The sequence below is a fragment of the Sarcophilus harrisii genome, chromosome 5 (genome assembly GCF_902635505.1).
Source record: "Sarcophilus harrisii chromosome 5, mSarHar1.11, whole genome shotgun sequence".
Lineage (NCBI taxonomy): Eukaryota > Metazoa > Chordata > Mammalia > Dasyuromorphia > Dasyuridae > Sarcophilus > Sarcophilus harrisii.
The window spans coordinates 87,985,802-88,045,791 of NC_045430.1; the positions used below are offsets into that span (position 1 = coordinate 87,985,802).

At 42.2% G+C, this 59,990-nt stretch overlaps 2 protein-coding genes across 3 annotated transcripts; both read right to left on the minus strand.

Moving 5' to 3' along the window:
- Positions 1 to 25,747: 25,747 nt before the first annotated feature.
- HOXC4 (homeobox C4) lies at positions 25,748 to 52,555 on the minus strand. 2 transcript variants are annotated; one of them, XM_031937737.1, is made up of 3 exons: positions 52,156 to 52,555; positions 33,605 to 35,002; positions 25,748 to 33,106 (listed from the first exon to the last, which is right to left on the minus strand). In XM_031937737.1, exons 2-3 carry the CDS (start codon positions 34,041 to 34,043, stop codon positions 32,754 to 32,756), a joined length of 792 nt encoding a protein of 263 aa, XP_031793597.1. In that variant the 5' UTR covers positions 34,044 to 35,002; positions 52,156 to 52,555; the 3' UTR covers positions 25,748 to 32,753. The 2 variants fall into 2 exon arrangements, with proteins under 2 accessions (XP_031793597.1, XP_031793598.1); XM_031937738.1 differs by lacking the exon at positions 52,156 to 52,555 and having other exon boundaries at positions 33,605 to 39,021.
- Positions 52,556 to 56,177: 3,622 nt separating this feature from the next.
- Positions 56,178 to 59,238, minus strand: HOXC5 (homeobox C5). Its single transcript, XM_003772318.2, has 2 exons — positions 57,276 to 59,238; positions 56,178 to 56,535 (listed from the first exon to the last, which is right to left on the minus strand). Exons 1-2 carry the CDS (start codon positions 57,727 to 57,729, stop codon positions 56,321 to 56,323), a joined length of 669 nt encoding a protein of 222 aa, XP_003772366.2. The 5' UTR covers positions 57,730 to 59,238; the 3' UTR covers positions 56,178 to 56,320.
- Between the last annotated feature and the right edge of the window lie 752 nt (positions 59,239 to 59,990).

Genomic DNA, 59,990 nt, shown 5'->3' on the forward strand with positions numbered 1-59,990 from the left:
GTGTTTTTTTGTTTTGTTTGTTTGTTTGTTTGTTTTTAACTGGGGGTTCCCGGGAATTTCTAGTACTTTGTTAAATATTAGCAGGCACACAACTTGATAGGGTTTACGGTAGTAATTCCATTTCTGCCTCCAGTAGAGACTTGCTATGCAACCTCTGGAGAGATGGTCACCCTGTGTGAGACCATTTACCCCTTTAGAAAACATAAAGAAAATACTGAGACTATGCTACCTCATAAGGGAAAAGAACTATGAACCTTATAGTCTTAATTTCAAATTAATCATTCAAAATTTTTCAGACTTACAAATAAATACAAGCCTATGAAACCAATCATGCAGGAAGAGACAGTGACTAAATTTTAATGCAATCCCTAGAGGGTGTTTGATCCATTCCTCTGACTCAGGATGAAACAGTTCTTTACCCAAGTTAAGAGATTTCGTAATTTTCTTTACTAACCAACATGAACTCAAATTTTGTGGGCAAATTAATAGAATACCTCTTCTTTCTAGTCCCCATTTGTCTCTTATTGGTTCTCATTCCAGATGACCTGAAACTAAGATTCAGGGAAAGAGGAATAATATCTAGTCTGATGATATTCCCTCTTCTCACTTCTTCAATACTCCCCATGCTCTCCTCCTGTTCCTTCTTGTAAGAAGAGTCTAATTGAGGTTTCATAGAGACAACCCTTCTCATAGAAGTTGAAAGACCTCCCTAAACTCTATGCAAGAAGAAATAGAAGACTAATAATAATTCACATTTGTATATCACTAAGTTTTACAGAGTACTTTCTTCAGGTACTGGAAATATTGTTATCAACCATAATACTGAGGAAACTGAGGCTCAGAGAGATTAAGTAAGTAATTGGTCCAGGATATTATCAGAATTGTTGATAGGTTCAGTAGACAAGAGAATTGGGTCTAGAATCAGGAAGACTCAACTTCCCGAGTTCAAATCCAGCCTCAGACACTTACTAGATGTGTGTTCCTAGGTAAGTCACTTAACTCTGTTTGCCTCAGTTTTCTCACCTATAAAATAAACGGGAGAAGGAAATGGCAAACTACTTCAGTATCTTTGCCAAGAAAATCCCACAAGGAGTCATGAATAGTCATACCCAATTGAACAATTACAACATATTTTCAATCAAGATTCAAACCCAATTTCCCCCTGAATTCCTGTCTAGTGTTCTCTATACAAGATTTTCTCTTGTTGTAATAGTAACTTGCATTCGTATAGCAATTTGTAGCCTTATATAACACTGCCCCCCCAGTCAAACGTGATAGTCTCCCATTCCCATGGGTCCAAAAATATAGCTTTGGAGAATAAATGTTTTCTTTAGAAATGTCCAATAGATGGGGTGGGGGGGAAGACTGAGATTCAAAAAGATCCAGGAATCAACTTTCCCTCTCATGGAACGGAGAAGACTAATGTCGTATTATTGGAGTTGATCAGGCATTCTGATCCTTCTTGGAGTTATCTTTGCTTTGAAAATTTCTGAAACAAGCTTTGTCTCACAGCCAATTGTCAAACTGCCCCACCTCACAAACATATCAGATAGTCTCTGCCTTTTTCTCCTTATCAGTGTCTTTATCACTCCCAGTCTTTCTCTTTTTTCACCCGATGGCTAGCTAATTCAGTCTCTTTCTTTAGTTAAAAGAGGGTTTGGGGGAGGGTTCACAAAGGCCATAGCAGAAGATCAAAACCAAATAAGACCCTACAAATCCAGCACTCATATTCACTGGGAATGCAAAAAAGAAAAGACAACAACCTTGTTCCTTTTGATCCCCCAAATTCTAAAACATCAATAAAAGCTTATTTCCTGAACAGCCAAAATGACCCCACAACCTTCATTCCCTCTACCCCAACCTCTATGTTATCCAAATCATTAGGAAGGGAAGAGAGGACTTGATGTTGGTGGAAGAATGGGCCAAAGGGGTTTGTGATTGAAAAGGACACCCAATTCAAACTCTGCTGCCTTCCCATCTGCTTTCTTCTCATTTACATATAATTTAAATGTTAAATTCCTTTCTCCTTCCCAGTTAGAAAACAGCCCCAATTGCATTGGTGTTTCCCTAAATCCCCTGAATGATTCCCTCTAGCCAGTGTTCAGAGAAATAATTGAGGAGAGAGAGAATAATAACAGCTAAGATTTGTATAGCACCTATGCCAGGAACTTTACAAATATTATTTCAGTTAATACCTAATAATAATAATAGTGACATTTATATAGTAACTTACTATGTGCTAGGAACTATGGTAATTGAGCTTTTAAGAGGTTGCTTCATTTGATCCTCACAACAATCTTGAGAGCACAGGTCCTATTACTATCCTAATTTACAAATAAGGTAATTGAGACAAATAATTGATTTGCCCAGCTGTTTGAGGTTGGATTTGAACTCAGGCCTGCCTAACTCTAGGCTCAGTGCTTTCTCCACCAAGTCCTGAAGCTGCTACAGCCCTACCATGTCTGGAGAGAAAAGAATATGGGGGCATGATTACTGAAATGTAACTATTGTTGAGTTTTCCCTGCCCCAGGAAGAGTGCTGCAGAGGTAAGCATGAGCTTGTGTAGATTATACAAAGCAGAGAGAATTGGATCTATACTCTCATTGCTCTAGAACCCCTAGATCTCATTTTTCCAACTCCTCACTTCCTTCCTTTCCAGATCTGAAGTCTGGACAGAACATGATGATCCTTTGAGCTTAAAAAAAAATCTCTTCCCCCTCCCTGCCTATACCTTTCAAAATATTTGACTAGTTTCTACATATGCAAGTGGAGAGCTGAGATCTCTAGAAAATGGTTTCAATATAGAAAGCCTATTGGAATTGCCCAATTCTCTTTCCTTATCCTTAAACTTTTTCTACTTCAAATACCTCCCTACCCCCTCCCCGCCTTTACACACACATACTCACTTATGGCCCAAGTTATCTGGATAATTGGCTGCTTTAAAAATGGGCTGTTTTTAAAACACAACTATTCGGGCCTCTGAATATGAGACTTTTAAAGCCCCTCCCCCTCCTCCTTCTCTCCTCTCAACCAGACCAACTTTGCATTTGGGGGAGAGATCTTCCTGACCCTTTCTCATCTCTCCCTATCCCACCCTCAATTTTTTTTCCTCCTCTGAGCTTCAATTCGTGTCTTAAAAAAAAAAAAAAGAGGAAGGAGGGAGAGAGAGAGAGACAGAGAGAGAGAGAGAGAGAGAGAGAGAGAGAGAGAGAGAAAGAAGGAATTTTCAATAGTCCCACTTGTCAAGGGAAGACCATCTTTTAACCTTCAACAGCAGCGAAATCCATGTGAACTCTCGGTGAACCAAGATTGAAGTCATAAATCACCCTTACAAAGGCGGTTGTGGATGCTGGCGCGGGCTGCTGCACCTTTAACGCTTTCTGGGGCTGACAAGCGGCCGGCTCCAACTAAAGTTCACAGCACCCAGGGACGGCCCGAGGCTCCCCCCACCCCACCCCGCCCGCCTCCCTTCCCCCCTCCCCCCTTGGCATTCCCCTTCCTCCACTATGGAGCCGGCAGCAGCCACCGCGTTAACAGCTAGGGTTGAGGCCCCCTTTGCACCGCAGTGGAGGGCGAGAAAGGGGGATCTTCTGCATTCCTCCCCAACTACGCCACCTCCGTGTTGCTGCATTCATAGAGCCCAGAGTCAAACATCCAGTTTATTCATACGCGGCCCATTTAAAAAATTGCATTCGGCTTCTTCTATGAGGACCCCAGGGTGTCTCTGTCCGTACTGCCATTCGCTCTTCCCCTCCCTCGCCTGTACTGACTGCATTCAGTTAGATCTACACGGCCTCGATTACGGGGATCCTTCAGACCCCAGCTGGGGTTGTGTCCACCGGGCTCAAAGGCTCCAGATAATTGATGGAAAGGCTAAAACAACAACAACAACAACAACAAAAACTTAGGCTAGAATTATTCAAATAATTGTCTTCATGTTCCACTTTGGCGGGAGGTTGACAAGGGGGGGGGGGGGGGCTTGCAGAGATGGAGAATAAGGGGAAGGAAAATTCCCGAGAGTCCTGGTATCTTTCCTTCTCTCCTTTCCCGGGTCCAACCGCGGGACTCCAAGCAGTGAACCACTAGAACCAGCAGCTTTATGCCTGGCCTTCCCTCCCCCCCTCTTCCCTCTTCGCTCTCCTCCCTCCTTCCAGCAAGCGCCTTCCCCCCCCCCCCCCCCCAATCGCCTTTCTTCATGTAATTAAAGTTCAGGGACTCTACTTGTCCGTTTCTCTCTCTCTCTCTCTCTCTCTCTCTCTCTCTCTCTCTCTCTCTCTCTCACACACACACACACACACACACACACACATCACAATATCGTCTCATCACCAACCATAACAGCACAACAGCTTTTGGCAGCTTCCTCTTACCACACCCCAAAGCCTTGCTGGCAAAAGCAACTGGCTAATTGTGACCCAAGATACAGGCTTCTTCTCTATCCTCCCCAAAATCACACACACGCACACACTGTGCATTCTCTTCTCCCCAGCCACTTCAACCTGGCTTTTTGGAATTATCTGGGTTTGGGGCTTAGAGGATCTGATTTGTTCCAAAACCCTCCTTCGAAAAGAAAAGTTTAGTGGATGAGTACACATGTATACACACACATGCACACACGGAACCACAAATCCACGGTTGACTAATCTGATATGACAAAACCCGTGATGGATTTGGCTTATGTTAATTCACACAATGCCCTTTCCTCCAGAATTTAACTCTAAGTTAATACACACCGGAAACCGCGAGCATACACGCTCGTTAATGGGTTTAGGTATTAGCGACTTCTAACGATGCATACAAATGTGCTTTGCTCTCCATAGGCCCCTTAAGATTTATGGGCCTTGGGCTTCTCTGAATCTGTAAACAAGGAGAAAAAAAGAGGGAGAGAGACAGGGAGAGAGAGACAGAGACCTCACTCGTCCCTCCTGGTTGTAAGAGAATAGATCTGCAAATTTCGGTTCTTATCTATTTTTCTTTACTTAGATGTATGGGTAGGCCTGCTTTTGAATCTCTCCACGGGTGTGTATTGGTGTTGGGGCCTATGGTCATGGGTGTGTATCGGTGCCTGCCTGTTGGTTGAGGGGAAGGGGATTCTGTGGATCCAGAGTTCCGGGTGGGAATTCCATGCTAAGGGGTGGAGAAGGCTGTATGTTTGTGTCTGTGTAGATAAGCATTTACAATATACATTTTCGTGTTTGTGCTTTGCACAGTAGGCTTTGTCCATGTGTTCCAGGGGCCACCTTCCAATCTCAAACTGCCAGCCCCTGACTCTGGTTGAGCAAACCCCTTTTATAACAACAAGCATAGTAACAAGAGTTAAATATTTCTCTTCAGCAGAATAACAAAGACAAAAAAGGGAGATCTGAAAGGAGAAAAAAGAGGGGAGATATATAGCTGTGGGGGGGAAGGTAAAAGCATAGGAAAGAAAAAGAAACAGGAAGAAAGTTTCTTTCTTTAGGCGCTTTTGGAGAGTGGAGATTGAAAATTAACACCCTTATACGGGGCTTAACACCTGGGCGAGGAGGAAGGATAAAGTTTGAGATTGTTCCTTCTCTTTGAGGTTGTTTTAGGAGTGAATATTAAAGTAGAGACTGTATGTATTGGGGAAACAGAGGCTGGGGACTATAGGAAGTGTTAAGCAAACTAATGTCTGAAGTCCCTTTTCTTAAATGACAGGATAAAATGAGAGGAGAGCAGTATTTGAAGTGCAGAGTTTAAAGAGGGGTGGGGGGAGGAAATGGGGAGGACTTGGAGCTGGACAGTGGAGGTGGAGTGAGTTTTTAGTCCTTGTTCTCATACTCTCTCCCTGGGCACTCCCCTGGAGCGAGTTCTGCTGATCCAAGGGAGGGAAAGAAACCTTTAAGAAGCCCGGGCAGTGGGGGGGCCTGGGGCACTCTAGCTGGGATCAGACAAACTTAACCCTTTGCATGGCTGTTCGGAAAAGCCGGGGACGCGACTATTTTTCCACAGTGTGTTCAGAAGCCGAGCCTACTTCATTAAAGAAGAAAAGATCATTTCTCCCCGGATAATCCCAACATCCCCCTCGTTCTTTTCAGGTACAATTCTCCTAGAATTCTTTTTTTCCTCCTGCTTGGGGACGGGAGGGGGCTGGAGGCAACCCGAGAAATTTTGGTTATCAGAACAGAATTGTGCTATGGGGATACCCTAATATTTCGAGTACACCGAACACCTCTTCCTTTAAAGCACATATACATACACACAAAAATAAATATAAATAATGGAGATGAAAAATAAACTAGAAAAAATGTAAATCTTACACATTCAAAAATTACTTTGGGAAAAATAAAATCGATCATAAATAAAGAGATTTTAAATGATTGAAACTCTAAGCCCTTTAATAAATAAAAGTTCTTTTTAAATTTCCGGCGATTAGTTTGGACTAACAATTCAGAGAAACAAGCACATTTACCACTTGTTTTAAAGTCAAAAGCAAGAATTCTTTTTTTTTTTTTAATCGAGAGAAAAGCCCAGTCATTCTTTTATATGGGAGGGGGGATAATTAGTAGGAAAAAGATGCAGCAGCAAATGAGGACATATTAACAATAAATTTTAAAGGGAAAAAAGTCGAAGTGGTGAGTTAGCCAGCTGTAGCTGTGTGGTTGAAAGCCCCAGCAGATTCGGCGGCTGCTCTCCTCCGCAGCGTGGCTGGCGCGGGCTGAAGCTGAAGCCGATCTGAAAGGCACAGCACGGTTAAGCTCGAACAGAGGGCCGAGGAGAGCTAGCAGAAAAGGGTAGTCAAGCTTCGGCCTGGGCCTTTTAAAAATAATATAATATAGTAAGCACGCATACTTTGCCGCTGCGATTCTTTGTCTTTCTAAAAGGGACAAGGATTCCAGAGAGACTTATCACGGATTTTTCTTTCTCTTTTTCTCTTAAAAAAAAAAAAGAAGAAGAAGAAGAAAAAGAAAGAGAAAGAAAGAAAATAATATTTTTCTACTTTTTTTTTTTTTAAACTCTGGACTATTCCCCTCAATCATTCTCCCCAGTGTGGAACTGGACGAACTGAAAGCACTATAGCTTGGGGATACTGAAGAGCAAAAACTTTCCCCGTGTGGGTGGGTTTTGCTTTTGTTCCCAAGGAGTGCAGCAGTCAGCGTCAACCCTTCTCTGCACGAAATATATGTTATATCTATGTCTATCTACACCAACCAGACATGGATGTTCTGCATAAATTGACATCTGGGAAAATATGTGCAGTTCATATCTCTAGATCTATGTCTGCATCTAGTTATCCCGAAAAATTTAGATCGGTGAAATAAATTTATAGCTATGCCTATAACTATTTCTATAAGGAGAGACTGTAGTTGTTTATACTGACAGACTGATAGCTGGAAAAGACTGTTACATCTCTAACCATACCTAAATAGGATGTGGTTATATTTACAGATTTATGCCCGGAAAAAATATATAATTATATCTGTGTACTTTTATCTGTCCATATACCGCCTTGTTATAGCCCCAGATATTTATATGGAAAGAAATATATAGCTCTATCTATAGTCATCCCCATATAGACATTTGATGCATTGACAGATTTATATCTCGGTAGAGCTATAAAGATAAATGTATATAGTTAGAATTATGCACAGGGAGATATATGTTTACTGGTAGTGATATACAGGAGTTCCAGAATATGGCTCCAGCCATATAAGGTTACGCAGATAGTTCTATGCAATTGCAACTGTATATAGTCATATCTGTTAATAACTACATAGTTACAAAAATATAGATTAAGTATTGATAGTCTTATATGTACACACTGTTATCTCTAGATAGAGTTATAGGAGGTGGCTGGCATCTATAACTCTATAGAGATATCTATATGTATATAAGGTTATAATTATGTAGTGATGGGTGACTATGGCACAGCCTTAGTATATATCTCTATAGAGGCATATTTATACTTAGCGACAGAAAGAGATTTGTACACGAGGCTATTTCTAGATGGCTGGCTCTGGAAGGATGTTCCTAGCTTGCTAGGACGACAGCTACCAGATCTATTTACATGGGGATATATGTAGTTACAGAGGGGCTAAATAAAGTGGTGCATTGAGGCAGCTATCACTTTAGGAGTCGTTAGAAAAGCAAGTAAAAGGAGCAGTATGTTAGCAAGGCTGACTCTAAAGGAGCTTAGAGGGAGAAAAGTGTTGAATCGCTGGTTGAAGTAGATAGTGGGTCCCGAGTGAATCTCTCTCCCCGGCAATATTTAAAGAGGGGAAAGAGAAGTGCAGGAAATAGGACTGTGGAGCATATTTTGCCTAACTTTAGTTTCTATCTCGAGATCTAGTGAAGGAAGACAGACAACGATGTTTGGGCAGGTATGGGTAACCGGGAAGACAGGATCTCTTGTCTGATCTGCGATGTCTGCCTATTGGTAACGGGAAGAATAAAATAAAATATAATTTGAAAAAAAAAAAAAAAGTTTGCAAGCTTCCCAGGATTCCTGATGGCCTGATTCTGGAGACAAAGCTGAGGTTCAGACGAAGGGGTGGGGGTGGGGGATATTAGACGAATCACCCCCGGTACTGGGGAAAATCTGAATCAAACTATCACCGATTAATTCGATTCTAATGATGGACCCTCTCAGGGGTTCGGCGGGTGCACATAAGCCCCTGATGATCCTATCCCCTCTCCCTGAGTGACCTCTGTCTTACAGAATGCTTTATTCCGTGCGGACCCAAAAGACGGGACCTTTCTCCCAGTTTCTCCCCTGCTGGGGAGGCTAAGAGGATCCACCCCGGCCTGAGTTAGCATCTGGGTTGGGGGATGAGAAAATCAGTCACCCTCTCGGCTCATAAACAGTCTCCAGCCGCAGGCCTCATCCCTGAGCTATTCGCCTAGACGATTTTTCTCTCACCAGCGGGGAGCGTCTACACTCCCTGCGCTACAGTCCCTCTCTACTTTTTGCCTTCTGTCTTCACTAAACACCCCTCTACCTCTTAGGTGGATGATCATTCTCGAGTTTAAACTTTTCTGGCGAATTTCCTTTTTTTATTCCCAGAATAAAGCTTGTATCTGTCCCCTGCCCCATTCTTGAAGTAACTATGTGATTCTGTGGTGTAGACTTAAGCCGAAATCAAGGTAAGTTTCAACTGGGCCCAGATCACCATTTTCCTGCCACGGCTCTTACAAACTTTAAGAAGCAAGTTAGAAAAAGGAGGTCGTGGACCCCTGACACAGGGAGGTGCCAGCATCAAGGCTACCGCTTATATAAAGTACAAAAGCAGGAGGTTGGGATGCTGGGGTAGTAGGGACACCTACCAACTGAATTCTAAAACACTTCTATGGAGTCAGACAACAATATTCGGACTTGATTCGACTTTTTGTTAGTTCTCGAAATCAGATGAATCAATCGTATAGTCTCAGGCTAAGAGGTGGTTGCAGGTTACCGAGGCAAAAAAAGAAGGAAGTTCAGCGGTTGGCGATGAAAGGAGGGCCAGCCCTGCTGTCCCGAATGCCTTCTCCGGACCTTTCCTCTCCTGAACCTAGCCCTACAGTCAGATCACCATCACGAAAGCAGGTGGTGGGGTTTCCGCGGAAGGAAACAGATTCAAGAACAGTCTTTCTCTTCTCCCGCCAAGCCCTTCGCAGCAATCGACCTTCTAGGGCCTGGGGGACTAACACTGAATTGATAACTGCCAGTATCTGTGGTGTGTGCAGCACAGATTCTCCAGGAAATCACCCACAACCAGCTGGAGACCCTGTCCTAAACGGCTCACTGAACCGAAATCTGGGGGCTTTTTAATGCTAATTTTCTTGCTTTTTAATATATACTTGTATGGAGGGGGAGGGAAGGAGGGAAAATGTACGAAAAGTCAAACGCCATTGATAAGGGACTTATATCCCCCTCCCATCTCCTTACAACTCCAACTGGGTTGTTTTGGCATCCGGTAGACAGAGCTTGTGCCATCCCCAGACACCTTGGCGCCCTGGCCTCGGAGAGCAGGAGCCTGGAGATTGGGGAGTGGGAGGAGACAGGTTAAGAGATGTTACAATCACTCTCCATTGATTTGGGAATGAAGTAGGATCTGGCAGAGGTGACCAGTGAAGGCATACCTTGGCCTTTTTTATGACTCTTCCCAGGCCTCAAGAGTTTACCCTTTCCCATCTCCATTTGTCTTCGGAAAGGACTGGAACAATGCTAATGCAAAACAGGGTAGGGAGAAGCCTATCCCAGATTGGGTTGTTAAGCAAATGTACAGGACCCTCTGGAGGCTCAGACTGTTTTCCCTAGGGAAATGCAGAATGGCGGTGCTTACTCATTTGTATAGCTAAGGACTAGAAAGTAGCCAACAGGTGTCTGGGGCCCCTATTACCATTCGAGTATCTCTTAGTAAGCCTAGGAGGAAAGAGGTTTTCTTTTTAAAAAATTATTATTCAAAAACTGTCTTTTTTGAAGGATGATGTATCTAAGAAAATGTGAAGCAAATTAGAACATTGAGCATCAGGGAATACTAGGTGCTTGTTCCCTCTCTTTGACCCACAGTAGTCCTACCTTTTGTCTAAACTCTTCCAAATGGAGTTTTATGGCCTCCTTTCAGATGATGTCAAGGCTCAGTGAAAATGTTTCACCTCAGTAAAAAGAAAGACAAAGCCCATACTAGAAGTTGCACGAAACCAGATTGTGGACAGGGAAATAGTGTCACCAGGGAGAGGGGCACGCAAGAGGGAGAAATAGCAAATGCACCCAGAATCGTCCCTCAGGAATAAGAATGTTGACCAGTTTCTGATGCTTGGTTTGCACAGCCCAATTACCAGATTCCTAGAGAACTGTAGTTTTACTAAAACACAGGTCTGACCATAACACCCACCCCCCAATCGTTAACCTTTAGTCACTTCTATTATCTCTAGGATCAAATATAAACTCCTGTCACTTAAAACCCTTCACAACTTGGCCCCTTCCTACCTTTCCAATCCTTTTTACAAATTGCTGTCCTCCATGAACTCTACAATTCAGCCATACCACCTTATTTACTGCTTTTCACATACCATGATCAATGTCCCATCCCCTTGCTTTGGTATTGGCCATACAAATTCCATGCATGGAATTCACTCCTTCCTCATCTGCACCTTTTAGAATCTCTGGTTTTCTTCAAGACTAAACTCAAGCACCAGGGGCTTTCGATTCAGGGTATGAGAGATCTTGTAGGATGCAATGGGTGCAAGAATCTTATCAAGTGAGGTACAGGGAATAAATAGTTATAATATCTTATAGAAATATTCCCAAAGTAGTATTAATAAAAAAAATATATATAAATTGTAGAGCTGAGAACTGATGAGGAAGGGCCGAGATGGAAAAGGGAGAATTATAGCACATCTGAAAAATATGAACATGACAGTTGAAGAAATAATTCCTACTGTCTAAAACCAAATGAATGAGGTTTAGCTACAAATGCCTTTTCAAATAGAAGCAGGGAAAAAAAATCAACGACAGTGACCTGGTGCTAGGCAGGTTAATTGATCTCCAAAATAACCCAAAATAACTCTGAATTGATTTTCAATCAATAACATTACAAAATTTTTTGGTCTATCTTTGGAGATCTGGATCCCATTCTCACTAAATATGCTTACTAAATTTTAATTCTATTATAGCATAATTGTATATATTATATATATACAAATATGTAACTATAACAAAAACTCATCATCATGCTTTGGGATTCTCAGTCTTGTTCTCAATCAAATTCAAAGCAAGAAAAATACTGGTAGCGGCTAGAGCATAAGACGTGGGAGGCTCTTTCAATAACTATACCAAGAATTAAACTGTTGGTTGATGAAAAACAGAAGCAAGACTCTGATAATTTATGTGATAATATAAATACAAAATAAATATTTAACTTGGTATTTTTAAAATATGCTTATATTTTTATGAACAAAATAAGGAAATTATTTTATTATTACATGCACGTTCATGATGAGCACTAAAATTGATTTGTTTTCATACTGAATGCCAAGAAGTATGGGGACCAAAAGGGACTGGAAAGCCCTGTTTTTCACACTTTCCTGATTGTTCCAAAATTCCTTTTAGTCATGTTATCATTTTGTATATTTTGGTGTGTATTTTTAATATATGACACCATATGCAATTTTAAGTTACTAAAGCTAAGAAAAGCACTAAGACTTTTGAAATACCATGCATATATATATATATATGTATATATTCACATATAATGTATATATATGAATACATATACACAGGTATATATGTCTACAAGACACATGTTGTCTCCCTCATTAAATTACAAACTCTTTGAGGGCAAGGATTGTTACACATCTTTTTTTAATCTCCAGCTCTTAGCACTGTTCAGGCACATGATAAGCATCCTAAAATGTTTGACTGTAATTGTGGAAGCTTAGATCTGACTGAAAAGGAAATGATTTTTTTCTTCCTTGATAACTAGGAGGAGAACAAGTTGTAGTTACTATAATAATAGTCATAATAATAACAATAATAATTTATTTAGCACATCATTAGATGTGTATTTACTGCCTTCTCTTTCTCTCCCTATTTTACAAGCAGTTCAGAAAGAATTCTCACAACACCCAGGGGAAATAGTAACTTAGTAATTACCACCCTTCCTGATTGCCTGCTCTTCCCCAAATCCCACACCTACAAAGACATCTAAAGGCTTCTCTGGCTTCTTATTTCTGCTGAACATTTCTTTCTATGGTGTCATCCTCCTTCCTCCTTCCCTATCTCCTCTAAATGAGAAAGGTTAAAACCTTTTACCATCCACAGAGATAGCCAGAATAAGAAGTTCCTGCCACCTCCTCATTTTCCTAGCTATTTCTTCTGAGGAAGAATCAGGAGTAGGAAACACACAAGGAATCAAAGAAGTTGATGGTAGAACAAGAATACCTTATATATGAACCGGGAGCGTTAAGATGGAATGTGAAAAGTGTGATTTGACATTTAACTGTTTTGTATATAGGAAGCACCCAGTGTAACCACAACTGTTTGCCACCACAAATGGAAATATATATACATAGGGTGTCCCAAAAAGCCAACTTAGTGAACCTGTATCAAATTGTTTACCTTCTCAAGTGAAGGAGGGAGGGAAGGAGAGAATTTGGAATTCAAAATTAAAAAAAAAAAAAGAATGTTTAAAAACATTTAAACATGCTTTTTTTTTTTTTTTTTTTTTTTTTTTACACAAATAATTGGAAAAAATAAAATATTTTTTAAAAAACTAAAAAGTCATTCTGGTGATTTCACTGAGATTTGGGGGATAGCTTGTACAGATATAATAGATGTTATGCTGTGGACACTGTAACTCTAACCCTAAATCTACCTCAATACTCTAAGTCAATCCTTAACTAGAAGTGGATTTTACCTCCACCAAGACTTTACAATCCCTCTATGCCTTAGTAGGACTGTCTCTGTACCCTATACCGCTGTACCCATACCCTGGTGCCCAAACTAGTGAGAAGTGATTCTGAATTTAACTATATTGATCCTCAGATAGTCTGACATAGCCTTCTAGAATCCTGGGTTACCTCTAGGCTACCATAAGATATCAGAAATCAGGATTTACTAGATTTTAAGATGTGAGTTCAAATCCAGCCTCAGACACTTACTAGTTGTGTGACTCTGAGCAGGTCACCTAACCTCTGTCTGCCTCAGTTAATCAATAAATAGCACCTTTGTGATGTCATCAGTTCTCTTTAAGAATGAAGGAGGAACAACAATATTTATTAAGTACATATTATGTGATAGGCATTGTGCTAAGCACAGGAGACAAAGAAAAGCAAACAAACAAACAAACAAAAATAGTCCCTGCTTTCAAGAAATCTGTGATCTAACAGAGGAGACAATATGTAAACAATTATGAACAAATAAGCTCCCTGCAAGGTAAGTTAGCAACTAAAAGAAGGCATTCGAATTAAGGGGGAGCAGGAAACCTTATCAATAAATGGGGATGATACACTTGCTAGTTTTGTGACCCTAGGCAAGTCACTTAATCCTGTTTACCTCATTTTCCTCATCTGTAAAATGAGCTGGAGAAAAATATGTCGAACCACTCCAGTATATTTACCAAGAAAGCCCCAAATGAGGTCAGGAAGAGTCAGACACAATGAAATACCTGAACAAACACAGCAAAAGAATCCTTATGTAAAGCAGGGACAATAATAGGCCAAGCCTCCTCAGCATTGTTGCAAGAGAGAACATAGGATGCTATTTGTAAATATTTCATAAAGCTTAAAATGTTTTATAAATGCTGACTATTGTTATTATATTTATATGAATATATGTGAATATATTACCAGGGATTCTATTTTTAAAATTAAGAACATATTCAATACATTCACTTTGTAGTTTTGAAGAGAGATTTAAGCTAACAAATACAGTGATGTCTGTGATATGTAAAAACATCTAGAGCAAAGTTTTAGCAAGCTGAGTGATTCCATTGCAGAGAATTTATAGATAAGAATCATGGAGACTGAAAAGTCATGACCGAATTATGCTCTGCACTTACGGAGAGAAAGCCCACGTGGATGAGATCACTGATATGAATATAAATTAAAGTTTATCAGGAAAAATCAACTTTCAGCACATGCATATGTATGTGTACACATGTACATACACAAGCACACATTTCAGAACCAGACCCCAGACCACCTGGAAGACCTTTATCAAACTACAGACCACATTTTGTAAACTGAAATAATTCAGGCCAGAAATTTGTGATGCCTTTCATGCTTCTATCCTTCAAGTAAAAGTGTGTTCTGGATTTTTCAGATAATATTCTAATGTCTCCAACTCTCCTCCTCCCACCATTATCTATAGTGTTGTAGATAACGCCAGAGATAAAACAGAAAAGTCTGTTACAAATCTAACTATACAGAAAATGGCAAAATTGGATACAATTCATCTTTGTTATTTCTTTTTTCTCTTTTTGGGTTCCTTTCTCTTCATATTCTCCCTCCCAGGGTCTCTCAATAACCTGGAAGTTTTCCCATGGATAGAATCCATTGTTTCCTGGAAGTATTTCATGCTCTGGACTTTTCTTTACTCCAACTCCCATAAAAACCTAAATGTTCTGTGTCCTGTCACTCCCTGGCAATGTTTCCTGACAGGTAGTTCATCTATGTATCTTTTATAAAGAATCCATGTGCTAATATTTTGTTATATCTCCTGAGTAGTATGAATAAAATGTGATAATTTTTTTCTAGGAACATTAATAAACAAAACAATCAACAACAGCAGCCATAATGGTGGAATTTCAGATACCAGAACAAGTCAGTGGGAAAGCCATTTGGGAGCAACTAAGATTTGGTGAAGTTCTTCAAATTCCAGCATAAAGGCAACTAATTATTTTACCTATGAGTAAAATAGACCTTTCATTTAACCTAGAACAGCCACCTTGTCAACACTGGCCTAAGGCTGTTGTAAACCTTCTTCCTTGCCAGACTTTGAGAAGCAAAGGAGAATAGAAAAGGGTTTGGGCTTATTCAATCAAAAGTAGACTTCCTCTGAAAATATCCAATTCTATGACAGCTTGGCTTTTGTCCCTGGAAGGTTGTTCTCTATTCAGTTTGTAACTTTCTGAAATATAGTGGCATACTTGACGTAATTCTGTTGGAGGTACTAGGTTTGAACCTCATTTCTGCCTTGTTTGATCTTGGGCAAGTCACTTCTCTACTATGGTTCTTAAGTTTTTCATTGTAAAGAGAGGAGACCATAGATAATATAGTATCCAGATTTCCTTATTATCCTTATTCTACTATATTGTCTCTGAGATTCCTTTTGCCCTCTAAATCTTCATTGTGGAACAATAACACTTAGGTGGCATTCTTTATTTATTATAGCTTTTTATTGACAAAACATATGCATGGGTAATTTTTCAACATTGACCCTTGCAAAAATTTCTGTTTTAGGTAGCATTTTAAGATTTGCAAAGTTCAATGCTAAGTGAAGTGAGCACAGTAGCAACAAGATTATACCATGATCAACAATGAGGTGATTCAGGTCAATTCCACTGGATTTGGGATGGAGAGAGCGATCTGCATCCAAAGAGAGGAATATGGAGATTAAATGTGGATCACAACATACTATTTTCACCTTTGTTGTTTTTATTTGCTTGCTTGTTTTTTCCTTTCTCATTTTTTCCTCCTTTTGATCTAATTTTTCTTGTGCAGCATGATAAATATGTTTTTAAAAATTGCTCAGGTTTAACCTATATTGGATTACTCACTGTCTAGGGGAGAGGGGTGGGGGACACAGGAAAAAAATTAAAACAATTTTGAAAAAAAGCATGCAAAGATAGTTTTCAACATTCACTTTGCATGCATTTTGAAAAATAAAAAGCTACTATTTTTTTTAAAGACTTGCAAAGTTCTCACATTATCTCAATTGTTCCTCAATGTAAATGACTCTTCAGGTATATCTTTTATTTTACAGTTGAAGAAACTGAACTCAAGAAAAGTTCAGTAATTCACCTCTGGTCATGTAATTAGTAAATATCAGAAGTGAGACTAAACCCAAATCTTCTGGAATTAATCCCAATGTACTTTCCAGTATATGAGAAAAAAAAGTCAGCAGACCAGAGTTTTAGTGACAGCATTCACGAGCTACATAACTTTGAGCAAAATATTTTGCATCTCACTAAGCCTCAGTTTCCTCCTTTGTGAAAGAAGAGGATTAGATGGTGTCTGAGTTCTTTATCAAGTTCTTTACCTTTATAATTCCATAAAAGAACAATGCCCTGATTTTCAGTTTCAGGAGCTCTGACAATCTAGGCATCCCAGTCACTGGACTGGTGAACAACTTGGCGATTCCCAGATTGACCCCATGAAAGTTGTTGCTTTGAGAATCCACCTCTCTGTCATAGAGCAGAATGCACAATGTTTTTGGTGATAGATTCAGGCATTTAGTGCCTGATCTCTTGATCTCCCACCTTCCTAGCTAGAATCAATACTTGACGAACTAAGAAAGTAACAATTTGTCTTTTCTTCCTCATCTTCCATTCCTTGAGTCATTTCAGCAAGAACACATACTCAGAGAATCAACATATCCCCACAGAAAAGCACTGCTTCATACTAGCCTGTGTCCTTCAATGACTCTGCTGGGGGACTATTTGCATTCTAGGGCAAGTATAGTGGAGTGGATGGAGCACTAGTTTCAGTCAACTAAACCTATATCCAAATCCAACCATATGACTTTGAGGAAATCATTTAATTTTTTTTAAGTCTCAGTTTCCTCATCTGCAAAATAAAGGTAATCTACCCTACAGAGTTGTTGTGAGGATCAAATGCATATTTGCAAAATAAAAAATAGAAATGTGAGTTATTATTTTGTAAGAAGAGGCTTCTGAAAGGCAAAATTTAACCAAAATTAATGAGCCTCTACTGGTAGAGCTTGAGGCCCCTATAGTACTTGAGTAGGGGAGAATTTCAGCAGAATTGGAACTTTGCCAAGGATCCTCAGATCACCCTGAATAGGTAATTCACTGTAATTCATTCACCTCAGACTGGTTCTAATGGGTGCCAAACAAAAGCCATAAAATTCTATTTATTATCTGTACATAGGAAAATACTGAATTTGAGAGAAACTGAAAATAGGCTGAGATTTTTTTCATTTTCATCTGGATAATGGGCATCATTTAGATGATACACAATCTCTATCTCCCAGTCCCACTGTCTTTCATCTTCTCTCTAGGGATTGAGCCTTCCAAAAACAAACAAACAAACAAACAAAAAAAAAAAAAAAAACCCATGATCTCTTGGCGTGTCCATCGGTGTTTGTTCAAAAGGTAAGATGGCCAAATACAAATCCACCATAGCTGAAAATAGTCCCCTTGAATGGAGTGAAGAGAAGGGGTTTTCAATTCCTGTTTCAAGTCAGAGAAAGATACATAAAGCATGCTTTTCCTCTCCAATCTTGTGCTTGGAATAACAGAACTTGGACAGAGAGAGGATTAATCAATAAACACTTATAAAGTACCTGCTGCATTCCAGGATCTGTACTAAGTGAGAGGTATGCAAAGACAAACATAAAAGAAGGAGGCGATCACCTTAACCTAGCTTGGAAAGACAACATGTCCATAAGAATGGATATTAGCTAGTCTTGGGGAGAGGACAGCTAAGTGGCAAAGTAGATAGAGAATTGAGCTTAGATTCTGGAAGACATCTTCTTCTGGCCTAAAATACTTACTGGTTATGTCACCCTGGTCAAGGTTTGCCTCATTTTCTTCACCTGTAAAATGAGCTGGAGAAGGAAATGATAGAAGACTAATATCTTTGCCAAGAAAATCACAAGAAGGGCCTTAAAGAGTGGGAAAGTGCCTGGAAAATACCTAATCTTGGGTAGAAGAGAAAATGCAAAAAGATTTCCTAAAGAAGGTGTTGATATTAATTCACTGCTAGTGGCCCACTGAATTGACCCAGTCATTTTGGAAAGATATTTATAACTGTCACCTCAAAATCACTATAGTGTGCTTACCCTTTCACCCAAGGAGATCACAAATGGGCCTTATATTTCCTAAAGAGATCAACAAAATAGGCAGAAAACACAGTCAAAAATATTTAGAGCAATTATTTTTTGTAGTTCCAGAGATCCCCACAAAGTAAAGGCATGCCCATCATTGAATGCTTTGACTATAAGCAAGGGGACAGACAAAAAAAGGATCCCTTCAGGTCCTAATATCAAGAATTAATCCTTAATACAGATCCCCTTTCCTAAGATCCTTTAGCTTGTTGGGCCTTTTCAACTCAAGGCTACCTGTAATGTCCAGACTAATTCTCTGGAGGACCTCAGGATCAACCCAAGTCCTTGTTCTTAGTGGAGGAGTGAAGGAGGCAGGAGGGCCACCACGAGGCTGGTCAAAGATGGAGTCTAGCATCTGAAGTCTGGAGCCTGAAGTCTTCTCTGTGTCTGTGGCTGAGAGAGCCTCCTGTGTGTAAGACTCCCTTAAATATCTCAGTACGATTACATCACTACAACACACCGAGTACGAGCAACCATTACATCACCATGGAGAACCATTATCTCACATTGAGTGAGATTCAAGTACACCTTTTCAGAGTTCCAGCTCTCCACAGCCACCATTTTATCATATGCTTTCTGCTTCATATCCACTTAAGGATTTACATTTCAAGTTGTTTGAATTTTGCATTTGCAAAATAAAAAATAAAACAAGAAAGCAACAGCAATAATTCTGATTAATTTGCAAACCAATAGAATCAAGAAACCCAAGTTGTTTAGTTCCAACCCTGCCACAATTCACTGTATGACGTTAAACAAGCCATTTATCTCTCTGAAAATAGGTTTTCTCATCTCTAATACTAAAAGAATTGAAAAAGCTGGTTATTAGGGTCCCTTCCAGCTCTGAGATTCATGGTTTTATATAAAGGAAAAAACCTTGATGATTCAAATAAACATGATACTTTTCAACCAACTGTGTTTGCTTCCTATAGATACAGTTTCAGATATTATGAGTCTATATACGTGCACATATATGCACAATTTAGAATTATGGAAGCTTTTTAAATAGATGGGACCTGGAGTAGCCTTAAGAACATTGCTTCAGTCTCTTAATCCTAATGCTAACTACCCAATAACCTACTGTCACACAAAACCACCAATTCAAGATTTGCATCTCTAGCATACCAAACTATGGTTTGTTCAAACGGGAAAAGTTGGGTCTGATCTCTACAGGGTCAAATGAGTTGCCTGATTTTCTCCAACTCAAGTCCATTTAAAACTTAGTTCCCCAGTTGTGAGCATCAAGCAATTCTCTTGACTCATATGAATAAAACAACTTCCTATTCACATCGTGACTGAGTCTATTTGAGACCAAAACACATAATTCACTTTGGGGAAAACTTTGATCAAATCAATTCTTTGGCTGAATTGCTCTGTACATTGGGATTAAACAATTAATCTGGTAAACTGTAACTATTCACATAGATTCATGAAGATACTAAAAAATAGAACCTTAAGCCTGGATGCCAACACACTAGCTCAATTCAATTTAAGAAGTTGAAAACTGACTGGAGTAAGAAAAGAAAAACAGTGGATTGATTGACATTTTCACCTCTCAATCCTTAAATCTGGCAAGTTATAAAAATGGCATGTCCTCAAATTTCCACCACTATCACTACTATAATGCTAATATGTACCAGACTATAATATTTTAGGAGTGGTTTTATTTATTGCATTTGTATCTATAGTGCCTAACACAGTGGTTGGAATATTGTAGGAATTAAATAAATGCTTGTTGGTTAATTAATTGATTTATGTGAGAATAGGGATATATTATCATATACATGCACACAAGAAAACATTCACAAATATGTACATCATCTCAAAGTCACAACCATTTTCTGCATTATTCAAAACTTGTTATACTGGATGCCTCTCTTAGGGAGTTACACCTTGTAAAATGAGAGGGCCAGGGGATAAAAGAATGAGGATGACAGATCCCTGAAGTACATTATATCTATGTAGCCCTGAGACACCAATAAGCACTGAAGTCAACCCAGTTGTGGCCAGCTCCACATCATGCTGTTCCTCCTTCAGCTACCATTCTTGTCTCCTACCATCCGGATCTTGGACTACACCTCTGGCATACCTAGCCCTGATAAGTGAGCTTTTTGCCTTACCTTCCTTTGGAATCAGTCTCCACAACACACCAAGTGAGCTGGTTCATTATTACTCCTCCTCTGTTCTACAACTCTCCTTTATATGTTGGTTTGTTGGATTCTCCCATTAGAATGTAAGCTTGAGGATAAACTTTGGCTTGCTTCCTTGGATTTGTATCTCTAGGATTATTTTAGGAGATTATCTAGCACATAGTAAATCCTAAGAAATGTGTGCTCTGTCTTTCTATTCTCTCTCTCTCTCTCTCTCTCTCTCTCTCTCTCTCTCCACACACACACACACACACACACACACACACACACACACACATATATATAGTGGGTGTGAGAGTATGAATATGGCCAGTTTACTGAAGGGGATATTCACTGGGAGGATGCACCAAATTGCTTACTTAACTAAATGGCCTGATTGATTAAGAAGTCCTATAGTATCCTGTGGGCCTTCTTCTTCCTCTCCTACTTGTTCCCTAATATCCTAAATTTCATTCTAAGATTCTTTGTACTGGATCATGACTTACCATGAAAACACAGATATATGTAACCCCTGATTAAAAACACCAGTAGATTAGTGAATGAAAGTTCCTGATACAAAAAAGTTCTGTGTATGTCAAAGCAACAGATATGTAAGCATCCAGTGATCCCATATTTGCATTGTTAAAAAAATTTACAGAATTATGTTTCTTATTTGTGCACTTAAAAACTAAAGTGTTAAGAGAAAAATGTGTCTTGAATTTATACACTGTCACTCACATACTCCTCTGGAAGGCCAAATTATATGCATATTCTGTATCTTTATTAATATGACAATCAAAAGAAAGCAGGCTTTAACTGGACATGTCATGTCTACATCAGTATATAGGAAGAGTATAGTTTAATGAGTTAATGAAAACACTGACAGGTTGGTCATCTTGTACCTCTTTGCAAAGTTGCTATGGCAAGCTGCTGCCTATGCTGGCCTTTCTGTGTTCAGATAAACAATCAAATTTATCCATTTCCTGTCCAGGCACCTAAACACAGGTACACATTTGTAGATCTGAAGTTAATGTGTGAGTAAAGAGCAATGATCTACAAGTCACCAGTCTTGGCTTGGAGTACTAATTCAGTCACTTCCCAGCCCAGGGATCTCAGGCAAAGGATTTGCCCTCTCCTCATCCATAAAAGTAAAATAATCAGACCTGCCCTATCTATTTTGAAGAGTCCTTATAGTGATTAAATTACAATGTGCAAGGTTGTTTTGAAAACAGTAAGGTACCTTACAAATGTAAGCCATTACTTTATTATTATGCTGTGTAGGGATAGAATGTTATTAGCTCAGTGGATAAGAATTTGATATTAATGAAGATGATGAGATAGAGAGTTAAAGCAAACTTTAGCAGCCATCTAATCCCTGGCTTCTTAAACTATGGTTCTTGACCCTATATGGTGTTTTATAACTAAATGTTGGGGTCATGAAATTATGATTTATTATCACAAATTTTTGATTTGTACACCTATTTTATGTATGGGTATATTCAGAATCATGTAAAAATTTCTCAGGGCAAAAGGGGTCATGAGTGGAAAAAGTTTAAGAAGCCCTGATCTAATCCTCTCCATTAATGATAGACTTCTAGGGGGCAGCTAGGTGGCAAGTGGATAGGAGGACCTGAGTTCAAATCTGGTCTCAGACACTTACTAGCTTGTGATCCTGGACAAGATACTTAACCTTATTTGCCTCAGTTTCCTCATCTGTAAAATGAGCTGGAGAAGGAAAAGGCAAAGTACTCTGGTATTTCTGCCAAGAAAATACCAAATAGGGTTAAAAAGAGGTGGACAGGATTGAAATGACTAAATAATAACAACAGTGATATCAGGTCACAAGCGTTGATCCCGTTCCTCTAAGGAGGAATATGAATGTATTAGTACCTAATACAATATTAAATGACTTATAAATATTTATTTGATTTGTGGTGGAACTATATAAAGAAAAGAGACCACTAGTAGAGGGCAGTTTGTGGATTCTTCTTAAAAACAGAGTCAGAACTAGCCATATGTGTTCAAATTATTGTGGATCAGTACTTGAATTGTAATTCTTTACCTTTTTTGTATCCTAGACAATTATTACAATCTGGTAAAGTCTATGGAGCCCTTCTCAGAATTAAGTTCTTAAATGCATTAAATAAAATACATAGTATCACAAAGAAAACCAATTATATTGAAATATAGTTCACATAATATTTTCTAAATTATGTTCATGAACCCTAGGTTTGGAATGCCTCCTAAAAAAATGGCAACAGCAGTATGCTAAGGACTGAAGTCATTAAGTCAAAGATTACTTCATAGGTAGGTATCACTGAATGAAGAACTCTATCATGCATCTGTCTATTTGGTTCCCCTTCTCTTCCCCTTCCCACAATCACACACATTATTCCTTGTACATTATTAGTGCTAGTACCTTCAAAAAGAATGTCAACAATACATATAAATATCCAAATATCAGAAATGTGTTTGTATACATGGATTGCATAAATATGTGTTATTCTATGTGATCTATATGTGTATGTATTTGCATGTGCACAGGTAAGGAACAATGACCATAGATAAAGAGTAAAGCCTCATTTGAAGCTTTTCTCCTCTTTTTTCCTTTTGAGTTTGTTGTAATATGATAATACAGTGTTTCTCCGCCCCTTTCTTGGGTTGGGCTCTCCCAGAACACACTGCTGGCCCAGACTCGGAGGCCAGGTAGGGAAGGGAGTGCAAGATAGTGTATGTATGCTGGGGGCAGGGAAGGAGCCTTGTTACCTCTCTCATTGCCATGGAGACCAAATCAAGGAAATACCATCGGTATGAATCAAAGGTTTGTGGTCAATAGCCAGCTCTTCAAGGATCCTCAATAATCTTTGGAGAGATGACTGGGCCGGATTTGAGAGAGGGAAAGGCAAAGCTTGTGGAGCCCTTAGTAATTCCGGGAGAAAAAATGGAGTTGTAGAGCAATTTCTAGGTTCTGTCAGATGCTATAGTTAAATTCACAATTTGTGAGGGGAAAGGAAAGCCCTAAAGGGTGACCCCAAGGTAAAAACTGTTACCAGAAGGAAAACTCCATCTCTGTGGGATAGTTGGATCCAATCTACTCAGGCTCTGAAGAAGTAGGGGAGATTTGCAAGATCTCTGAAAGCCAGGCCAGACCTAGAAGCGTAGCAAGAACCTCCCTTTCTCACGTAAGTCATTTTTCAATCTGACTGTGACTTTTTGTGGAGTTTGCGTGTCAGAGATACTATTTCCTTCTCCAGCTCATTTTATAGACGCGTAACTGAGGCAAACAGGATCGACTGACTTGCCCTCTGTCACAGAAAGGGTCTGAGTCTGAATTTGAACTCAGGAGACGAGTCTTCTTGATTCCAAGACCAGTGTAATATCTACTGCGCCACCTAGCTGCCCTACCTATGCTGTTAACATTAATCAAACCTACATGCTCTCTCTGCCTCCAACACAAATGTGGCAGCAAGCAATCGATTTCATTTTAAATGCCTTGGTTTTCTTAGGTGATGATCACGTTTAGGGAAGAAGCCAGGGTCAGGGATGTCCTTCTTATCCCCTTGTTTGCTCCAGAGGGACCTCAAAGCAAAAAGATAGGGCAGAAGGTAGTAGTAGTAGATGGAGTGGGATCGATATGATCACAAATTTGGAGTTAGAAGGAACTTTAGAAATCACCACTTTACAGATGAGGTCATTGAGTTCCAGATTAGTCATGTGACTTGTCCAAAAATTATAGGGGTATGTATGAGAAAATTCTGGGTAGGCTCTGGGTACTCCTCCAAATCCTGTGCTTTCCACTCCAACTTAGGTAGAGAGCTAATCTACCTCTCTAAAGATTAAAATAGAAGTTACAACCTAATACTGTAGAGCTCCAAAAGAACAGAGATTTGGACCAATTATTGAAATCATTCAGGAAAAAAAAAACTATTAGCCACTTTCTAAAAATTGTTTTTGCCTGAATTAGGTAAATAATTAAATATCTGTGCCCAGAGGAATCTCAAATACTTAAGAGTGAGATCTGGTCTATACAGCTTTAATTTCCTCAGGAATTTGAGGGAGGGGTTAAAAACAATCTTAATTACAGAATCAGGGACTCTCATGAAGACAAGGTAGAATACTTCTTTGGTCTAATTGCAGGGCTTGAAGGAGGCAGGAAGGAAAGCACTATTTATGGTCACTCAAAGCCCCCCTCAATATTCTTCCATTTTGGGGGCCCCTCTGCCTCCTTTGGTGTGGAATGAGGGGATGGAGGAGGGGCAGGGAGGAGCAGATGCTTTAAGATCTAAAGAAACAATTTGATGGGGGGGAGAGGAAGGATCAAACGGAGGAAGAGAAGGGGGAGGAGGGGAAGAGAGAGAGAACAAAGCTGCAGAGGAGATTGGGGCCTTGGGGCGGCCAGAAAGATAAAGGGGCATCCCGGGAGAAAGTGGTTCCTTCAACATCTGCTGAAAGGGCTATAAAATGGTGTTGTTTGCCCCAGGAAAGCACGCTGCTCCCCAATCCCCCAGTAAAATGTTCTGTGGGCGGCTCTGGCCCCTCACTCCAGCCTGGGAACCTTTGAACCTCAGCAGACCCTGAGGCCAAGCAGGCCAACTCTCTCTTCACACACCCCAACCCCAAGCCATTTGGCTCCTCTTTCTCTGCTTTCATGGTGGTATTGGAGGATATTGTGCCCTCCCAATTTGGGTCTAAAGAAGAAAACTGAAATAGAGAATCATTTTTTGAAAATATTGGAATGGGAACTCAGAGAGAAGAAAGTATGAGAGAAAATATTCAGGAGATATGAAGAGAAGCGGTAAGCCAGAGTGAGACAAGGACAGATTGGCAGACATCAAGGGGAAGAAGGAAACTTTCCCCCTAAATTGCTAGGAACAATCTGCAACAAAAGCAGTGGAGGCTGAACCTCAATTACAGTGTTCTTCTTGGTCCTAGAGACCAATAACTTAGAGGTTTCACTCTGAGCCCTGACTCCCTGCTTCTGCACTTAGGAAGCCCTGCTCCTATTATTTTCCTTTTGAAACCCTGATCGCTAAAAAAAAAAAAAAAAAAAAAACCTCTGGCACGATCACATCTTCAATCCTTGCCCCCCCCCCCCAATCCAATAGATCCTCAGTCATAGCTTACCCTTCCCTCTGCCAAAATTCAAAATACTATAGATCCCCTCCAATTTCCTAGTTCCCAAATGCAACTGTTGATTTGTAACTCTCCAGATCACACCTACATTTTTTTTTTCCTCTAGCTCAGACACCAGGCTTTTTAGACTGACTGGGGAGTCGACACTAAGTTCCATCCAGGCTGGGCTGATCTGATTCACAAGTTAGAAAAGAGGCCAAAAAGACTGAAATAAGGTGGGGCTATTACTTTGACATGGGTGATGGTTGATAGGGCAAAAGAAAGGTTCCCTCAATCAAATCCCTTCCAAAGAGAAAGGCTATTTGGGGAGGTCTCCCCTAAATGATAGCATCCCCTTCCACTCTGGTCCCCCACCTCAACACAAATCTATCATGCTTTCCCTATATTTGCTTTAGTTAGTTTTAATTTTTGTTTTGCTGTTCAAACAAAAGAATTCTAGTCTCAGTCCCATTTTCCTGACAAAATCCTTGGCCACTCAGGAAGGTTGAGGTAATTATCTGGATAATTCATTCTCAGCTTCTTTTATGACTAATATAAACCAGATCAAGAAAATGCTTTATCTGGTGTCCTGATTTATCCAGACTCCCCTTCTCTTCTGTCCCTTTATATTAGGTATAACCTATGGTCAAGGGGATCCAGGGATTCCTATAATCCACAATCGAACTTTCTCTTCAGGCTCTGCTCTAGGGAGAAAGCTCAACTGACAGCCACTCTGATAGTCATCCTTTATATAAGGGGGGGAAAAATCGCAATATATAGATGGGGAGACTGCAGATAAAGGGCCTATTCCATGTTTTGGGGGGGGGATGGACATGGAGGTAGTATTTTTAAGCATCAGAGAAGAGTACAAGGAGTTCCAGAAGGCTCAACCCCAGGGCTGAATGCAATGGGATTCACAGGCAATGGAATTCACCACTCAACGAACCTGCTCTAGGCGCCTGTTCCCGCTCACCCACCTCGGCTGCCCCTGCTCAACTCGCTATTGTCCTGCTGTCCAAAGCTGGGGTCGTGACCCAGAAGAATGCAAAGGCAGCCCTCCCAGCAGACACTGGAATGGAAGGTAGATGCCCCAGAAACTTTGGAGGAGGAGCCTGTGCAATCTAAGAAGAGGGCTCATCTTGAAGCGCTTGGAGAATCCCCAGGCTTCCTTCTTAGCTCTGGGCCCCTTAAACTCCAATCTTACGAAATATGGGATACCCCTAAGGAAGGTAGTACAATGTTAATTTAATCGGAAGAGACCACATCCTATCATATTTTCCCTCCTAAGGTTCCCCCCAAGAAATCAGCCACCGTTTAGAAGGAACCAAGAGCAGAAGGGAAGCTGCCTCCTACAGGTGCGGTTTTCAGATTTCTACCACTACAAACAAAAATAGATCCTTCTCTCCCTCTCCCTATCCTGGGACAAAGAGAGGCTAAACAGAAGGCCAGAGATAGTGAGGGAATTGGATACCGTTGTTTTTTAATTTTTGTTTTTGTTTTTCTTGATTCCCCTAATTTAGGTCTCCACTTCAGGCTGGACAAAGCAAGAGAGTGTTCTCCCAACCATGGGCATTTTCTAACATCGATTGAGAATTAAGATTATTCCCCACATTTCTATCTGACCCTATAACCTCTCTGCAGTGTCCTACAATGCACTTTCCACAAGATTTTAAAAGGAATTTTACTACATCATCTCCCTTCTTTCTAAACCATCAACTTTTTGGACCACCATCGAGGGCCAGAAAGGAGCAAGATGAAATCATGATAGTCTGACAGAGGAGATATTGAAGTAGAATGGGAACTGATAAGATGCAGAAGGGGAGGTGTTCTGTCTGTTTCTGGGAAACTTAAAGCCGGTTTGGAAAAGGAGAGGAGAAAAGCCTAGATCAAAAGACTTAGAAAGAAACTGCTTGCTGGTCGGTCCACTGGGGATGTTGAGATAATTAAGGGAGCTAGCAGCCTGGAAGTTGGGGAAGGGGGAGAATGAACCTAGAGGGAGATTCCTGTGGTGGGAGAAGACTGGCAATAAAGTAGGGATTTTTGACTTTCTCTCCTTACGGCAATCCAAAGTAGAAATGGGTCAAAGAGAGAGAATGAAGATTGATTTAGAGAAAGCAATTCTTTCAGTTTTTTGCCACAACCATCTTTCTCTATTTTATTCTCCCCAAAAAGTAATGGGAGTCCAAGGCAATCAGAGACATGGGCCTTCACTTAGGGTGAGAAAATAGGGGGAAAAAACTGGGGCATGAGTGGGAAAAAAGGATATAGAATCAGACTCAAATGGGACTCATTCTAATAGGAGAATAGTTTGGCAAGAAATTCTCCTTTCACCAAAGACCCCAAATGTTTAGCTTGGGCCCCTGCCCATCCAGATAAATCAAGACGACAGATTAGGAAGTTCATAAAATTGTATCTGTGGATAATGACATTCAGAGTGCTAACAAATATCCCCTCTCTAGCTCTGGTGGTCGGGGGTGGTGCATGTAAGAGGGGATAAATGTGGGTAACAGGGCTCTAGTCCTTAGCTTGAGTGGGGAGAATCAGTTTTTAATTAAAGTTAACCTCTCTCCAAGGTATGGGGTTGGATGGGGGAAGAAAGCTGCTGAAGATCAGGAAATACCTGAGAAAGGTAAACTGGGGAGACAGGATGTAAGGTTTTCTCTGAATAAGACAGAAAAGGCAATTGTGTGTGTGTGTGTGGGGGGGGGAAGATGTGAGAACCTAATTCCTCCTACACTAGCATGATTTCCTTAATCTCTTTCAATTCCAGGAACACATAACCTTCTCATTAAACCATATCCAAGTCAAAATATTCAGTTCTCCTTTAATTGTAAGGAGGCAACAGAAAGCAATGAGTACCTGGAATGGGTGGCCCCAGCTCCCTTCTGATTCACCCCTGCCCTCCTTTATTTTCTCAAGAAATGGAAGATTTTCTAGCTTCCTTCTGTTCTAGCGCCTCTAGGAAGGAGGCTGGCCCAAACAGAAGGAGACAGAAGCTTGGTAGGGAAATCCTTAAAAAGAGTACGAGAGGCAACCGGAGGGAAGCAGCCAGCCAGGGCTCTTCTTTCTATTTCTCTTCCTCTCAACATTTTCCTGATGACTTTTAACATCAGAGAATTATGCTTCTCTCTATCACTGGGGACAAGGGATGTGGCTCGAGCTCTGCCACATTGATCGGACACTTCCTTTCTCTATTCCCTCTTTCTCTTCTTCCCTCTTAATCCTTCCACTCTTTCGTTGGAGTAGAGATGAAATTTGGAGGGGAAAAATGTATTTATATTGCTTCCATCCCACCCTCAAACAAATCTAAATGCTAACTACTTACATGTCAAGCGAATTTTTGACCTGTTGGGATCACCAGGCTCTTGGAGAAGGACCTTGGACGAATTGGTCGTCGCTTCAACCACATCTTCTTTTTTATTTAGCCATTCGAGAGAGACACAATGCAATAATATGCATTCAGCTCGACTTGGCTCTCCCCCCACCCCACCCCATTACTATGAGAGAAAAAAAATCCACAACCTTACAAAAGCTTCGAGACCCGGGGATGGTACATGGTGCAGAGCCCAGAGGGTCAGAGAAGGGGGGAGAGGTCAGGGCAGCTGTGGAATATAAAAGCGATGGCAGAGAAAATGTGTCCTCTCCGTGAACCTGAGTTGCATTTTCCCCCTTGCCTTTCCCCTCTTCTCCACCCAACTTCAATAAAATCCCACCGCTTTCCTCTTCACCGGGAAGGCAACCAGAATGAAAAAGTTCCACTGGGGAGGAGGAAGAGCCAGCCTTGGAGCTCCAAGCCCCATTCTCGATGCCTTTACCTACTATCCCTTCGGGAAAGTCTCTGCCTGATTCCTGCTGGTCATATTCAATGCAAAGGGGGAAATTTGGAAACAAGAAGACAGGAAAACTAGTAAAAATGGTGTCAGAAGCCAAAGCTACTTTGGATATAAGCTTAAAATAATTGATATTATTATTGATGATAATAATATTTATTATTATTATAATCTATGATGTTTCTCCTCTGATCCAAACAGAGAGAAAAAGACGAAGAGGAAACAGAGATCAAAGGAGTGAAAGAAAAAATAAATGTCCCCACTTCTGTCCCTATTTGACCTTAAATCTCCTCCCATTTGGAACTGAGGTCCCTGTGCTGAAACAATCTTCATTGAGTAAGTTCAGGCAAAGCCAGAAATGAGAATTGTAGTGGGGGTTTTTAATCTCCTTTCTCTAACTTTCAGAAAAAGAAAAAAAAATATCCCAAAGAATAATGTTCTCCTGGATAGATTTAGGGATACTATTTCTCTATTCCCACCACCCCTGCACTCATACTTTTCACTTTAGTTTTATTATAAGCTTTAAAAGGCACTTCTATACACTCTACACAAGTTCTCTTGCCTAGCCCTGTGGAACATGCAAATCTTATCCCCTTCTGACCCCAAACCAATTGCCTCGAGATGATGGAGATTTCAGCTGTGATTTGGTTGCAAATTCACTTGATTACATAAAAATAACTTAGAATAATTATTAGTCTGCACTCCTGGAGCTGGATGAAAGAGGCAATTTTGCCATCTCTAGAGTATGATCAAGGGTGGAGAAAAAGAGGCCTGCAGGACCATTCTGCTCACCCAACCTACATCTCAACAACCACCCTACCAGCAAGTGGATTCGAGAGAGGAGGGGAGACGGGGGAAAAAACCACAACAACCACACACATATATTCCTCTGCAACTTGATTTCTCTATTCAGGAAGGCCTTTATCTAGTCCTGTCACCTTTCATCCTAAGATATGGTAAAGGAGAGCAAGATTTTGATGTAAGCCAAATCAGAATGATTTTCTCCTTCCCTTTTTAAAAGAATAAAGCTTCTGAGATCCCTTAATGTCCTAAAATTTCAACAGTTTTCCTGGCAAGGAAAGGTCTGTGAGTTTTATGGAAGATAATTGTCACAACAACCAAATAAATTCAGATACTGTTCTTCCAATAAGCAAATAAAATATGTGCTTGGAGGTTACTTGGGCCTAGTCTACAATACTAAAAATTACTGGTTAAAATTATCCATATGATAGGGAGGGGAAAATGTTTATTTATTTTTTATACATTTCTTCTTGAATTTCTAATTTTATTATCAACAGAAAACTGCTCATTTTTCTCCCACAAGCCTGCCATGGTCTAGATTGGTGTGGGGCAGAAGAGAGCAATGAGATCTTTCTCTCTGTGGGCCTTTACCCCACACCTGGCTGGTCTGTGAGAGGAGTTGGGGAGGGGGGTTTCCATTACTGTCCAACACAAGGCTTTGAGGCCTACCCATGGAAGGAAGCCCTCTTGAACCTCTGTCTTTCCCCTTCCCCCTCCATTCTTAGTCTAAACAAACAGAAAAAGTCTGAAGTTTCCTTTAGACTGCCTTTAAAATGACTTTTTAGGTGTGGGATTGTTGGAGGCACATCTCCTTTATGCCCCCTTCAAATCACAAAATAACCCTATGAGAGATGTGAGGCAGAATTGCACAGTAAATGCTTTGGATTCAGAAAGAACTGAATTTAGAGATATACTGAGTTTAGATACATGCCCCAGATACAAACTGAGTGAACCTGGGTAAATCACTTGTCCCCAAGCAATGCTCTAAGGCTTTATCTGCATTGTTACGAGTCCTTTACTGGAAGTTCTCCATTCTCAAAGTTACAGGTCTCATTTAAAAGCAAAATAAAGCAAAAATTGAGGACACTATCCCAGTCTAAGTCTGCCTATATGAAACCAAGCTCTACCTAAGACAAGGGTAGGGAGGAGAGAGACCAAGTGGAGGCATTTGCTGTCTGAAAATAAGACACCCTCTGCCTCCCAACTCTTCTGTTCCCACCCCCAGAAGATATCTTCCTCTCTGAAAACTCAGATTAAGAAGAGGTGAAAAGAAAATTCAGTCCTAATGTTCCACATAAACCTTTTAGTTGAATTAACACATACAACACATTCTCTCTCTCTCACACAGATACACAAACACACACACACACACACAACTTCCTTTCCCTTCCTGGTCCTAAGGACACTGGAAAACTGGAGTTGAGAGTTAAGGTTCATATGTTTGCTTAGAGTAAACTTAGCAAGCAACTAGGGAGAAGGTGGGATTTTACCAGCAGAAGCCCAAGTCCACTGGAGGAGAGAGGGAATAAAAAAGAAACCATCAGACATTAAGTAAAACTAATTCACATTCACTGGTTTATTATTGATCACGGGGCACTTCACATCAACACTAAAATTCTTTATTGCAAGTTTTACAATAACCAAGTAAATTCAGTCCAAAAACCACAATGATCACAAGGGGGGTGAAAAATCTACCTAAGGTCTGGAGTTTCTGTCTCAGAACTGAAAGTTCTTTTTGATATTCTTTTGGCTCCTCAAACTGAACAGCTAGGAGAGGCTCCCGAGATGCATTTAGCTTTGTCTGCTGCCTTTCCCCCCCTTCTCCTCCCACCCCCCCCACAATGATACAAAAGAACTTCATAGCTTTGTTCTCCTTAAAATGACTTCCCCCTCCCTCACCTCCCCTGATGCATTTTTCAATGCAAAAGGCCTAAGGGGGAAAAAAGGAAAAGAAGAAACAGAAGAATTGGCCTAAAAATGTCTCTTTCCTTTTTCTTCCCTCTTTCCCCCTGAAAATTAACCAGAACTGGACCATCGCACCTTGCAATATATATCTTTTTTTTTTTTTTTTTGCTGCTTTTTTTTCTTAAAAAATAAATAAAACCCCCAAACGGCCTAAAAAAAGCCCCGCAGGTACCATGCTAAGACAACATCACATGCTTAAAAGGGTCCTTAACAGTGGAAGGGAGAGAAGGGGAGGGGGGGGCTTGTTTCCATGTATCTGTTGTTTCTGTTTGGAATAAGCAAAGGACTAGAGATGGGGAGAAGAAAGAACCAAAATATATATATATATATATTAGATTCTATAAATAAGAGTCAATTTGTGTGTGGGGGGTGGGGGAGTGGGTATGGGGGCGAAGGGATGTGATTTATGTTTTATAACCTGGTAATGTCCTCTGCTCGCTGCTCCTGTGGTGTTGAGCTTTGGGAATGGTCTTCAGTAGGGCCGGGGGTGGTTGCGGGCAGGGAGCTGGGCGCCGCTCCGGCTGGTGGGGCGGATCTGACTTTGGTGTTGGGGAGTCGGTGGTCCTTCTTCCATTTCATCCGACGGTTTTGGAACCAAATTTTGATCTGCCGCTCGGAGAGACACAGCGAATGGGCGATCTCGATCCTTCTCCTCCGGGTCAGGTAGCGGTTGTAATGAAACTCTTTTTCTAATTCCAAGACCTGCTGGCGGGTGTAGGCTGTCCTCGAACGCTTGGGTTCCCCTCCATTATAATTGGGGTTCACTAGGGGGAGGGGTGGGGGAGGGGAAAAGCAGATAGGGGGTTCAGAGGCAGCAGGCTTTCCTGACCCCCAACCCCCACCCCCTTCTCAGCTCGGAGGAGCAGGAGGGGGAAAATAATAAAGTCATCGAACTAAATGGGTTATAAAGAACTTGAGGGACGCTGAAGACTTTGTAGTCTAATAAGAGGGGAATCCTCATTGTAACGCCACTGAATTATTTATGCGCCCTTAGAAAGCGAGCAGAGTTTTCTCACATACATAACAGATCCTAGCACATGGCTCGGACTGCCCAGAGTAGCTAAGCCATAAAATTTATGGGGGATGTAATTACCCATTCTCGCTCGTAAATCCAGTTCAATTGTGCTAACCCAGAGACGCTCCTAGAGAGAGAGAGGGGGAAGGAGAGAAAGGAGGACGGGAGCCGGAGGGGGACTGAGGAGGGTGGGAAGTGTAGGGGAAGAGGGGAGGGAGGAGGAGAGCAAAAAAGCAAAGTTGCCTACCCGTGCTAACGTGGATTTTTTTCATCCATGGATACACTATGGGCTGCTTGGATGCGGCGCTGGAGGGATGGTCTGGGGCTGGCTGGCTGCAGGCTGGCGGGGCTGGGGAGGGGGAAGTGGAGGAGCCGGAGAGAGGAGCTGGCTCGCAGAGCGGCTGCGATTTCTCGGGGTGATGGTGCCCCGCCTGAGCCGGCCCGTGGCCTCTCGGATTGCCCGGTCCCTGGAGACTGGTACAGCTATATTGGCGCTCGGGATAGCTAGACCGTGGAGGTGGTGGTGGGTACAGCTCTTGATGGTGATGCTGAAATCCTGATTCCCTGGTCCGGCCGTAATATTCCGGACTATGCTCAGGGATGTAGCTATTTTGCGAATATTCCTCGCATGGAGGAAATTTCGGATCGATGTAGTTAGAGTCCATCAAATAGGAGCTCATGATCATTAATTTCTGGAGTGGAAAATAATTTTTCTCGCTTTGTCGTTTTTCTGCTCCATAAAGCCCTCCTACTAGCTAGCGACCCTGTAAAGTTACTTTCACCATGTGACTCCGCCGGCCAATCACGCCAAGCAACCTAGTCCCCGGATAAGGAACAGAATCGCTTTATTCAAAATGTATCCAATTTTTTTCCTGGTGGTGGTGGTGTGGGGGTGAGTGGGGGGCTTTGTGAAGGGGAGACTAGACCCAGACTGACTGGAGCTAGGATGTCTTCCCTCAACCCCTCAGTGAGTTTGTTTTCTCCAGCCTGAGAAGGCAAGTGTACCCTCCCCCAGTCCCACTCAGAGAGAAGTAGGATCTGATTTGGGGCGTTGGAAGATTGTGTGGGAGAGCCCCCAAATCCAATCATGTTGTGTTTCCTTGTTTGTGTGTGTTTTTTCCCAAATGAAGCCATTAATGGTTGTATGTTTCAGTCTGTCTAGATCGAGAACCAATGAGGAGTGAAGTTGGAGCAAGAGCATGGGTTGGGAGAGGGCACCAAGCTGAGCAAGACGCTGGTGTACCACAAGTCTAAGAAGATCAGAACTTATTCCCTTTTCTGCCCCGCTTTTAAAACACACTCTCCCAAACTTCCCCTTCCCACTCTCCCCCCCCCCCCCAACTTCTCCTCCGACTGTTGGGAGAGAAGGTGAGCTAAAGAATTTTACCTGACAGGTAGAGCTGGCTGTATGCAAATGACTGTCATGCCTGAAGGTCTGGATGCCCTTAACTTGGTTGGAGAGAGATGCTATGTCTTTGGGAAAAGGCAGAATTCAGAACTCTTCCTCTTCGATTTGCCATTCTTTCAGCCTCTCCCCCCTAGAACCAGAACTTCTCCTTTACATTCTCACTGCTGGGACTTTTCCAGTGTCCTACCTACCTTGGCTTTCCAATTCTTGAAAATAAATCCTCTAAAAGGACTGCATCTGGGATTTTGGAAGGAAAAAAAAAACTGATAACATTTACAGAACTCTATCAATATTGACCATATCTCCATTGCTGACCTATGTCCATAGCTATTACCCAGTAGATGTAGGGTATCTCTATAAGTAGAGATAAGTAACTTTTGATGTGATAGAATAGCTTGTCCCTGCTCACTGTGTGTGTTGTTTTATGTGTAAACCTGACTGTTAGGTGTGAGGCAATATCTATGCTACGACTGTGTAAACACACTTCCACAAACATCCCAGAACACCCTTAGCTTAAGGCTGAGTCACAAGAGCGAAACTTCCCCCTGTCCTCCCAGCAGCCAGAGTTTTGGAGTAGAGGAGGGGTAGAGAAATGGGTTCCTTTGGAGAGTGTATTGGAAAACAGGGACAGGTGAAGATTCTGTTCCTCCAAGACTAAGTTATAACTTGTCTGGGCCTGTAGGGAGAAGGGAAGGGATAAGAAGGAAGACAGGTATTGGGAGCCGGGAGAAGGACCTTAATATACTCCTGCTGATGTCCTTATCCAGTCACATTCTCTCCCCCAAGTTAGACTCTCCCGGCAGAACGGAGAGATAAGTGGAAACCTCACCAAGGAGGGAGAAACGAGGGCCCAATACAACATACCCTTGCCAGAGCTAAAGAAGCCACTTCTTGACATCGATTACAATTAACTGCCCCTGGATAAGTCATAGTTTACTTGAGGGGGGAGGGGGCAGGGGCCAGGGAAGGGAAGAGGAGAAGAGAGGGGAAGGGAGGGAGCCGGATCCCCTTGTTGTACTTGATAACAATTATAGTTTAAAATCATAGCTTGCCGGGCCCAGCTATATTTTACTTGATAACAATAAAAGTGACACATAAAGTTAACTGTTTATGTTTTATTTATTAGACTAAATCTGCCAGCGGTGGTAGGAGCGTTTGCCTCGTCGCTGCAGCTTTTATAGGGCTGTAAAACGTCATAAATCAGTCTAGGGGAATCGCCGAGGCTCTTTGTGTCGGAGTAGGCGTGCTGCTGGCGGCCGCTGCCTGCTCCCTTCTTTCCACGAAAAGTCATAATGTGATTTTTTTTCCCCCTCTGATTTTATTATGATCGCCGCCGTGATTAGTCAATCTACCTTTAATTCGCCACCCTGCGCTGCCACCGCCACTACCGCTGCCTCCCCTCCCCTCCCGGCCTGGTTGACACTTGAATTACTACCTTTTAAAACAGCATAACAACTATTTGAGGGTTTAATTAGAACATCTGCAATTAAGGGAATGGGAAGGAGAAAAAGAAGAGAGGAGCTGAAAGAGAGGAAAAGGCTAGAGCAGAAAGACTCAGGGCTCATCCTTTCTGTTTCTAGAACTTGGGTGGGGGGAGGGTGAAAGGTCTCCTCTTCCCCCCAAATTAAGCCCCCTCCCTCTCATCAAGAGATTGAGAGAGAAAAGGGGAGGAGAGAGGAGAGAATAAGAAGAGAGCAAATTAAATCTGAATTGCAGCTATCCACTGCTATGTTCTTGATTGCCAAGTTTATTCTTTCTTTAAAGTGCTAACCATTCCAATTTTCCTCTTTTTATTTCTTCTTAGTCTAGTCTAGGACTTCAAATTTAGGAGTTTTGTAATCTATCTCTACCAAACTGCCCCACCACAACTAAATCTATATTCTTCAGCAGGAAAGCTGTGTATACTATAGAAAAGGAACTTTGGTTATACTTGGGTGTAGTGTGTGTATATATACACCTTCCTGGAAAAGGGCACATTCCTTCTCCCTGATGGAGAGAGAAAGCACCTTTCTTGTGCACACATACACACCCTCAATGGGATTGGGGTAGGATGTTTGAATCCCCTGGAACATTGAATAATCCATTAGGGAAATTAGAGCCTGAGTTTCCAAACTTGGTTGAAAACTAGCTGGAGGTACTTACTGGTGGGAGTGAGCAGGAGGTTGATTTGAGCTGCTTAAGCCTGAATAGGGAGGTAGTGTAAATTAATTGGGGAAAAGAAGATCCTATTGATTTAAAACTAGTAGTTTGGAAAGGAGGAGGCAAGCAGTGTAATTCCAAGTTACAGCAGAGAATCGTGATCTGGAAATCAGCTTTCTCCACTGGGACATTGAAAAGTCAGGAAGATTCGAAGTAGGACTGAGAAGTGAAGGCGAAAGTATACACAAATATTTAGAATCTCCTTTCTAGGCCTGGTAGTCTGCCTCTTGATCTTTGTCAGCCTTCTGGATACATGCATACATGCACGCAAACAAACATACATAGATATATGGTTTTTTGCATATACAGATAATTTGTATGCATCCAGAATAATATATCTATGTATGTGTATATAAATATATGTGTATGTATAAATATTTTCCTCTTCACCTGTGATTTCATTCAGCTTCCCAGTGAGGAAACTTCTTCACAAATGCAGAGATTCTTTAGGAATCTCTGTCACTCTCCTTTTCTAGTCCCAGCCTTCTACCCGCCAAACTTTCCTTCCTTTTTCCAAAGATTAGCCTCTGTTATAGCCTCCAATAAACAGAATTCATTATCTATACGGACCACTCAGATGCACAACCTCAAAGCTTTCTATTTATGCAGGTAAGTTTGCATTATAGAGACTACCCTGAACACAGAGCCAGGGATTGAATTTAACTCTGCATTTAGCTAATATTAACTACCTTGTTAGCTAACAATATACACACAAGCATAATGCTAAATGCCAGCATGTGTGCCATAAAGATGCACACACACGGGGATTTAATGCCATATTTGTACATCTCATTGAATTTTTGGATGTGAAAAGGAATCTATGTGCTTATACACATACACTTGGACATCCATAGGACTTTTGTATATGTGTGTGTATTTAAATAGATCCACACACACTTTCCCTATCCTTCCAAAATTATTTGTGAGAAAGCACATATCTCTGTCCTTCACTTCTAATGATCATACATATTTTACCTATAGAATATTCTATATATTCTAACTTGTTCCCTTCCATAGATTTCCTGTTTGCATAGAGGAGCCACTGGGGTTTCCAAGGCGTGTGAAAAACACTTCTATACTAACCTCCTCAATCCTTTTGTATTCCCCCCCTCTGTCTTCTTACCCCCATGGCCAGCTAGATTCATCCTCCTCCCCCTTGCCTTGTGCTAACCAGTTATCTCTCACTCCAGCCATACATGAACGCATCGTACTATTTCCTAATTTTATTTTTATATTTGCTGCATTTCCCCTTGCATTTAGTCTGTATCACCCCCAATCCCCGTCTCCGTCGCCTTTCTCTACGTCTAGATCTGGTTTCTCTTTTCGGAAACATGTTTCAGTACAAAGCGCTTCCCTTCTGACAGTACTGAAGAAAAATAAGTGTTCATTGTGTGTGTGGCGTTATTGTGTCCGGCATTACCATATTGACCGTTGGATAACCTATATTCTCTCCCCCCTCCCATTAACAATCTGCGGCCGAGAACATAAGTAGCTCTTGAGACTTTGTGATGCTTTTAAAAATCTCAATCTTTAGACTTGCCCCATTCCCTCCTTTTCCAGGGGAGAAAGTGTGTATATGTGAGGGTAGGGAGTGTATTTCAATTTGGATTTCAAGATTTTTTTTTTTTTTTTTTTTTTTTGTCTTTTTTGGTTGGAGGAAAAGAATGGGAGAGAAGATCATGGTCATCCCCTCCCCCACCCCACAAACTGCAGGATTTTTTGAAAGAAAAGAGACTTCCACAGCCCTCCCTCTTTTTCCTTTCCAAATAAGTTGACTTCTAGATGACATGTAATTAATTCCATTTTAATTTCTCCCCCCCCCCCCCTCCAAACAACTTGAAAGCTCCAAACTGAAGCGAGGTCCCCTTCTGGTTTTGTTCCTTTATGACGCCTGGCAGACAGAACTAATGTATGCAAAGGAATATGCAAATGCTTAATTGATTTTTTCTTAAATCTCTTGTCAGTAAAAGTAATGAATTGGTCTAAAATGATTTTAATAACCCGGACATGTCACTAGAAAATGCTCAACCTTCCCCACCCCCCACACTCGCCTATAGTCTCAAAAAAAAAAAAAAAAAACCAATTATGGACCCGTTCATTTCCCCTCTTTTAAAATATTAAAGATGAATTCCTCTTGTTTGTTCGGAGATCACGGACAAGGTCCTCTTCTGGATTGTTCCCCCCTTCCCATTCCTTTCCCTGGAATTCAATTTTCTTCAAATCTCGTTTAAAGTGGCTTTTTAAAAAGTGGACGCATTTTAATATTGGTTAGACAGAGTGACCCGCATTTCACCTCGGTTGTTTGACTTGTTCCAATAGGTCACTGCCATAGAGTTATTGATGGGGAAACTCCATTGAAATTTGTCTCTTCGCAAATGGCCTTTAGATCTTCCAGTGAGTTCAATAACTAGTTATAATGTGGAAAGGGAAAAATGAAGGCCCTGGGCTAACGAATTTGATGTTTCATTTTTATGCTGGAGAAATTGTTGGTTTGGGCTTTGATTTCTGCTTTTTCCCCTTCCCCCCCCCCCAAGCTTTGTCCCCTCCCCCCATAAAGGTCTACTGAATTCCACCCTCCTTTTAACCTTAGCTTCTGCTCTTGACCCCCCTCCCTTACTTTTTTTTTTTTTTTTTAATTTTATTTTTACTTTTAAAATCTCCGACACTTGGAAGGAGGAAGCTGAAGCTACTGGAGGTCTGTAACTCGAACTTTCGTTCTTGGAATGAGAAAGACTTTTACTTTTTTAAAGGGGGTGGGGGGGTGGGGGGGTGGGAATGCTCTTGTGTCTTTTAAAAGCCTGAGAAAAAGCTTGGCTTTAGAACAGCTTAGTACAGATGCTCCTAACCTTTGCTGGCTCTTGCAGCTAAGTAGAAAAATGTAGCGAGCTCGCTGAAGACTCTTTTCTACCATTAAATATGGCAAAAACTGTGAAACAGGATCAATTTTGGCCCCATTTCTGATAGGGAAAAACCGACAGGGTCTGGGGACAGGGAGTGTTTTAAGGAGGCGCTGGAAGGGAGGGAAACCGGCTTCTTTTCAAGGCCTCAGTGCCAAAATGACTCCTTGCAGCGACTTGCTGACTGGGAATTGGCTAGGAGATTATCCATTTGTTGGATTTTGCCTTTTCTTAGCCATCACTGCATTCTCCTGGGGAAGCCTTGAAGCCCAGGAAAAGGTGAAATTTAGTAGGCTCAATAAGACTGATGCAGAGGGGGCCCAGATAAATGAATGGGATCTGAGGAGGGGACTGGTTTCTGCATTAGGTTTCATCAGGAGAAAGGAGATTCCTTAAGCTTCCTCTAAAATTAAAAAATAGAAAAGTTGGTGGGGAAAGTCTTAGGCTTCCTGCAGAAATATAACTGAAGAATGGATAATATATTGTACTCTAAGCTTTCTGCAATTCTATCTCCTTCACAGATGACCCCCAGTCTAACCAACTTACATCTCTATCAACATTATTATTAATGGTAATAATGATAACAATAGCATTCTTCTATCGGTAGGTCAGAGCACCCTGTTTTTCCCTTAACATTTTTCTCTATTTCAAGCAGCAGTTTTTTCTTCCTTTCGAAGAGAAAGTAAACAGATCCCCTAGGCCAGCTCTCCCAGCCTTAGGGTCCCCCTTTTAAAATATGTCATTATAGCCTTTATAACCCCTTTATCCACCCCCAATTAATCCCCAAATCCCTATATTTCCCATTTTCCAGAAAGGACAGATGAACAAATCTAAGCGCTCTCTCAGTGGGAGCTAAGACCCCAACCCCCTCCCCCAGTACCTCCAGATAAGGTTGCTCCGGCTCGATTTAGATCATAGATAGGTTCTTTCAGTGACAAACCAATCTCCCCTCAGTAGTCTCCGGGGATCAGTACCCCAGTTCCCAAGACCCAGGCCCGCTAGAACCAACCAAGCAAACCAAAAAAACCCCAAAATAAAAAAACAAAACAAACCTCCTCCCCCCCAAAAAAAAAAAACCAAGGGGGAAGGGATAGGAATGGTAGAGACCAAGGCCTGAAGCAAGCCGGACTTCTGAGAAAAGACATCCTATGTCTTCTCCGGCCAGGCGGGGAAATGAATCAATAGTGATCGGTTAATCAACTTGATAGAAATCCCTCTAGCTTTCCTGTTTCTGTCTCTGCCTGGACTGTGCGCACCTCTCACCCTACAAGCTAGAGAATTCAAATCTGCCTCTTATGCACTCTCCCTCGTTTTCTGAACCCGAAAACTCCCTACCTTAGAAACAGAAAGAACCCTTGCCAGAAGTACACTGGGGATGATTCATTCTTTATGTTTAAAAAAAAATGTTTTTTTAGTTTAGTCTGTCTCTACTTAGATTTCCCCATTTCACTTTAGTATTTTTGTCTCTGCTCTGAATCATCTAATTTATTTAGCATCACTCCTATTTCCACACTCTGATGTTTTCCCCTCAATACAATTCGTTGTCTTTTACCCGAATTATTCCATCTTGTTCTAGCGTCCAAAAATAAAATAAAATAAATTCCCTCTTCTGTCTTTTCTTTGGGTATCCTACATTATTCCAAATTGTATTCTCGTTACAGTAGCCCTCTACTCCCTTCCAGGTTTGACTACAACTGTGTTTTATATTATGTTATTCTGTCATCCAAAAATATATGCAAATGTAGACATTTCTATTTGCGCCTGTATTGGAGATTAGAGATACACACATTTTATGTATTTGTGTATGAAGATCCATTCTGATTTTTAGACACCTATAAGGATAGAGATGAAATAGACACATCTATACAGACACCTCTTTATGGGTTTTTCCTTTGTAGTGTTGGCATAAGTATGTTATTTTCTACACATTGTTTACTCTTGTGTTCTATACAGTTCAGCGTGTACATTAGAACACGTTGGAGTTGGGTCTCGAGTAAAAAGGTCTCCAGCTATGACCTCTGCAGACACAAATGCAGACACACATCTCTGCAGAGAAGATAAAACAGCTTCCCAATAAATGTTCACTCCCTATTATTTATGGATAATGAAAAGACGTAGGTGTAAAGAAATACAGTCGTAGATAGAATACTGAAGAGCGGGTACAGAAAAAAATAGAAAGATGGTAATCTGGGTTTTCATTTCCCCTCCTCCCCATCTCTCCCCGCATGCCTTCCCATACCTCTTCAAGGTGCACTCGTACCTGCTCAGGAAAACCGAATAGAGATCTTTCTTTCATTGGGGGCCCCCACCCTCACCCCCCATCCCACGAAACTGTGTTCCCCCAGCAGAAACAAATACCTGAAGTCATTGAATCTACCCAGTCCATGGGTAGGGGGATTTAAAGAGGGGAGAAATCCAGGGTGGAAGAGAACTGCATTATTTTGGAAGGTGGGAAAGAATATAAAATAGGGAATGGAGATAACCTTTTGCCGCGCTGACTTTCTCAGTTTCGTCCTACAGAAAAACTATTTGATCGGCCATCAGCGTATTTTTCCAGTTTAATTTCTCATCTGTTTACACCTAATAAACGCTTCTCGCTTATTCCCTCACGTCCTTTTCATTCTCTGATCCCTTCCAACACCGCAGCCATTAGTTACTATTATTGGTATTTTTATGAGGCTCTTTTCCCGAGCCCTGGGGGCTGGGGGTGGGGCGCCTGGTTTTTTGACTGGAGAAAAACTTGAGCGAAACTTCACTTAGTTACAACCTTGTTCCCCTTTCCCGCCCCTAAGACTGAATCCCCCAGTCCCAGTCCCGCTTCCCAGAGCAGAAATGTTGCAGGGTAAATAAGAGTTCGCCTGCTCTTGGTTATTAGAATTCTGAAGACGTTGGCATGTGTAGCGATCATTAGTCAAACCCGTGGAAGCCAAAGGAACCGAGGAGTTGGACAGAAGAAATCTTGGAAATGATATACAGGAGCCGGCTGGAGCATCAATTCAGGCCGATAAGAGCGGGGCTGCTGGGAGCTGGGGCAGGGAAGGTGTTTAATTGGGCTCTGGGTACCTTTCATAATTGGTGAGGAGGAAGGGGGCATTGAAAGCCCCAAAGGGGAGACGTTGTACCCTTTTTTAAAGGTCAACCAATGAAAAGCTTGTAGATTCGTGCACACCTTGAACCCCTTCTCCAAATACTTTGAGATCCAGAGGCAAGAAAAAAAGAAGGGTAACCCCACTGCATACCCAGGAGGAGTCCAAAACTAGATTTGGGGACAAAGTGATGAGAGGGGAGGGAGGAAGAAAATTTTAAGATCTTACTACACATCTCAGGATTTTCCCTCACATCATTCCATCTTTTCAGAAAAAGCTAGCTAGGGTGAAGGACTCCAATGATTAGGTTCAGAGGACAATTGGGTGAAATAAGAGCTCTGGCCAAGGATAAATAGTAAAATAGGATGAAAGGGAAGGTATCTGGGGGGAAATATAACCATTCCCCTCTTCTCATTTGGGCTGCAGCACTCATTCTGGAGGTTGAAGGGCAAGAGTGCAAAGACTGGGTTAGGTCACATTTAGTGACCAGGGAGCAATTTAGTATAATGAGTAAATACTCCAGAAAAATACTTCTCTTCTCCCCCCCTTCATAGCAGAAACCAAAATAGAGAAGAAAAAAGATAGCCACCCCCCAATAGGCATCTATGTTTAGTTAAGGATCATATCTAAGTCAATCTAAATACACAATTATGCAGTCAACCTATGAAGAAGTCCAAATAGAGGTATAATGAAGAACATTTGAAACCAACCAATCACATAACAAAACAGACATCTATAACTACCAGTTTTATGCATTAGATTACTAAATATCCATTTAAGTTTCTAAAGGGAGGTTAATAAATAACACCAGCAAATTAATGTGTATACACAATCCATACACTAGCAAAAGGCTATCAATATAGATTTGAATTTAATGAGATGTACAAATATGCACCCAGTTGTATACCCATCCACTATAGAAAGGACTATAATGTACACTCAGGTATAATAAAGAGAAATATCTAGCCCCTAGTGAAAGATACATCAACATGCATTTAAAGTTGTAGTAGGAAAGTATGTAAAATAGTTTTTGATTGTATACCCCCAGGAGGATCTTTAAATACAGAACCACATATACCGAACTCTCTCTAGAAAGGCACTTTTTACTCTGGACACTAATGTCCAGCTTAATGTGTTTCTGACATCTATAAGTATCAAATGCAGACACATCTCCAAGCCAAGCAAGAGACACTGGGTTTGACCGACATACAAAGATCCCAGAAATGGAGAAATATATATATCCTCATTTATACCATATAGGGCAAGTCGGGGGGTGGGGGTACAGGGAAGCATGGCATGGCCTCTGGTGAAGGTGAAACTGAGGCCTCAGGTGAGGGATGCATTTGGCTCTATCCCTTACACTCTCTCCTTCCTCTCTCTCTCTCTCTCTCTCTCTCTCTCTCTCTCTCTCTCTCTCTCCCCCACCCCCTACCCCACTCCCACCCCCTCACCGCAAGACCAAGGGAAAAGCTCTTCCGACATGGGACTCAGAGACTCCTCAGGCAGACTCAGAGGCAGCGGGGGGCTCCGGGTGTCACGAGGGGAAGGCTCGTTAACATTACGAAATGGGGTCATTTGTATAAAATATGATTTTGTTTGGAGGCAGCTCCACAGAGAGGAGACATCAGGCGTGTACAGCCCGAAACCGCCTAGGAAAAAGGGCTACATACACTCAGTCTCGTTCACTCTCACACACGCATACACAGCTCTTAATTACTCTGCACCACAGCCCCAGAGCACTAGCTTGAATCAGCTAGAAGCTTGCATTTCCCCTCCCCCTCTCACCCCCACAGTGATTTTCCTTTTTTGATCACACAAGCTCTAATGTAAACCTCAGAAATCCTATATCTGGGGGGGGGGTGATTTTATATTTGGAGGAAGGGGTTATACGGAGACAAGAAGTCTCTTGAAAAAGGAAACCTTGCCGATGTGCATACCCTACTCCTGGTCCATCCCAGTACACCCAGATTTCTAATACCAATAGCTTTCCCATCCAGCCACCCTGTTAGGTTTGGTGTTATTTGAGAAGATTTCCTTGATGTCTATGGAGTTTTTGTGTCTTTTGGAAGTAAAGGGATAGGGGGAAGGCAAGACAAATCCTGGTCTACACAGTCAAAAAAAAAAAAAAAAAAAAAAGATAAAAGAGTTGGAGCAGCTCTTCCTTCTGAGTGGGGGGGAAACATTTTTTTTTCTTTCTCCACAGAAGAGTAGACAATTTGGGGACCAAGAGAGAATGGAAGATTACATGCAAAACTGTTCTAGTTTTCCATTTTATGTCTCTCGTGTAGGCCACAAAGTGGCAAAACGACCCCCAAAGAGAGACAGAGACAGACACTCACAGAGGTACATAGGCAAGAGACAGAAACAGAACTCTTCCTGTCTAGGTGTGCTGGGGGGGGGGGGGTTGAGAATCAGAACACAGGGTTTCCTTCTTGTTTCCTCTTTAATTGGGTTTTATTGGGGGGTGAGCTTGGTGGGGAGGGACAATAATGGGGACTTAGAGAGTGAAATGCCATTTAGATAGCAGGCTGAGGAACATTTACAAAGCAAAGCTTCAGATGCCATTTCCTGGGAAGGGACTAGATCAAAACAACCTCCTCTTGGCGTTTATGACCCTGTCTCTCCTCCTGGCGGAAAAGTGCCTTCAATAAAACTTCAGCTTACACCCTACCACATTCCCCCAACTCTCCCCAACCCCCACAAAGCACTCCTTCACCAGGAGAATGGAAAAGAAAGGAAGCCCAATTCAAAACGGTATAGACAGTAAGTCACCCTTCTCACCCTTTCCTTATCCCTGACTTTCCAACTGGTTAAAAAATTACCTCTTGTTCTTCTTTTTTTAAGTACTTACTGAAAAAGTTTTTCTCCAATGTCTGTATAATTAAGAAGTCCAAGAGGATTTAAATGACAGATATTCCAATGAGACAGTTTCCCAGCAATAGGTAGGAGAAGGAAGAGGAGAGCAAAGGAAAATAGAGCTTTCCCTTTTGCCATTAACCCAATTTAGCCACTATAATCCTGGCCAGGACAGAAATAAGACATGAAAGGTCACTCAGGGGAAAGGATCTGTTGCCACTGGAGTCTGCTAGATAGGTTTGGATTTCTCAGGCACAAAATTAGGAAGGACTGAGAATTGCCAGGGAGATGGGGATAGGTAAGAAGGGAAAGAGAAAGGAGGTGGGAAAAGAAGGCTGGTTTAAATGATTGGGGGGTGGGGAGAATGCTTAAGTTTCTGCCCATTGAAGGAACTAGAATCTTTGATACCTACACAAATCTATAGACACAAACCTGCTCAAACTTATAAACCCAACCACAAATTTGGTGCTACAAAGAGATTTATAGTTATATATGATATATGCACCCATTTTTATGTGAACATATAGTGCTACTTGCTGGGAATATCTCTACTCATCTGGGAGCTGGAGTATAAATAAACACATCCCCTTACACACAGGAATACACTAATATTGTATGCAATATATTACATTACAGACCAGATGTTATGTTTGATATCTGCAGTTACACCTGGGATTCCTTATCCTGAAATTCCTAAAGTATGTTCTAAATCAGATGTTGAGCCTGGAATGGAGTTCTTCCCAGGGTATATGGATGCTGTAAAAAAAAAAAAAAGGATCTTGGGACAGCAGCAGTGCAGAGCAGCTCCAAACCCCTCTAGTATACATTGGGCAATATGTTAATCTATCATGTTTTGCAATACAGTAGATGCACATTCTGAATAGCTTTGGGAGATAATCTAATCCAATCATTTTTAATTTATGAGTGAGGAAACTGAGGCTCAGAGGGAGCAAATGTATATTAGGACATATAGTTGCACAACTAGGATTTGAATGTATATCCTTCGATTCCAAATCTTTCCACTATATTATGTACTTTTTTTTTTTGACTGAGTTTCTTTCTCCATTCCCCAGGGTACTTTGGGAAAAGGAAGAGCTGGATCCCTGAAGGAATAGGGAAGCACTTGGGCAAAGATTTATTTCACCTTTCAGCGTGTTCCTCACTTTCTACTCTATTTCGAACAGTCTTCCCCCAAATGATGAAGACCTTCCCAGACCTTTGCCATTGGCATAAAGGAAAACTCCTGAACAGGCATTCCTAACATATAGATAAGCTCCATAAGAAAAAGGAAGAACAGGGAACATGGGCAAAAAGGAAAACTCTTGAGCAGACATTCCTGACATATAAATAGGCTCCATAAGAAAGAGGAAGAACAGGGGTACTAGAGAAGGTTATCTCCTTTCCGTCCAATTTTCTTTCCTTGACATCTCAACAAAACTTTCTCAAGAAATCCCTCGATATCCTCTTTTCAAAATTAGATTTCCCCCCCTACCATCCAATATAACCAAAGTGTTGAATTTAGAGCCTTTCTCTTGAAGAAAGATGTCTATGCAGGTATAACAAAAATCTATAAACGAAAGCCTTCAAACAAACAAAAATCTCATCTGTACCCCTCTCCCTTCAAACCTACTAATCCTGTTGGAGAGTGAAAGTTGGTTTAACTTAAACAATCTCCAGAGCCTATCTTTACTGGATTGAAATTCTCCAGATAAAACATTTCCCTGTGACAAGATCAACATGATTTACTGTACTCTTCTTCCACCCGCACCTCTCACAGATTTGGCTACCCCAAATTCAATTTGGTGATGCTAGATAGTGAGAATCCAGTACCTTACAAACCTCCTCCCTCAGCCCCTCCCTCAAATAAAACCACTTAATAGTAAAGAGGGGAGTTTGTGTGGGTAATTAAAGGATCTGCAGAGGATAGGTTTTGGATTAAAGATTCAATTTCTCCTTTTACCTTCCCTCCTCCTTTTTTCCCTTTTTTTTTTCACCTAATCTTTTTACCTGACCTCAGAGGTCCTGGCCATGTGGGTATTTGTCTTCCCCATCCCCCTTCTTAGAAAAGCAAATAAATACAGGGAACAAGCCAAGGAATGGAACAATGGACACTCCAACTTTCTCTCCATTTACTCAATTAGGAATCCTCCCTCTTACAGAGTCCAACTTTAAGAAGGGGAGAGAATTCCTTCCAGAGGGAAGAGAGACAGTTTCCCTTGAACTTTTATATCTAAAGTGGGAAGCGGTGGGAAATAAGGGGTTAGAAGCAAAGGAGAAAGGGATGGTTTTCCTTTACTGGTGGCCTCCATGGGAGTCGAAGAAGGGGGAATGTTCCTGTAACATAATTCTGAGAAATGCAGTTTAAATTCTGAGGCAAAGAAGAACCTCTCTGTATCCCCCTCGTTTTTTGATTACAAGACAGGTATTTTGCAGACTGAGTCATTCACTTTCCTTTCTCTCATAGATTCTCTCACACATACAACTCTAGTTAAATATATAGATACTTAAATGGTGCACTCACATCCCACACACTACACATTAATTGCACCATCATTCACACTGATATGCAGAGATAGTCTCTATACAATGCATATGCATCCTGTTAGACTTGTACACACATACACAAATACACATATTCTCTTTTATATTGATTTATATTGATTATATTGATTTATATTGATGTCATTCTTTTCTGGATAAATTAACCTTAAATCAAATCGTTTTTTAAAGAGAAAAGGTGGGAAGAATTAACAATTCAAACAGATAGATGATTTACATCAGGAACTTTATGGAATATCCATTTGGCTATTGCCCCTTTCTGGACTTTCTGGCCTGTTTTCCCCTATTTCCAATTAATTAATTAATTCTATCCCCAAAAGACTCACCATATTCCACCTTTACAACCCCCTCTCTTTTTCTCTTTAAACATTTATTTCCACACTCTGAGTCTTACTCATTTCTACCACAAACCCTTGCCTCATTTTTGAGGACACCTGACCAAAAAGGCCATCAGAGTCTTACTTAAAAAGCCAGGTATCTCTTTATCCTCACTATCCCCACATCGAACAAAACTAGCTTTTATCCTGGGTCATTGACAAAAGTGAAAACTTGAGGGAAACTTAACATTTGTGAGATTATTCTTTGACAAGTCTGCATTTAGATTAAGAAAATGGAAGGTTTCAGACCCATTCTTGCTTGTAAAATGGAATCCATGAAAGAAAGCTCCCAGTCCAACACAAAGGGGCAAGATCCACACTAGAAATCATTCAGACAATTCCTTCCCACCCACCCTTTAGCCTCAATAACCTTTGAGAATTCTGATTTGGATCAGAGACCCTTAGTTCTCAAAATCGAGCTCAGTGCTCCCTAAGATGGTATGAGGGCAAATGAGGGAGAGAGTCACAAAGGAAGGCAGCATCATCCACGGAGTAATATGGCTCCCAGGGTTGCCCATTGGTGAGGGTAGATTAAAGTGGGGGGGGGGGGCGAGTGTGGGGGACTATGGAAAGACATGGGGGGAGAGGAGGGAACAGAGAAAGAGACCCAAGGACTTTTTGTTGATTGGCTGACGGGGGGGCATGTGACCCTGCTCAGCGCATGCCTGATTGGTTGCTTGACCTCTTCTTGGGTTAGAGACCTAGGAACAAAAATACAAGCATTCCCTCCTGCTGCATTGAGGATACCTTGGCACCTGATGAAAGGACCAGAGCGATTTAACGCCCCTCCTCCTCTATAGAAAGGAGCCAAGTTCATGCACAGGTGGCTCGGGGCGGTAGAAAGAGCAAGAAACAGCCCCGATTAGCTCGTCCCTGTTTCCCCGGTGAAAGGGACTAAAACAGTGAAAACTGACCAATACAAAGGGCGGGAGGGAAGGAGTGGGGGCAGGGAAGTCAAACGGGATGCTGAGCGCAGGTAAGAGGGGAGGAGCCCGAGGGAGGCAGAAAAGAACCTTCGCTCGACTTTGTGGGTGAAACACACCACACGTGGACGTGCTTGGATGCCATGTATGGCTGTTGGCACTGATGCTCGTGTGCCCATGTTTGCCTTACTCCCAGAGCTCCCGGCCCTACCCTTTCCTCAGAAAGTCAGGGGTCCCTTCCGTCAGAGACGCGGGGACAGGCAACAAATTCAGAGCAGGTCGGGGGAGGGGGAAGTGATGGGTAACACACCCAAAGCACCGGTTCTAGCCCAGCGCTCCCGAGAGACCTGGACCTCCCGCTTCGAGTTTTGGAAAATCCCCCCAAAGATGGAGTTAGAGGAATGAATGGGAGAAGAAGACGTATACTGAGAGGTGAGGAAGGAAACAAAAAGGGAAAGGAGTGAAAAATGATTAATAAGTGTATAAATGATCACCAATAAACAGTTATTGATAGCAAATTTAGCCAAGGAGTCACGTCGAAGAAATGATTGCCTGATAATTAACCTGGAGATCCCAATCTGAGGGTAAGAGAGGCTGAGTTTCCTAACCTTCCAACTGAAGGAAAGAGGGAGTATTTGGAACTTTCGTTGACTTAGTGATAAACTAGAGCAGTGTGGTGGGGATGAAGCAGAGAGTAAGAATTCTTAAAATAGACATTCCTGTCGCACCCATTTGCTGTAGAAATGGACTTAAGACTGATAGCCAGAGTGATTCCCCAAATAATTCCCTTTGACTCTATCTCTCTGCCTTTGGCTTTTTTTTCCTGCCTATGTCTCTATTCTCTTGTTTACTCTCCCTGGGTTACTGCTTTTGTCTCTCTGGGTCACTATCTATTTCCCTCTCCCACTTCAAGCTTTTGGTTTGCTCTGAGTCTGCACTAGTACACAGTCCCTTCTGGCATCCCCTCCACCTTCAACACTGCTTTCGCGATCCAGGTATCCTATCCCTTGTCCTCAAGTAGGTTGATGTCATGTCTCTCCCCTTTTACTTCCCTTTCCCTTCTCCTTCTGGTTACTTGTTCTCCTGGTCCATTTGGGGAAAGTCTTTTTTTTTTTTTTTTTTTTTTTTTTAAATTTATGAGCACTTACAACTTACTCCAATCCCTCTGGGATGGAGACTCCTCCAGAGCATAAACTCACCTAGACTCCACGTGTGCACGCTTTTGCTACGTAACATATCATGACGCATAATGGGGGAGGGGAGAGCATGTGCTCTCAGGTGTGTGGGGACACGTGCCTCCAATACCCAAACTTGTACACTTTTTTCTTTCACCTCCTCCAGTAAGTCAGATTTTAGGGCACAACAACGTCAGAACTCCAAGTGCTAGAAACTATTATTTTTGAACTACCTATTTATCAGAGCAGGGTGTTCCTGGCAGAGGATTCTTTCTCCCTGCTCAAATCCATTCCTTCTAGATTCACAGGACTCACAGGAAACAAAACAAAACAAAACCTTCCATTGAACTATCCTAATTTCCTCAAACTCCTGGGACCTGACCACACTAAAAGCTAAGAAGGGAAGGGAGAATATATTAGATAACTTGAGAGAATAGCTGGGAATGCATCCTTCTTCCCTCAGAGTCTATCATGACATTGAATTCTGAAAGAAGACAGCTCCTTCCTCTTCCACCTTAACTCCTAGTTTGGCCTAAAGAATACAGAGGGAAGGATGAGTGGAGTTTAGAGTTGTTTTCCTGAATCTTGGGACCATTCTACTTCCTTTTCCTTAGCTCATCCTGAGAGCTCAGAAGTCCCCTCAAAGATGGAGAAAAAAACACTCATAGGGTACTCAGATCTACCAGGGAAAGGAAAAAGCATATAATCTCCCATTCTTTCTTCTTGCCTCCCTCTCAATCCAACCAGTGCTCTGTCTTCAAGATAATCTAATACAGCAAAGTTTTGAAACCAACTAATTATAATCAAGGGCCAGGGTGGGGAAAGTGGATAGGGGGAGGAGTAAAAAGGAATGGGGGGAGAAGAGGAAAGTTTGCACTTAGAATATAAAGATTCCAACAAGCAGCCAACACAACTCTGTCTCCATCTAGGCTTTTCAATCTTCCCAGACTGGGAAGGTTAGGTAAGGTAGATAAATTTACTGAAGTATGTCTTCTCTTCCTGAAATCCCTCATAAGAATGAGGTAGAGGGAGATCAAAGAACTTAGCTTCCCCTCCACCCCCACCCTAGCCTTATCCTGTAACTCTGCAAGTACAACAGCTCTTCTTAACCATCCCCAAACCCAGTCTTCCTTTTCTCTCCTTTTCAGGGGATCTCTTCCCTTTTATCTCCCTTTAATTGTGTTCATAACTAGTTAGGGGAATTTTGGGGGTAAAACGGAGAAAGAGGGGAAAGAGGGAAGGAGAGAATAAGGGGAGAGAGAGAGAGAGAGAGAGAGAGAGAGAGAGAGAGAGAGAGAGAGAATGAGAATTAACTTACAGCGTTCGCCTGGGATTCATTTGCGAAGATGTAACCTCTCTTAACATCATCCCCAGCCGCCGTAATCCCCTCTAACTGCCTGGCTCTCTGTCCTAGCATTAAACCTCACCAGCAGCTGCGTTGCTGGACAGTTAAGATTATATATGATGTAAATATATTGTGGGTTTGTCAGCTCTCCCTACACCATAAAACTTGGTTTAATGACATCACGTGGTCCCCCAAGAGCCACTCACGGGCCTGCCTTCGGGCCATTCACATAAATAACCTCCAAAAGTTTCAAACTCCTAAATTCACATAGAAGCCATGCGTTATTTCTCGAATGCTCACTTACACTTAAAAAGCCTTCTTTGCTTCCTCCCTTTCCCCAACCCCGCACCCCCTTGCATGGTGGGGGGGGGGGGGGGGGGAGGGTGGGTCCTTATTTATTTATTTACTTACTTATTTACTGACTTATTTTCATAAGGACCTGTCGCCTTCCGTGGTCGCGTGATTTTTTTTTTTCCTCCTTTTTTTTTCTCCTCTCTCCTCTTATTCCTCAGAATGGGCCCGTGCCCCCCCTCCCCACTCCCTCGGGAAGGTAAGTCATGCTTCTTCCCCTTTTTTTTTTCTTGCTGCCAGAAGGGTTGGGCTCCAGGGAGAAGGGAGGGGGCAGGGGAGAGAAGTGATCTGTGGTCTCCGTTTGGGACTCATATGCATCCCCCTCACCTCCACGCAACTCTCCAGAGAGAAGCAAAAGTCAAACATTTAGATGTTGTCTATAGCTGACAAGATGCCCTGGTCCCTAGCCCTGAGGCTGGTGAGGGGGATGTAGGGAGGCAGAGAATCCTTGGCCTTGTTTGCCAAATCCCCTCCCCAAGCAAGCAGAGGAAGGAGTAAAGGAAGAGAGATGGAAGCTTTGAATATTTTAATCTGGGAAACAAAGAAATAGAGAGATTGTGTGTTAGGAGGAGAGAAGGCCCAAGGCCACCTTGACAGAAAGCTGAGCAAAAGGAGAGTCTGGAACTGACTTGAGCAGACAGCAGCTGAATCTATGCAGGCCTAGAGGGATAAGAAAGTGAAAAGGGACTTTGGTTCTTTCAAGTAGAACAAGGATAACCACATGGAAGGAGGAAGTCTTTGACTTTCAATCCTTACAGGTCCCGTGAGATTCTATTGAGAGCTACATCTCCCACTCCCCTGAGTGACCCTGAGTCCAGGCAGCTAAGGAGGGCCCCACTGGCCAGACAGGGACTGGGGAGCAAGCGCCGCGTCCTCTTTCTTAGTTAACTGCTACCCATCAGGAGACAACAGTGATTTTCCTTGCTTCAGCGATCGCCCAATAGTTTTACTCAGCATGGAGAAAAAATTAAAATAACTCCCTGAAGAAAATTATACATTTTATTTCAGAGCAAAAGCAAGCTAGCGAGACAGATAATTTGAAGGATCACAGGCAGGGAATGCAGGTCCAGGAACCCCAGAGGAGGGAGTCACAACACCAGCCAAACCTTCATTTAGAACTGGGTGTTCAGATAGAATTAAATGGCCTGGAAGGGGACATAGAAAAGGATACATAAGGAGAAAGGACCCCTTAGATCCCTTCGCAGAAATTAAAAACAAAAACAGGATAGGCTGTGCTGAAAGAAAGAGGAGTCAACAGAGAGGATTGTAATACATCCAAAAAGCTTCATCATTAATAATCACAGATATCTTCCTTCCCTTCCCTCCTCCCCAACCCTCTCTGCCCCTGGCCTTCATTTCCTTGTGTCTTTTTCCTTGGGACCTTTAGCAAGTTGAGGCCCAGTTCCTAGCATTTCCCCTCCCCCTCCATCCCAGGCAGTTCTAGCGGGTGGAGAGCAGTGGGATGGCATTAGGCTCAAACTCAGGAAATTACCCCCATTGTAGATACTGAAGAGGAAATGCTATAAACTTTTATGGGGGCTTAGACTGCTGCTACATTTGTTCCTACTGTACATTGCTTCCTCATCCTTCTACCATTCTCATGTCCCTGCTGTCTAGGGAGGAGAATTCACAGTATGTTTGTCTGGTCCATTCTACAGCCACCACCACTGGGGGAATTTTGCCTCCTTTCTCCTGAATGAACCCTAAAGGACATGCATCAATATGTACATCAATAAACAAAAAAATAGATTTGAGCCAGGAAGGCTTGCCTGTACTACTTGAATTACCCAGATAATTAGCATGTCTGCATAGACCTTGGGAAAGACAGACCTAACAGAACCATTTTATGCTACACAGACACAATGCAGACCATCCCACCTCTCTCCTTTCCCATCTTCATACAAACACAAATTTATATATTTTTTCCTAAAGAAGATTTTGGAAGGGAAGTCACCCTCTCTTTTTTCCCTTATTATCACAAACGTGCCAAAACAGTGTACCCCTTTAACCTAGGAGATAGATACAATTTAAGGAGGAGTCTGAGTTTCATTATGGACAGATTACATCTTTTGTAGGTCCAGATCTCCCTATTTCCCTTTCCCCCATTCCTAAGTGTGTGCCAAGGGATTCAAGAAAGGAAACCTGCTGTCCAGTCCTCAAAGAAACTGAGAGCGAATGAATCTTCAGCTACTTTTTAGCAGAGCTTAGATTTTCAACAGGGTCCAGGGAAGGGTAACTCCAGATACAGAGTACTTATATAAACACAGAGATTATATCATATATGCATAAAGAACATATACATATACTAGAACATTTATATCTTTTTCTGTTCAAATGTATGCCCCCAACTAAGCCAAGTGCAGAGTGCTTCTCCAACTCCCGAGGCCTAGTAATCTAACATTTCTTTTTCCTCATCTCCAGCTAACTTCAACATCCCCAAATCTAGTCTTAAAAGCCCCTCTTTAGGAATGACTCCCAAAAGTAAAGGGGACCCCTCAAGAAACCTCTATAAAAAGTTTAGAGACCTCCTCACCCATCTTCCCTCTCCCTTCCCGATCAAGAAAGAGAGGATTCCGTGTCTGTCTTCGGATTTTATGTCTATTGGTCTTTATTCAATATGACAAAATATAGTTTCATAATGGACCCGGAGTCAATAAATAGGTGGGTGATGGGGGAATTTCCCCCAAAAAAAGTTGCCAGGAAAGGACTACATGGTCACCAAGAGTTGATACTGGAGTCAGAGAGCATATCACATGAAAGTAGACCCCAATACATACAAACAGTGCAGGGACTCCGGGGAGACGGCCCTTGGCATGCGGGGAGCTGGTTTGGGGTGTCGGTTTTTCCCAAAACTGAAAGGAAGAATGCTTAGGGACATCGAGAGGGCCCGAAGAGGGAGTCCAAAGTTCATTAAAATTTTTCCCCTTTCATATGTAAATCATAAAAAAATAATGAAAATCTAGTTTAACAAACAAAATATCCCCCCCCCCAAAAAATAACCCACTCACGCACACAATCAGACCATCACCCATACCCACTGAGGAAAAGATACGGCCTGGGCCTGGTCCCAACACCAGCTCTGTAGCAGGGCCCCCTCGAACAAAGAAAGGCTGAAGGTCGACTGAAAGGGGGAGTTAACACATTTCGAGCCCAAAGGTAGTGACTCTGTCCCAAAGAGGGTTGCAGGGACGGAGTTGAAGCCACCCAACCCCGAACAGACCACTGCCAGCCTCTCGGTCAGGAAATGTAGCCAGAGATGAAGGGGACAAAATGCTAGGGGTAGGGGGTTCTTGGCTGCTTCCTTGACTGGTGGCGGCGAGATTCGGGAAGAGGATTTCGAAGGCAAAGAGCTCTCTCCTTCCCCACACCTAGCCCATCAGACAGTCCTGGTGTCTAGATCATTTTAGTTAGACCCCCTACGGTGATTTCACTGGGTTATTGGGTCGCCCGGAGGATTTAGGGAGACATACTGAAGAAGTGAATGAACACAACAGCACACTCTGAGCCAAGCTGCAGTTGGAAAGCTGAATGCTAATCGAAAACCGCTTTTGTCTGCAGGGTTGGGAGAGTCCGTGACAAATCCCCCCAGCTCCAACACACACACATATACCTCTACTCCCACTCCTAAAAAAATTTCACACACACGCACACACACACAAAACAAAATAAAACAAAACAAAACAAAAAAACAGGAAAAAAGAAAATGAAAAGTTTCCCCAAGGTAGATTCAAGCCAACTAGAGAAACTATTTGAAGGGATTGTCATATCCCACATCTCCCTCTTCCCTTTAAAGAGCCTCTTTGCTTTTTAATTTGGAATCCTTCTTCCATTTCATCCTTCGGTTCTGGAACCAGATCTTGATCTGTCTCTCGTTGAGACACAAGTTGTTGGCGATCTCAATTCGCCTTCGGCGGGTGAGGTAGCGGTTAAAGTGAAATTCTTTCTCTAATTCCAAAGTCTGGTAGCGCGTGTAACTGGTTCTGGATCGCTTGCCGTCTGTCTCTGGAATATAAACCCCACCCCAGCAAGTGCAGGAACGGGTGAATAGTTTTTAAAAAGTCCCACCGTCTCCCTACCCCACCCCCACTCCCCACCCTTAAGATCGGTCTCAGAACTAGCCCCAGCTGACTAAAAAACTGGGCAGGCGGGCAAAGGGGGTAAAGGAGGGGATGAAAGCGGCCCCTGATCCTAGGGAGAGGCGACACTTGCTAGGGAAACTTTCCGCTCCGACACTCACTTACCCAGAAAGGTGAGGGGGGGGTGAGGAGGGAGACCCGGACTCCAGAGAGACAATGAGACCTCCAGACCGGGACACAAGGGGATCCCCCTCCCTTATCCTCCCCTGCTTCCTCCCTCCCTTCCTCCTGACTGGGAAAGCCTCCTCAATCCCCCCCCCCAAATGAGAATCATTTCCCTAATAATGGGGGTGATGCTGAAGGGGGGGATCCCCTCTCTATAAGGCCGGTGTACCTTACCCCTCAGATCCCTATATTTTTTTAACTCCCTCCCTCCCCCCCAAAAATTGAATATTGCCTTTTATACACGTTTTGTTCCTATGATCCAATTATGTCGTCGTAAATTTGGGCGCATACAGCCTCTAAGCCTTTTAGTGGACAGTTTTACGAGCAATTGATGCCTGCACCGTAAAATTTATGGCCGCAGGTTTTTTCTTTTTATTTGCCCCGTATGGCCTATAAAACCCAGGCGGACCCGAGCGCACAAAATGAAGCCCTAAAGTTTACCGTGGCTCATGTGGAGTTTGGTCATCCACGGGTATATTTGTGGCGGGGCCGGTGGCTGGCTCAGTCCTGCGGGCTGCCCAGTCTGAGCCTGTTCTTCCTTGATCTCCCCACTCCCCTTAGATCTGTCCTCCAGCGCCGGGCGAGCCGCCTTCTGATTGTACATCCCGGGGTTTAGAGGAGCCGGTTCGTCTCTGCCCAGAGCGTGTCCCGGAGCTGCCACCGTGGTACAGGCGGGTCGGTCTGGGTGAGGTCTAGGAGTGGCAGCCATGTCTAACCCGTGAAGAGAGTTGGAAGGAGCAGGCGGTGGGAAAGTGATGCTTAAGTCCAATCCACTGTAGCAGTACCTGGATGGCTGCACCTCTGAGACAGATCCATAGTTCCCACAAGTTTGCATGCTATAGGCAGGAATATTAGGGCTTTGCTTATAGAATGAATTGGCTACGTAGGAGCTCATGGCGGGGAGGGACGAAAAAAATTTCTGCACCCTTTTTGATTAAGGGTGATTTGTGACTCTTTGAAGTTGAGGGGTTTTTTGTTCTCCAAAGTGCACAATTTATAGGTGGAGATATCTCTTTCTTTATCCTATGCGCGCTTTCCAAATAAGGGATCCTTAAATAGAGTCACGTGACTCGGGCGGCCACTCATAAATTTGGCTTGATGACCTCCGGGAGGTTAGTGATGGAAGCCGGCGAAACGCATCTTGATATGTTGGCACAGCCCAACCGAGGGGAGAGGGATCGAGAGAAAGGGAGAGAAGGGGGAGAAAAAAAAATGGTTGTTGGAATTAGGGGGTAGCGGGGACAACGAGTCCACAGCGACACCTGGCGTAGGCTCGGCGGTATTGCATCCTGGCTTGTCATCCTCGCCTCTCCTGGGTGGATTTTTCTACCCTAGCGAAGAGAAGCTGTGCTGTTTTACACAAACCCCCCTGAGTTGGCCTTTTAAATTGTATTTAATTTTAAGGAAAGATGGGGCCTCATTTAGGATGCGCAGAGGGGCTTTTCTGAATAGATCGTCGCCCCTCCCTTCCCCAGGGCCTTCTAGGTTCGCTGGAATGAGCTAGTTTACAGGAATTTGTGCGTGTGTTGGAGAAGGGGGAAGAATTGAAGGGGGAGTAGATGCTAAACCCTTCATTTAGTGGGGAAGTGGATCTATTTCCTCGTTTCCTAATTAAAAGGACCTAAATCCTTTGCCTTGGGGAAGGAGGAGAAACAAAAAGAGCTGATTAGGTTTCCAAAAGGACAAGATTCTGAAGGGGGAGTCCAGCCACTCAGGGATATTTGGGGAAGGGGAATGCCGGGTTCTATAAGAGTTGGGGAAGCTGAGGTGGGTGTTGTGAAAGCCAAAGTAGACTGAGAGGATGTCTAAGAAGGGCTTGGAGGTAAGGAGAAGATAATTTTGATTAGACGTCATTCCACACATACTCCTATCCAAACCCACAGTAGGAATTACAGTAATTTAGTGATGGTACTATAGGTGATGGGTGTTTTATGAGAAGTCGGACACAAAAGCCTGTAAACGAATGTGGTTTGAATAAAGAAAGTGGTATCAATGTGAATGCAACACACATGTATTCAATGTGTATTTATATGCATAGAAAATAGATATTATGTGAAGTCACAGGAAAATGGGATTTGCAAAAATCCCCCATAAATAAATATTTTCCACCCTTCGGGGCAGGTGTTTGCAGGCAGACACTTCCTAAGGCCTAAGGTCTTCTGGAGTAGGTTCCTAAAAGTCATACTCTACAAAGTGTGAGTTTCTTTGGAGAAAGAGGGGGGGAACATGATAGAGAAGGGAGAAGACTTTGGGGAGCAGAGAGATCTGGAGGAGCAGCCAGCCAGAAGAGGTCCCAAATGAGGAAGGGCAGGGCATAATTTCCGAGTTGGAGGAGATCCCATTAGGGTGTTTGTTGGTTTCCATTCCTTTTTCCCCAACTTCAAATCACATTTTTGCCTGCCTGCCTGCCTTCCTTCCTTCCTTCCTTCCTTTCTTCCTTTCTTCCTTTCTTCCTTCCTTCCTTCCTTCCCGATTCTCTGCCCCTGGATTGAGAAAAACCAAGCTCTGGCAGCTGCCTGGGATGTCTGGAGTTTGGGGAATCTTCTTGGCTTTTCATTCCTCTTGAAGACCCCATCTCAACATTCCAATTCACTGGGAAAAGGATTTCCTCCCCAATTTGGATCAGGATTTCTAAGCAAGGCAGGAGGGAAGCCCAGCAGGGAGAAAGACCGGGGTGAACTTTGCTCTTCAACCAGATTTGGGAGTGTGAAGGGGAATCTGAGAGAGAAGGAAGACTGGGGTGCTGATGAGGGGCAAGTGAAGAAAGATGTATTTTTGCCCTTATATCTGAGTCCCAGCAGAAGAAAACTCAATTTCCAGGCTTTATTTTTTTAAGCGTCCTTGAATTGCCAGATCCTCTGCGAAATAACTCCAAATCTTTTCTTCACCTTTCGCTGCCTCCGACACATTTCGCCTCAGCTGGCCCCTAGTTCAGGGGTCAGCTTGCCAGCTCTTTCTCTCTTCTGGGAGCTCTGCGCCTGGAGGGAACTTCTTTTTATTCCCTCGGATTTTATTTTTTTGGGGGGGAAGGTGGGGTCAGGAGGTAAATCTTCAAGATTTGGAGTCTTTAAGGAAACTCTGGGAATAGGGTTTGATTCCAACCCGAATTAATTGACTTTTAGAAAGGATTTTTCCAATGAAAAATTCGATATTTTT

What these genes read in the sequence shown, in the direction of transcription:
- HOXC4 (XM_031937737.1), bottom strand. Translation starts at nt 34,043, where the DNA reads ATGATCATGAGCTCCTATTTGATGGACTCTAACTACATCGATCCGAAA. An exon ending in AAAAATCCACGTTAGCACGG is followed by an intron (nt 33,107 to 33,604) that starts GTAGGCAACTTT and finishes CCCTCCCCCTAG; the next exon opens with TGAACCCCAATTATAATGGA.
- HOXC5 (XM_003772318.2), bottom strand. Translation starts at nt 57,729, where the DNA reads ATGAGCTCCTACGTAGCCAATTCATTCTATAAGCAAAGCCCTAATATT. An exon ending in CAAACTCCACATGAGCCACG is followed by an intron (nt 56,536 to 57,275) that starts GTAAACTTTAGG and finishes TTTATATTCCAG; the next exon opens with AGACAGACGGCAAGCGATCC.